The sequence below is a fragment of the Rutidosis leptorrhynchoides genome, chromosome 1 (genome assembly GCF_046630445.1).
Source record: "Rutidosis leptorrhynchoides isolate AG116_Rl617_1_P2 chromosome 1, CSIRO_AGI_Rlap_v1, whole genome shotgun sequence".
NCBI classification, from domain to species: Eukaryota; Viridiplantae; Streptophyta; class Magnoliopsida; order Asterales; family Asteraceae; genus Rutidosis; species Rutidosis leptorrhynchoides.
In genome coordinates, this window is record NC_092333.1 from 30,105,106 (window position 1) to 30,177,194 (window position 72,089).

General features: G+C 31.7%; 2 protein-coding genes and 3 long non-coding RNA genes across 8 annotated transcripts; 3 read left to right on the forward strand and 2 right to left on the reverse strand.

The window, feature by feature from the left end:
* The first annotated feature begins 2,751 nt into the window (after window positions 1–2,751).
* Window positions 2,752–3,816, forward strand: LOC139858275 (uncharacterized). The gene is made up of 3 exons (XR_011762874.1): window positions 2,752–3,029; window positions 3,243–3,398; window positions 3,662–3,816. It is a non-coding gene; the product is annotated as an uncharacterized lncRNA (long non-coding RNA).
* Window positions 3,817–11,131: 7,315 nt separating this feature from the next.
* LOC139854259 (protein ALP1-like) lies at window positions 11,132–12,499 on the reverse strand. The gene has a single exon (XM_071843593.1). It carries the CDS (start codon window positions 12,497–12,499, stop codon window positions 11,132–11,134), a length of 1,368 nt encoding a protein of 455 aa, XP_071699694.1.
* Window positions 12,500–27,954: 15,455 nt separating this feature from the next.
* On the reverse strand, window positions 27,955–28,926 carry LOC139858282 (uncharacterized). Its single transcript, XR_011762882.1, has 2 exons — window positions 28,728–28,926; window positions 27,955–28,344 (listed from the first exon to the last, which is right to left on the reverse strand). It is a non-coding gene; the product is annotated as an uncharacterized lncRNA (long non-coding RNA).
* Window positions 28,927–30,720: 1,794 nt separating this feature from the next.
* On the forward strand, window positions 30,721–36,038 carry LOC139854324 (uncharacterized). Its single transcript, XM_071843655.1, has 6 exons — window positions 30,721–32,407; window positions 32,514–34,162; window positions 34,347–34,560; window positions 34,634–34,749; window positions 34,924–34,989; window positions 35,067–36,038. The coding sequence occupies exons 1-6, from the start codon at window positions 30,721–30,723 to the stop codon at window positions 36,036–36,038; spliced, it is 4,704 nt and encodes a 1,567-aa protein (XP_071699756.1).
* Window positions 36,039–37,628: 1,590 nt separating this feature from the next.
* On the forward strand, window positions 37,629–41,276 carry LOC139858289 (uncharacterized). 4 transcript variants are annotated; one of them, XR_011762890.1, is made up of 7 exons: window positions 37,629–38,086; window positions 38,664–39,017; window positions 39,093–39,416; window positions 39,507–40,194; window positions 40,296–40,354; window positions 40,693–40,780; window positions 40,941–41,276. It is a non-coding gene; the product is annotated as an uncharacterized lncRNA (long non-coding RNA). The 4 variants fall into 4 exon arrangements; XR_011762889.1 differs by having other exon boundaries at window positions 39,096–39,416; XR_011762888.1 differs by having other exon boundaries at window positions 38,664–38,723; window positions 38,809–39,416.
* Window positions 41,277–72,089: the final 30,813 nt, after the last annotated feature.

The following is a 72,089-nucleotide window of genomic DNA, read 5'->3' on the forward strand; positions in this document are numbered from 1 at the left end:
ACTCATGGCACCTTTCCCACATTGTGTTGGGGGGGGGGGGGGGTAAAGGGGAGGGGGGTTTTACTTGACCGTACCCTTGGATCGGTTCAAGGTTTCCTCCCGGGCAGCGATAGGGGGCGGGTTAATATCACTGCATCGGCATAGTCGAAACGGAAGATGATCGCAACGGGTGGTTAAGTCCCCTCGGGTGATCCCAAATTTGCTATTCTAAAAATAAAAATAAAAAAGTTACAAGACAAACTCTCCACCCTCTAATTTTATGTCAAATGTAAATTAATAATAAAATTGTCTTCTTTAACACACAATTATAATTTATATAATGATGATGATAATGATGATAATGAATTTATATAAAAGAAAGTGAACATTCTGCCAAAATATCTCTTCATCACATAAAGCGTGATGTACACTTCCAATGTGTCAGATGCTCAGAAACACCCCTATCTAACTTACAAGTGTCACACCTCTATTCAATAACACGTGTCCACCAAAACACAATGGTTCAAAACCACATACAAACTTATTTCCTTCCACTCTCTCTCTCTCACATCTTAACTCTCCTCTCATCTCTTCTCTCATCTCTGATTGAAAAAAATACGAACCCAACCTGACCTAATATACAGCCATTTCACTTCTCCGACGACGTCAATCTGTAACAGAAAACGTGTAGTATTAATCCATACATTTTTTCAATCATAACGATACCGATTATGCGTAATACTACCATTGTTCAATGAATCGAATCGGTCCGATGAACGAAAGGTCGCCGGAATAATTGAGCCCGACAAAGTTCAGTCTATTAATACTACACCGGTCACCATCCACAATTCATCTTATTCCGGTAATTTTCGATTTTGTGAATTTCGACGATTCATATTATATTGATCTGTTGTATGAAACTCTAATTATTCGTACGACTATATTATTGTTAAATTCGTAATTTCGCTATTAACCATTGTTCCAGTAACCATCCAACATTCATCGTATTCATATCTTAGTTCAAGTATTAACACCCATTCTTTGATTTATATTTTTTTATGCCTAAATTGGTTCTATAATCCCTAACCATACGCAGAAATTCATAAATGTGTTTTGTCAAATCGTTCAGATTATTTTCTAATTAACCATACCCAGAAATTCATATAATTTATCTTTTTTTTACACTAATTTGTCAGTTTACATCTAAAATTCGTTTACAAGTGTCCATATTATACTGATTAGTGAAATAAATTAGGCTTAAACCCTAATCTAAAATTTGTTAATAACTTCATTCTTATTTACATTAGGGTTTTTTTTTTTTTTTTTTCTGATTTGTGGTGTGGTTTTAATACATGTATAATCCTCTTCTTTCCTTTTCTGTTTACGTTTTTAACAAGATACATTGTCAACATAGGTATTCTTTGATGCACACTACGTGTTTGATGAAATGTTTAAGACAAATTTGGTTATAGACATGTGTACGCTTTTGTGAAGTTACCACCCATTTGATTTTATTTACTTTGTATATACCTAAATTTTCATGTTATTGATGTATACTTGCTTCAGTTTAATAAAGAAACCATACTATACTACTACATATGATAACATGGATTTATGTTAATTCTTTGACTTGATTCAAAATTCAGGCAATATTTACTCAATTATATGTCATTTAATGTGGCACTTTGCAACTTTCAGTGTTTATGCCATGAAATAGTCGTTACATATTTTCCAATTTCCACATCGGTGTGAGTAGGGTTCATGGCTACATCACATTACATATAGTGTTATAATTAGCGTGTACATGTTTTTGCCTCAGAAGCATATATTATAGGATGAATATAGTTTAATAGACCGTGTATTCAAATTGTTAGATGTTAACTGAGTTTCCAGTCATTGTTTTTATTATTTTAAAGGCTGGATAGTTAAAAGAGTAATATAGTTGTAGTTTAATATGTGTTGTATTTAAATTGTTGGATGTTACTGAGTGTCCAATATTTGTTTCTATCATTATGGATGTCAAATAGTTACAAGAGTAATATTACATCAAGATGTCAATGGACTGCGATTCAACGAGTATTTTGATCAACTGAAAATGGTATACAAAGAATAATTGCATTGATTAATTTTAGAAGTTCGATACTTTTTAGTTTAGGTAGTTTTGATAATTTACTGAATACACATTGAAACTCTAATAGCCATGAGTATGTATTGCCCCTAAAAATTGATTACGTAATATTATTACGCAATGGTTCAATATTTGGTTTCATCGTCTAATTATTATTATTATTATTATTCAAAAAGCATGCCTAACCCTCTGTAATTTCCTGAAGTAAATGCTTTACATGAGTAATATGCATAGATCCTTATTGTGTGTATACTTATGTTGTGGAAGGTCACTGTGTTAATGTGTCAAAATTTATGCATTCTAACAAGACTAAGCATAGAAGTTGTATGTTACTTAGAGAAAATGTTTTAAGTTTATGCATCTAATGTCTAAAATATCCAATATGGGGCTTCTGTTATCTTCAGTTTTAATCACCTATTTTAGATGTTTTTGCTTTATTCATGTATAATGATTAGCTCTTCCCAATTCTCACTTACAAGGGCCAGTGGCAAGACGCAGATATCATAAAAGGTATTACTTCTACCATTTTGTTCCTTATAAAAATGATCAACCTTTACTACTTGTGTTATATAAGTATGCTTATGCTTATATGCTTTTGTACTGTGTTTGACAAGCGAGCGGGCTTTTAAGTTGTTGATATCATTATTTAGCGACATTAATGAGGATAAATATCATGATCATAGGATAACACAAGTAGTAAAGGTTGATCATTTTTAGATAAGTTTTTTAATACAGTGATTGCTCTTTCTAGCATTTTTATGCTTGAACAACGTTTTATGGCTATCTTTTACAGTTTATTTTGTACAGTAATCTCTCATAGCAAATAGCAATGTGGCTGCTTCAGATAATTGCAACAGTGTTACAAACTGATATGGGTGCACTCAATAGCAATTGGAATATCAAATTACTTTTGAGATGGGAGGTACATTATTTCTTACTTAAACTTCATGTTATCATATTAATCTATTTAACGATCTGTTAATTATAAGATTGATTCATTGTCGATATGAACACATTATTGGATTCTATTAATGTTTCGACTTCTACACAATTTTGATTCATTGTCACAATGTTTTGGTGTTGAATGTTTCAGTCAACTATATGATTTTGCCTACTGTTCTTGATATGGGTACAGGAAAGCTGGCTTCAAGCACTTAAATTTCGGGCATTGAAGGTGAAAAATGCAACATGCTTTCAAGCTGTATGTATTAGTCGCACACAACTGTTGAAAGACTTTTTCTTGGTTTAGTAAAATTAACGAGTACCTTACTTCTCATCCCGAATACATTAGGTAATATATGGGTCATGGAGAAGGATAAGGATATGGATTATTTCGGCTTGGATCAGAGTGTTAAAGGCTACAATTTTCGAATTTGGTTTCATCATTATTCTTTTGCAAAGTCTGCTCTCTATGGTCAATTTTTGATTGAAAATTGATGGGTTGACTTGTGCTGACATTTTAACTTTTAAAAGTCAAAACGGCCAATTTTTTGGGGAGTTCTTATTCTGTTTTTCTTTTGGTAATGTGGGTAATGGACTTGGTTGATGTTACAGGATGTGCAAGTATTAAAGATTTTGATGGTGGTACAAGACATATAATTGTAAAAGATGCTACTTTTTGGTTGATCTACCATCCATATGCAAAGTTTTAAGTTTATGGGTTTTTGTATAACTTATTTGGCATCTGTATTAATTTTGAAAAGTGTAATTGGGATGTACATTAATAATCCGTCCTAGGTTGTTTTTGGTCATTTTGTAGTTGTCATGTAATCGTCATTTTGTACTCTCTTTATCATACCGTTAATTGATATAACATATACGTTTCCAGTTTGTTTGATTAAGAGTTTCCGTGCAACGCACGGGCTCTTAAAGGCTAGTTAACCATCTATTTATATAACCGCGACACTTAAATGTTATGTACATAATCAATTATTTTATTGAATATGAATACCCATTATTTTTAAGGAATTGATAACATCAACCAACTATATTACTATATTAACTATTAGACAAAATTCATGAATATTACTTAGGGCATTTCCGTCTTTTCATTTTTTTTTCCCTTTTCAAAAGATAAAATTGTACAAATGGTCCATTATGTTTGTATCAAATAGTATGATTGACCTTTATCTAATATTTTTAGCGCCGTTGACCCTCATTTATCGAAATTTGGCACCGATGACCCCATGCATAAACTCTGTTAGTTTTGAGGAGTTAAGTTTCCTCATGTGCTAGGCACGTGAGGGCAATTTAGTCCAACTACATTTTGATGTGCATTTACAAGTTACTCCCTGTTTCCAAAATCCTATTGATGTATTCCCCTCTTTTCAATACTCGTTCCCAATTCATCTGGTTTACAAACCTTAACTTGACAACCGTCAACAAATCGAATCTCTCTTTTTTGCGTTTTTGTTAAATATTACCTTTATTAATTAATTTAATTGTAGGCGTTATTTGCTGTTTGTTGGAATTATCCACCCATTTGTGATGGTTCGAAAATGATTATACCTGAGCTACTAAACACAAAATATAGGAGTGATGCTAAAGCCAAGAATGCAGAAACTCAAGCTTTCGTGTTTAAGATTATGTTTTTTTTTTTTTTTTGTACTTGGCTAGGGATGTTTTTCTATGTTTTCATGTTGTAAGTAGATTAGGTTTTTAATTCTGTAATTCCAGCCTAGTATTGGTGTACTTTGTTTTACTTATGAATGAATGAATTTCAATAAAATTCCAATCTTCGTTATTTACATGGCTAATTGCAAGTACTGTATTGTATTCTGCTAGTTTGCAAGTGATACAGAGCACAGATAAGAAATATATGTTTTAGGGCTGATGGAATTTGAATCTTCACATGCTTTTCCACAGACGCATTCTCTTTCTGACACAAAGAAGCATCAATTAACATAAGTATGGTCTTTTAATAAAGTGTCAAAAATTGGTATTCTTTTTTTCTTTTCTTTGTAACTGATATATTTTTTCTTATCAAAACTGATAAATAATGATTAATGTTGTTAACTATATTTATGTTCCTTTTCCATTCTACAAATATGCAGATCAAGCAAGTATTGCTTAGGTCACAAAAGTTCAAAACAGGTATATGGTCATGACTTTTGTTCATTGGGTCAAAATTGTGCAATATGGTGATCATTGGGTAAAAAAAATCAGTTACTAGTTTGGGTCAAAATTGTGCAATATGGTGATCATTGGGTTACTTTGGGTCTAAACGGTAGTAAATTGGGTCAAAATAGTCAACATTATTCACTTTTGGTCAAAACAGTCACATGAGGTCACTTTGGGTCCAAAATGTGTTCATTTGCAAATTTGGGTCAAAACAGTCACCATTAGGTCACGTTAGGTCTAAACAGTCAACATTAGTCACCTTTGGTCAAACATTCACCATTAGGTCACTTTAGTTCTAAATAGTCAATCACTTTTTTTCATACAATTAGTTAGGTTTTAATATGACGTCAAAATGTTTCACACTTTCATTGTACAATTTACACCTAATTATTGACTAAAGTTGATTGTTGTTGACTATTGTTTAGTAAACTGATATGTTCTAAAACTGCACTATAAATGTACAAACTTTTGGTCATGTCTTTGTTCCAACTGTTTTGACCTAAACGGATGAAGCAACAAACTTTTGGTCATGACTTTACATGTCAATAAACTAATGACATTTGCAAACTACTTATGGTCATGACTTTACAAGTCAATAATAGGTCATTAACTGATAACTGGTTACATAAACAAAAAAAAGGTCAAACAAGTCATGACTTTGTTTCAACTTTCATTACTTTAACTTCATTCAAATTCATATTTGCAAAGACTGATAACTGGTTACATAAACAAAAGAATCACACAGTCTATGGATTTGTTCCAACTGTCATTACTTTAATATCATTCAAATCCACATTTGCAAAGTACATCATACATTGATAACTCATTACCTGATTACATAAACTATTTCAATCAAACATTGATAGATGATGACATAAACTACTACTTCATTCATAATCATTTATAGCTGAAAAACCAAAGTACATGATACTGTTACATTAAAAAGAAAAACTTACTTAGCTAGTCAAAACAAGTAAACATACATAACAAACAGTGGCGAATCCAGGATTAAAACGCAATGGGGTCCTAAATTTTTTTTCCAGCTAAATATAATTGAAATGTACTTTAGCGGTACTACAAATCCTAAAATTATATGGGGTCCTGTAGTAAAATTTAGTGGTGTCCTGTATAATCTGAAGAGTACTTTGTTAAAAAAAATTTCAGACTAGCGGGGTCACGGGACCCCACTGCTTATAGTGTGGAGTCGCCGCTGATAACAAACCCTAACCAACTAAAAAACAACATGATCTTGAACATTGAAGCTTGATTTTGTGCAGCTTTGGCTATTGCATCACTCTTATCATTATAATTTGTATAGTGCGACTATCCAATTGCCCATCTTCCTCGGACATCTCATTTTCTGGCTAAATTTTGTATCTCATGTGGTCAATAACAAACAAATAGTAGTTGCTCAAGTAAGCCACAATGTAAACTAATTGGACAATTCCCCACATCACCAGTTGACCTCTGCTCCTTTCTCTGCAAGGAATCTAATTATGTATCTCCTAATTATACATAATTAGGCATATTTAAATAGTTAATATTTAACCTGAGGCTTGTGAAATATATAGAATTAGGCTTGTGAAATATGAATTTAAATACGTGTATGGGAAATATACATAATTCAGCTTGTGAACTGTAAATTTAAAAAGTTAATATTCTACCTGAGGGAACTGAAGTTACAAAAAGGCATGCCTGGAGAATTAAACCACTTCAATCAGTTATTTTACTTTTCATGTTGTTTGTGATCCTTGTTGTGAATCTGTATGTAAGGAAGCACAAAGAGATGTCATCAAGAAAACCTCTGAAATAATTGTATTATCGCCAACTCCACAAACCACGGAGGAACTACAGAGACCACATAAAACACTAGCAACCGAATCAATATCACCCGTTGAGTTGCGATGCATAATCATTTACTCAAGCTCTATGCGTCAAGCTTCAATATGCAGCAATTAAAATTTAACTCCTGTATAGAAAAATGACAATTAATTCACACATTTTTAATTCTAGCTTGAGATATATGCTTACAATCTGGATTAGAATCTGTCCATGATGTCCTAATCAAAGCCCTACGACCACACCAACAATTAACCATTCTGGAGTTCATGTTCACCTTAAGGGGTTCGTTTGAAAAAAGGGTTTTGCAATTAGAAATAAACGAGCGATTTCAAATATGAATGTTGGAGACTTGAAGGGTTGCGTATAAAAATAAAGGTAAATGGGTTGGACGATTTTGCCCTCACGTGGCACACATCTGACTTAACTTAACGGACTCTAAACTAACCGAAGTTGGTACGGGGTCATCGGTGCTAAAAAACAATAAATGAGGGTCAACGATGCCAAAAAAAATAGATAAAGGTTATTGATGCTATTTGGTACAAACATCACGGACCAACAGCGCAATTTTTTCTTTCCAAAAAGCCTCCCACACTTTGTTCGAAATTTAAAATCGACCCCCAATACAGGGGGTAAAATTTCAAATCAATATTTTCATAAAAAATCTTAAATAAACTCCACCCAAATATTCAACGAGTCATATCTTCTCGCCCGCAACGAGTTAAATTTTTCCGACACCATCGTTAAGTTCGAAATAATTTTACGGACACAATGTCCCTAACTATACGCAAAACGGACGCTTTTTAAAAAACGCTATATATTTTAGTTCACCTTTCACACACGTTGATATTTTTCTCATGGGCTCCATACCTATTTTCATCTATTAACAACATATAAAATATGGGTTTTATTCTTTTTTAAAAAAATTATTTAGTAATTTTTTTTTATATTACTCAGTAAATATTCTATTCTTAAATCATACGGAGTGTTAATATAAGCTAACGAGTTAATTGCGTTAAATTTTTAAAAGGTCAGCAACTCCATAGCGAAACGCAAAAATACACATATATTGTTAATTTAAGATAACATCTAAACCTTTGACGGGTTATACCTTTTCGTTCGACTCGAGTTGCGCTTCAACGACATCATCGTTAGCCACGAAATAATTTTACATAATAAAATACATTGAAAACCGAACCCCGGTGCGAAGCGAGGGTTGAAAAACTAGTTATAACCATATTTGAATATGTCTTTTTAAGTTTCACGAATTCGCGAATATTAAACTAGTTAGAACAGCCTATACATCAAATTATTATGGATATAAGTTGACGTTTTAAAGTAGCTTTATATTATACTACGTATATTTAAATTTAATCTCTCTCTCTCTCTCTCTCTCTATATATATATATATATATATATATATATATATATATATATATATATATATATATTGAAAGAAATCAGAGAGAACTAATGGTGTGAGAGAACTCATAGATTGAGCTCAATCTGCACATATATTGAGCTCAATCTGCACACATATTTGCTCAACACACACACACACACACACACATATATATACACATACGTAAAATTATGATGCATAGAATTTGAGTATATTTTAATAGCTTTATACATTTACTAGACTAGATTTTAAATACATGTTTTACACGGATATTCAAAAACTTATGAGTTTTATTTTATAACTAGGTTTGAGCCCTGCGTTGCACGGCTACTTAAAAACCGTTTTATAATAGGTTTTACTTTGTACTAAGTAATTACACCAGTCTATATATTAATCTTATAGTTTAAAACTTGAGACTACAGTGAGTAAAACCAAATAAAAAAATATATTATGAGTATCTCATACATTTTTGTATCATATAATTTAAATGCGTAAGAAACATCCAAATGTTTCAATTAATAAGTATATGTACTTTAAGAGAAAGTTTGCATTTTGTTATGTGAATACTCGAAGTATTAGAAATAGTTTAAAATTGTATTTTATTTTATTTTTAAATTAACCATATATTTTATTTTGTTTATTAAATTATTAATAATTAATGGAATTATTCAAACTATAAATATTGTGGATGAGACATGTGGGTTTTTCACTTAGAACAGTTTTCTATAATTAAGGTGCTAATGATATGTCCTTATTTTTAAACTCTCTCTTATATAAAGATATAGATAGATTATAAAAATAATGTATATGATAAAATTTAACGTTTTATCTGAGATAAAAGTTAAGTCGTTATGTTAAAAAGTTAAAACATTTAGATATGTATGTATGCATTTTGTAAAAGGATGTAAACGATTGGGATTAAAAGGACTATACATACAAAAAAAAAATTTTTTTTTGAAAGGCAAACTCACATATCCAATTAATACTAACACAAATATATACACCACGAAATGTCCTAAGCAGGACTTGAACCCTCAACCTCAAAATTGTAAGGGTGACCTCAATACTGTCAAGCCATTGACTCTTTAGTCACACCAAAAAATGTTATATCACTACATATATTATATATATTTTTTTAATATCATAATAATCATAGGTTATGATATTGTAATTTCTATTCCTATTGATGATAGTTTTAAGCTTTAAAATCTCTTTCAAAATTTCAACACTTCTAAAACACCATTTCGTTTGAAAACTTTTGATTTTAGATAGAACATAAAGCTTAACTTCACTTTATATTTATATATACGTGTTCATAAGTTATTATATTAGTTATTTGCTTTAATTATTAATTTATATCAACTAATTATTCTATTTATGATATCTGATTTTATTTTTTCTGAAAAGCAAATGATTTTTATTATATGAATAACAACAAATGATATATACATTTATACATATTCCATGAGGAACAGCAAACGACCCAAGAGCCCAACTAAAAACTAAGCTATATACACTTCCAGAATTCATCTATAACTATGTTTATACATGCTTTCCACCTTAACACTGTGCAGAAATAACGACTCAAAAGAAGGTAAACCGTAGCTTGTTACATGTCTAAATAAATCAAAGATTCACAAGTCATTGATTCCAATCTAATTCCTTCTTGTGCGAACGATTGCGAATCCATTCAAAACTTTTGACCTGAAAAAGTGACCGGACAGCACCACCACTTGTTTCTAAATGTCTTTTGATTTTGGTTTATCCAAATAAAATACCTGCAAACTCATTCAATAGCTTGCCACAATTTGACCCCCACTTTATTTTAACCTTCGGATTTTTCCCCTCAAATAAGTCATGGATACTAAGATTGCTCAAGACATCAAGGTTCCACCATTTATGGCCTTTATACCAAATTTCGTATACGTGTTTGCAAAGGATGAGTGAGTATCCTAACGATTCAATACCATCATCACAAGTCGGGCATCTTATCGAACCGATGTCGATACCCCTTTCGTCAAGCTCGGTGAGTACCGGGAGTCTATTTGACTTTGCCCTCCAAACAAATACCCCAAGTTTTAACGAAACGAGGTTGTTACGCATAGTTTCTGTATCCGGAACAGCCCATGATAGCGTGACAGATAATTATTTATTTATTACCCTCATAATTATTAGTGGAAAGTCTAAAATGAGAAAAAAAACTCATATTTAACTGTAGCATTATGGTATTTCATGTAATTTTTGAAAATTTTGACGGGCATTTGTGTCATTTTATTTTTTCATTTATGTTAAAGAAATCACGGATCGGGCTTGATTGTGAGTTTAGCTATGGAAGTGGTCCCCGTCCAACCTAGTTTGATACTATTATTGTTAGGCCACATACAATCATTCTATTCTTTCACTGAATTTCTCTCCTCCACATCAGCGACACATCAGCACAAACCCTTTAACATTCTTTTCACATTCCTTTCACTAAACACTCACAATCATACACTCCATTTCCAACTTTAATCAATTTTAAATTATTACTTAACTACAATAAATAAATACAAATAACATTTTATTAAATAAAATTAAAACATTATATTATTAAAATTTTAAAACATTACATAATTAAATAAATAAAAGACAATACATAAATAAAAAAAATACAATAAATAACGCTAATTGTTTCGAACAATATAATCATCTGAGAGTGTCCAAATGTGTTCGATCAAATTGTTGCGAAGGATATGATGCGCTCTTCGATCTCGCATCGCTCGATCCACCCGATCTTGGATCTCAACTCTTTTCTGCCAAGTACGTCGCAGCATGTTTTCTCGATTTCGGAGATAATCCTCTTCGAGGCCACATATGTTGCGCTCGTTGTCTTCGGTGATCATGTTGTGAAGTATAACACAAGTGTACATGATTCGACGTATTTTATTGATACTATAAGGTCTTGCTGGGTGTTTTAGTATTGCCCAACGACCTTGAAGAACACCGAAATCTCGTTCCACGTCTTTTCTCGCGGCTTCTTGAAAACGTTTAAACTTTATATTTTTTGGCTCAAGTGGACATTTAAACGACTTGACAAGTGTTGCCCATTCTGGGTATATGCCATCTACCAAGTAATACCCTTTTGTAAATTCGTGCCCGTTGATAGTGTAACGAACCTCCGGAGCTCGACCATCCAATAAATCTTCGAACAACTCCGATTCATTAAGAACATTAATATCATTGTTCGAACCCTTTGGACCAAAGAAAGCGTGCCAAATCCACATATCGTAGGACGCAACCGCCTCGAGCATTATTGTTGGTCCTTCATGATCACCCCTGTGGTATCGCCTTTGCCACACAACTGGAAAATTTTCCCAAGCCGAGTGCATGCAATCAAGACTACCTAACATCCCCGGAAAACCGTGCATCTCCAAATGATTGGCATGCAATCGACGAACATCTTCTTCAGTTGGTTTCCTTAAATATTCTCGCGCAAACATATGAGTAATACATTTACAATAATTGTTTAAACAGTCACGAGACGTAGATGCGCCCATGCGTAAATATTCATCGAATGCATCAGGCGCAATGCCATACACCAATTGACGTATCGCCGATGTACGCTTTTGAAAAATATTGAGACCGAGTTGACCGGTTGCATCAAAACGTTGATCAAAATATTGAAAATAATCGGGTTTCGGTTGAGATTCGTATGATAGAATAGCATGACCAATACGATTAAACAATGACTTACTCATTCGGTATCGATTTCGAAAATAATCACCCGGAAATGTTGGATTATCCGAGAAATAGTCGTTGTACAAATAATTACCGGTATCAATCCGATCTCTTTGTAACCGACGTCTTCTAAAAATTGTACGAGAATTTCGAGCTTCATCTTCTTGGCCCATTGCATCAAGCGAATCGAGATAGTTAAGCGTGTTGTAACCGTCTTGAATTAAATCTTCATCGGAATCGGACTCTGCGCTATCATTATTCGCCACGCTCTCCTCGCTTTCACTCTGAGAATTTAATAAATCTTCCACTTCCATTTGAATTTTTTTTTTTTTTTTTTGTGTTTGTGAAATATGAATTGATAGTAATGTTGGGTAAATAAAGGAATGAGAGTATATGTATATATAGAGAAAATGTATTGTATTATTGGTTTAAAAGAAAAAAAATAAAAAAATTAAAGAAAGAGCCGTTGGAGGAGAAAAAGAAAAAAAGAAAAAAAATTATGGTGAGCCCCACAAATTCACCCGTTAGAAAGGTGAGGGGGTGGCTGGCGGTACTGGTGGCGGATCGGTGGTGGTGGGGGTGAAATGGGTGGCGGTGGGTGTGACGACCCGGAAAATTTCGACTAATTTTAAATCAAACTCTCGATACGATTTAATATTTTTGACACGATATGCAAAGTCTATTATCCTGGTTCTCAAAATTTTTGAACTGTTTCATATATTCATTTACCCTTCGACTATTCTCAACGATTCACGAATAATTACTTGTAAATAAATATGTGTATATTTTTAAATATATATAAATAATAAATTGAAAAATAATTTAAATTAATATACGATTAAATTGTCATCACTAATTATGTAAAAAGTAATGAAATTTATATATATATATATATATATATATATATATTACTTGTAAGTATATAATATTATATTTATTTGCTTAAAAAGATATAATTAATATATTTATTTACTTAATAAAACATGTTAATTAAAATTGTATATGTAACGACCCGACTTTTTCGACTTGCTTTTGTGCCTTGTGTTTTAGCGAAACTGCGTATTTGTGCATACTGTGCTATTTTATACTCTGGAATCTTACTACACGTGGATTACTTTCACTTATATGTTAAAACGTGCCTTTAAGTACGTAGGATACTTAACTTGATCACCGAAAACCTTTATGACCGTTAGTGTCACTTGACGTTTCGAATAAACCGTGAACTGCGCATACGTTTAACTTTTGTCGTAATCGGAATATTATGACTATGAAACCTTAATTATTATTTTATAATAATAATTACTTGGGTTTATGGATGCTTAATTACGCGTAGTAATTTACTTATGCTTACTAGTTAGTCTTGTTGGACTTTCTACCTTGTTGGACTTAAGCCCACCCTGCTCTAGCTAGTAGCCCATTTATTTAGCCCACTTATTAATTACTAGTGACCCAATAATAAGTAAGACAAATGCCTTTTATTAGAGGGAACATGCTAGCATTTATGTCAAGTATTATCCTTAATGTTGCATGAGATCCTAACATAAGCACCAACTTTAGACAACCATTAACCAAAAAGCAAACTTTTGTCTCCCTTGTCCCCCTCCATTTCCAACGGCCCAAAACACCCCTCCCTCACCTCATTCACCTATAAATACAAGCCTTATTCCATCTATTTTACACTTGCTTTCATTTGTAATTCACACACACTCACTCTCTAATTCTCTCTCTAGTCTTTCTCTCTCTAAAAGTGTAAGTATTTTGAATTTCTCTTCTTCTTCTCCTTCTAATCATCACGAATTCATCATCATCATCATCATGGGTCTAGCTTTTTAGCTTTTGATCTTGATTACATCTTGTAGATTCAAACATGAATTTGAATCCTTCAAGAACATGGAAGATTCAAGCTTTGTAATTAGCCACGTACAACGTATGAACATTAAAAGGATGTTCAGTTTCCGCAAGATGACCCGTATCCCGTATGCTTTCATGACCGTCACTTATCTCCTTCATTCTACACCACTACTCGACGATCCAACGACACTTCTGGACTTAGGTCCCTAACACTCTTAGGCATTGGAGAAGTCGGGAGGACATCTCCTTTCACAAGGTGATAGTGTTTTCTACTGATGCTCATCCGTACCCAAAGACTTGGAGGTCACCTCAAGACATATCGTATTACTACTTGCTACACGTACAACTCGACACGTAACCCAGATTGAATTTCTAGAAAGGAACCTAATGACGTTACCTGAACTCGAACATTTTGAAGAAACTTCGGGACATTTAGGCATTGGTGCATGACCTACGGAACCTACGCACCCACACCGAGAAACTGTGAGATTAATTATGTAGATTTTGTTTTGAGATAGCATAAATAAAGCACCGTTAGATGAAATTGAGTAGAACTAGAAGTGATCACGTTACATTGACCATATGAAATGATATTGGAATGAATGTACGATTTAGTACAATATAATAACGCCAGGCTAGTGTGATTATATTGAAGTAAATCATGCAGAAGTTCCAATGTTACTACATGAGGGACATGAGGTGATTCAGGGAAAACTTTGGTAGGAACCACTTGAGTATACGCATTATGGTCTGTTAAAAGTAGGGAAAGATAACCACTTAGCCCAGATAATGTACAATAAGGGCCTTGATTGCAGAATTGATAAGCCGAAAATTTGTTATAGATATAGACACCCTGGACACTTAAGAAAAAAGTTCTTAAATAGGAAAAACTTTGGACTTACTTGCGGTAGAGTAATCGTTATCTCAGCTATGGAGACTCGCATGGATCCTGATTTTAGTTAGGGTACGTTTCGTCACAACGTTTTATTATCTCGAAGTTGTTTAATACTAGAGCGATAGAAACCTTATATCTAAGAACCTTAGTGTGATGACTAATAAGCCATTAACAACCATGAGAGTTACGTATTCTATAGGATAAGCTAATGGTAAGCTGGCAGAGATAGAGGAATAATTTAAGGTAGTACCTTAAAATTAACAGGTGGGTCATTAGAGATGACCTCATGCCAACAAAACTTGGAAGTTTTGAAGTAGTAGTTGGAAAGGATTAGTTACCTATGCACAAGCAGATGTTATCTGAGAAGATTGATAGAATTTTTCACGGTAATATAATAAGATTTGGTTGGAATGAACCTTAAGATTAACCTAATAATCATCAAGTTAGGAAGCTTGATGTAAAGGTTGGAATGAACTTTAGGGTTAACCTAATACTCATTGAGTTAGGAAGCTTTGATGAGATAGTTGGAATGGACTGGCTTTCAAGGATGAAAGCGAAAGTTATTTATAGTAAGAAGATTATTCGTATACCTCGCGAAGATGGTGAGCCAAAAGCCATCTGGGTTACTTCAACAACCCGAGATCCCACAATGGAAATGGGAAGGGATGACGATGGATTTCATCCCGAAGCTACCGAAAACAATAGACAGTTATGACACTATCTGGATCATCGTTGACCGCCTCACAAAATCTGCTCACTTTCTAACCATGAAAGAAACCGATACAATGGACAACGATACATAAAGGAAATTGTATCCCGTCACTTCAGCAATTCAAATTCTATACTACCCAAGAATCTTATTTGATGCTCATTCTTACGCAACTCTGAATCCTAACTTATTCCGAGAGAATTCGTAATCGATGATAATCACACCATCACCCTTCTTACGTCAATATTAGTCATACCAGTTCGAAATTTCTAAAATCAATGGGTAGTTAATTCCCATCCTCATACTCTCCCATTCGTATCTCACTTATAAGCAACAACTTTACACTTAAGCATTTTTGGTCAAAGGACTTATGCCCTACTAATAACCATCAACCACATTTAAATCCAATAGTTTTCGTTACCTCAAATATCACTCGAAATTTTCAAAAATCTTTTACTCAATCCTCATCAATCTTTTTCCAACTTGTAACCTTCGAAATATGAAAATTTTGTCTGCCAAAATTTTTTCACATACTATGTCATTGTACAAATTTTATTGCCAAAATTTTGTCTGTCAAAGTTTTATAAAAATGAATTTATTGCCATCCGTACAAATTTAAGAAATCGTATATGATAAAGTAAACAATTACTATTTTTGACTAGTACATGTGAAATTTTACTTTCACCTTTAAAAATCAATTCTTTTAATCAAAAGATATTTTACTTAGAGTAAGTCTATAATTACTAAGAACTTCGTTTCTTTTCTTACATTGTCACCCTAACGATTTCTATATAATTTTCATTGCTTATTATATAAAATTATTCGTTGCTTATTCGTATCAAAGTCATCATGAAGACTCTGCAACCGTCAAAATTGAGAGATTCATGTGTGTGTATGTGATGAAGGCACTTACTACCACGTCATTCAGAGCTTTCGGCCACACCTGTTGGAGCGATGCTCTTTCTTACATAACTCTAAGTCCTGACTTATTCCAAGGGATTCTCATTTAGTGATGTTAACACCATCAGTATTCCGACTTTAATATTAGTCATAACCTGTTTGGCATGTTGCAAAGTCAAGAAGCGATTAACTTCTCATCCTCATGCTCTATCCTTCATACCTCACTTTTTAGCAACGGCTTCGCACGTGAACATTTTTGGGCCAAAGACTTAAGTCCCTGATAATCATTAAAACTACATTTAATTCATTAGTTTTCATTACCTAGTAACATGTCAACCGATGATTCAAAGATTTTTCACTCGACCTTTTTCAACTCGTAACCTCTGAAATACGAAAAACTATGTTTATCAATTTTTTTTACACGTTGATTTTACACGTTGCTTATTTGTGCGGTCCTCACGAGATTTATGGACAAATGAAAGTACTAAAAACTTTTCTATCACTTACGCGATTTATAAAATCATATATGTATAAATTTACCCTTACTTATTTTGGGTTAGTACATACTAAGTTATACCTTCAAGATAATTAAAAATCGCTCCTTTATTGAGTTGTTTTAAGTCAAATAATTTTGTGCAAAATGGTACTCGTTATACATACTTCTAAATTTACCAAGAACTTTGTTCCATTTATGTTGTCGCATCAAACATTTAAAGGTTTTTTAAAACTTCCTCGGTTGATTTTATTAAAGGTTTTCGTATTAGACTACACCATGTAGGGATCACACTTCTTCTCTCCCTCCGTTAGGGATGAAGCTTACTATTAAAATCTTTGTTAAAAACGCTTGAGCCACTTTGGGTGGCAGATTTATAAAAATTTGTTAGGAAGTCTTTGTACTCGAAAAATGTTCCTTTTAAGGTTAGACATGGCAAAATTGCGGGCCGATAAATCAGTTTTCTGAGGTACACTCAGTGGTCACCCCATTGTAGGAAGAGCAATAGGTGGGTTTCTATTCTCAATGTTTCACGGCTTAATCGCAACACCCTCGTAAACGTCATCTCTATGAATCAGTAGGTTAAGGTAGAAGTAATCGTTTTTGAGATTCTTTTCACTTAGAGTAAACCGTTCTTTATGACCAAGGGTTCACATATCTTCTCATCCGCGCATTCCCTTATGTATAAGGATAAATTCAGAACAAACCGCTCGAAGAGTTCACCCTGGTTCAAAGATCACACCTTTCGTGCGAATTTCTTTCGGAAATGAAATGTGGAATACTTTAGGAATCTAGGAATCTTGTTATCCTCTTGGAAAAGGACTGCTTAAAACATCTACGACACTGATATGGTTACTCTACGTATTCTTCCTTCATTGGTTGCAGCTATATGTTGTTCTAGTTGATGTTAACCATAACTTTAACATGTAACTGAAAGGATAAAGTTACATTATGGAACTGTGCTTTCATTCCATCCAAGGATAAGTTCACACGCAGTATGTTGTTGACGAATCAACTTTCCAGTATGTTGTGATCACCATGTTTCTCATTCTATCAGTCAGCTTTGTATAGCGACATAAGCGTTCAATGTTTTAGATGAGTTTGTTAACATTCATGATGCATTTTACGCATCCAGCTTACTGAAGATGCCTGTAAGGCTAAAAACATTATATTTCCTTTTGTGGGTATATATTCGGATGACATATTCATGATAGCAAGATCCGAAATCAATTTTTTGATCTCTTAGGACAAGAGACTTAATTAACAGCATATACCTATTCTTACTTTTATACGCTCGAGTACCTTTCAAGGTAAATAGCTCACTTTTGAGCCCACAAATCTTTCGGAACTTTGATACGCTACTTCTTATTTAAATACAGTACCATTTTTAGTCACTCCTCAAATTTCGAGACGAAATTTCCATTAACAGGTGGGTAATGTAACGACCCGACTTTTTCGACTTGCTTTTGTGCCTTGTGTTTTAGCGAAACTGCGCATTTGTGCGTACTGTGCTATTTTATACTCTAGAATCTTACTAAATGTGGATTACTTTCATTTATATGTTAAAACGTGCCTTTAAGTACGTAGGATACTTAACTTGATCACCGGAAACCTTTATGACCGTTAGTGTCACTTGACGTTTCGAATAAACCACGAACTGCGCACACGTTTAACTTTTGTCGTAATCGGAATATTATGACTACGAAACCTTAATTATTATTTTATAATAATAATTACTTGGGTTTATGGATGCCTAATTACGCGTAGTAATTTACTTATGCTTACTAGTTAGTCTTGTTGGACTTTCTACCTTGTTGGACTTTAAGCCCACCTTACTCTAGCTAGTAGCCCATTTATTTAGCCCACTTATTAATTACTAGTGACCCAATAATAAGTAAGACAAATTGTCATAACCCAACCTTAACCATAAGGACGAATACAATAACATATGATTTCATCGCGAGGTATTGACCTCTATATGCGACATTTTTCAAAAACTGCATTCGTTTTTACAATACAAACCATAGCTTTTATTACAAATACCAGGTTTAAACAACTTAATAATGATTATCATTTAGCGATAATCTTAGACTTACAAACTTTACATGTGATAATAACAATACGACTTCCAACATATTTTACATTACAAATCCTCCGATATGCAGTTTTATTTTTGACACAAATATGCATACTCAAGATCTTGCTTAAATTCAACATGTTGCAGCGGAAGCTTTTAGTTATCACCTGAGAATATAAACATGCTTAAAATGTCAACATAAAGTTGGTGAGATATAGGTTTAATGCCGGCAGCGTTATAAATATAGACCACAAAATTTCATATATAAATGTTTTAATAAAAATATTCTAAGTTGTTGAGCACTTGATAACCATACTTAACATTTAATCAACGTCGCATATTCCCTTTATTATGAAAGCTTACTACACCGTACCAAGTGTAGTCACCAAAACGAAGTACTGTGCAACCGTTGAATATTGGTCGTCCAGTCTGGTTGGGGTTGTCAGGCCCGATAGATCTATCAACCGGATTCGCACACACTTGCTTTCATTTGTAATTCACACACACTCACTCTCTAATTCTCTCTCTAGTCTTTCTCTCTCTAAAAGTGTAAGTATTTTTAATTTCTCTTCTTCTTCTCCTTCTAATCATCACGAATTCATCATCATCATCATCATGGGTCTAGCTTTTTAGCTTTTTAGCTTGATTACATCTTGTAGATTCAAACATGAATTTGAATCCTTCAAGAACACGGAAGATTCAAGCTTTCTAGCTTTGAATCTTCACCCACTTTGTAGATCTATATCTTTTAACTTTAAACTTGTTATTTTGTTATAAAGATTCAAATTTGTGTTTGTAATCTTCATATAACTTAAAGATCCAAGCTTTATGCTTCAAGATCTTCAAGAACAATCATGATGCAAGCTTTCTAGCTTGAATCTTCATATCTTTTGTTGGATCTAAGTTTTCTAACTTATGATCTCATTATTTTGTTATAAAGATCAAAACTTGTGTTTATAGTCTTCATGTAACTTAAAGATCCAAGCTTTATGCTTCAAGATCTTCAAGAACACCAAAGGTTCAAGCTTTCTAGCTTTGTGACCTTATAACTTGTGTGAAAGAGATCCAAGCTCTCTAGCTTAGGGTTACATCACTTCATTTGACTTATATTATGTTCATACTTGTTTGATTAAAGTAAAGTTTGTAGCCTTAGTTGTAAATGTAACTTGTAATTGTGTTAAGACTAAGGATATGATGTAACCTTGGTTCATCATCCATCTAAGACTCTTAAATGAGTTGTGTTCTTACTTGGTCTTAACATATTGTGTGTTGATGGTAGAATCTTAGTCAAGGTGATACCAACCCATCAACGAGTTGTACACTTGAAGCTACAAGCATCAAGGATGAGAACCGTGATGAGCATCAAGCACTAAGAACCCCCACCGGAGCACCTTGCTTACTATTTTCGGGATCTGATCAGACCACCTGGGCTACTGGAAAGTTGATTTTCAGTTAGTTCGGTTCTATTAGATGATTTTCCGTTTAGGCCTCGTCTTAATCCGAGTTACGGTTTAGGATTTACGGCCCTCCGAAAGTCACTACGCCGTTGTAACGTTGTGCTGAAATTTCTGACCTACTCGCACTTAAACTTTCGCCACAGTCAAACGAAGATGAGTTAGGTTCTGAAAATTGGTCAGCGGTTAGGGGACTCATATACGGAGCCATAGCCAGTGACTATGCATCTTTTCGATGTACGTAGAGGTCGTAGCAGCTGACCGAAGTCAGCCTATTGTTTCGATCTCTATTCTTGTCAAACTTACTTAGCTTTTATGATGATGAACGATGATGATGGTGACACTTAAACTTATTTTATGCACTAATAGAACTTATAAAGACAACCTACTGACATAGTAACCTTTGATTTAGGTTGACGACCTTTCGGACCGACTTACTACTTGCACACTTTCGTACCAACTTGTATTGCTTATTCACTGTGAGTTATAGCATCCCTTTTTACTACTTTTTACTATTTTTGGGACTGAGATTACATGCGCCTTTTTATGTTTTACTTATTTGACACGAGTACTTAAACTTTACATATGTGTGGGTTATATAACGGCATAAACTTTCCCCTTAGCACGGTGACGTTTAACTATTGATTTTTGAACCGGTAGACGCGAATCTTAGATATGGATCCATAGGGTTTGACATCCCCACTCGGGCTAGTCGCGCTAGCATTTAACGGGTGTTTAATACTTCGAGGACATACACACTCGCCATGTGTACTTTTGGGGGGGTGATATTTATATTTACGTTAAGTTTAGTTACCATGTGCCCACGGTTATACATATACTTTTCATACTGTTTTGAAACATTGAAACCTCGTGGTCAATCTTATATTACTGTTACAATTTAAGCTATAGCACACCAACATTATTGTTGACGTTTTAAGCATGTTTTCTCAGGTGCTTAGAGGTATCTTGCTTCCGCTGTTAGACTTGCTGTCATGCTGTTTAGACTTGCTGTTAAGGACCTGCTGTGTTAGATATCCGCTGCATAACTTAGAGATGTCTCAATTATGGAACTTTTCTTTTGCATTCTTAATTTATGTTATTTTCAAACAATGGCTTTGTAACGACCTTAGGGTCAAATAGTTATGTTTATGCTTCTATTCATAGGAAGCATATTATCTTTTGCAAAACGTTATCTTTTCATGAATGCAAATTGGTTTTCAAACAGCATATAGTGTTTGACCATGTAATGATCCTGTTGTTGATGATCCGTACACGATGGTTTTGTACGGGGCGTCACAGTATATATATAGAAAGAGTATATTGAAAATAAATGATTTCGAGTAGATTTAGTCAACGGTTGTAATACTCGGTTGTCATTTCGTTAGTGTTCATATAGATTTAATACGAGTTTATGAAGATTTAAAATGAAAGTTGGATCGTAAATAGATTACGAAGATTGTAGGTTTGACAGAAATATTTTTACCTTTTTAATTTAAATTTTAGTACTCCGTACATATTAATTGGAACAGAAATCAAATAATTAACGAACCTTTTTTATCAGGTTTCAAACAGTTAATGATTGAAATAATTAAATATATTAAAGCTAAAAATTTGAGATTTTTAGGAACACTTTTATACGTTAATTGTTTAGCAATGGACACGATATAGCCATCCGTGATAAACTGTCAGTATGAGATGTTAAAACTGCGGCTACTATCCTATTTAGACAACTGTGCTTAATTGATTATTACTGTGCATGAATCATTTGATTGCTTGCTATATGATTATTAAATTAGATTGATTGTTATGCGATTAATAAAAGGTTATATATATATATATATATATATATATATATATATATATATATATATATATATATATATATATATATATATATATATATATATATACAATAAGCTCGATCAACCATAATCCTATCTTCACCCCACCCATATCACCTTCACCACTCGCCACTATGGTTTGCAGCTGCTACGCTGTGTGTTGTCTGAGAAACAAACCGGTGACTACTACCTCTTCTACTATTCTTCTTCTATTCGGGTTTCTTCTTCTTGAACCTACAAACTCACGACAATCACCACTGCAACACCACTTCGCCACCCTTACAACCACAATTAATTCATCATCATTATCTATCTTTACCTATCTAATTATATATGTATACATATACACTTACATGAGTTATATGAAACCTCATCACCATCAACATAAACCGTCACCTTCACCACCAAGAACCACTCTAACCATCACCAAATAACCACCAACAAGTTATGGTGTTACTTCTTGTTCGATCACCACTCAATAGCAAATCACTTGTTACTACACCATGAAACCCATTTAACCATCCCTGATCACCATGCTACTACTATTTTCTTTCTAATCAAAAACCATCACGAACAACTGCTGCAATTTTTATGTTCCTGTTTTCGAACGAGATCATCACAACCCATCACTATTGCTGGCTTGCTGCAATTACGTAAGTTTCTGTTTCTCTTGGTACTGTTCGATCACCTCAAAACCACCATGAACCCACTTGATTATCACCCCAAAAACTCACCCATTTATTGATAATACCACTGTTGACAACCTGTTATTGTTTCGTGATGATAAAATCATATCAACCATTATCATCGAATAATATTACCTTTCACCTTGATTGTTTCCTTGTACGATTAACAACCCAAAACCATTGCCATTGCCAGTGCACCTATCAAACCTAACAACCCAAAACCATTGCCACTGCACCTATCAAACAGCCTATCTAATTTGTTTCGTTTTCAACTAACCACCCTCACAAACACCACCCCAACCATCGACCCATCTGTGAACAGCTACTAAGTTTATATAAACATTACATGGTTTCATATTTTAAAGAAAGGATATAGAAGGAAGCATACCTCGTTTGTTTCAGAAGCATATACATTCAAATTATATTCAATTTTAAATATGTAGAGCTAGTGAGCTGTTAATCCCTTTTTGTTTGAGGCCGACACCCAAAAGCAAATAAAGCAAGTGGAATGATTGAATAGAACATACACTACCACAATCCTAATAATTAACTAGTTAATTAGGCGTAATTATGGGAAACCAAACCTTCCACTTACAACACCTTTACTACAATTATATGCTTGATTACGTCCAAACAGCATCACCTTGGAGTTTCATCTGCTATTCGATCACGTTTCACTGCTACCATTCTGTTTGATACTATTTCCTTCGGTTTTCATTGTTACTGTTCGAAAACCAACACCAACGTCAAACCACCTGCAACTGATTTCATTACTGTTTCTGTTATTGTCTTCTGATACAAATTGTACTCACGATGATTTGCTACTGCCGTACGTTTTTGTTAAAAATAATTATGATGAACGTAAACAAAAGTCGATATGATGATAGAATTATGATAATGGTGATGTATGATGAAAACGTGATTTAATTATGATGATGATACGGATGACGATATAGTTGATGATACTGTAGGAAATATACATACGAAACTGAAAATTTACTAATAAAACATGAATATTCATATGCAATATACAAGGATAAACATAAAAGTAAAACGATCAAACCGAATTGAAGGGTTGAACCGGGCTTGTGTTTGACACAATTCCCTTAAACAGATTCGGCGTCTGTTCCCAGGGTACACCGGTTCGAAGCAGCGTACTGCCAGACGAGAGCACTTGCCTGAAAAAGACACCGAAAGCGGGGTGACCGAAGTTGTCGAAGAAGAAGCTGGAAAACTAGTGTAAGAGGGTTATGAATTTTGTTTGTGTTAGTTGATGCTTATTTTCTCAATACCAATTTTTGGTATTTATAGTGCAAACAAGATCTCAAAAGGTAAGAAAAGATTTACGAGATCACACAAAATATATTTACAAAATCTTTAATTGATAAATCAAATCTTTTAGGATTTGAAAAGGATTTATAAAATCACATAAAAAATATTTACAAAATCCTTGATTGATAAATCAAATATTTTAGGATTTGAAAAAGATTTACAAAATCACATAAAAATATTTACAAATCCTTGGTTGATAAATCTTTTAATTTCTTACTTTGCGCTTAAACTAACAACTTTGAGACGCGATATCTCATTCACCATTAACCCGTTTTAGTTCGTTTTAAAGCTCTCATTAGTGGTTACAAAAACCCACTAAATAGTCGTTAATATATATCACTTTATTATATATTAATTTGTGTCCAAAAAATTGGTGGAACACACTTTCCAACCAAATTTTCCAACAGATACAATGATCATGATGATGATTATCATTGTAAGATGACGACGATGATTGTTATAGATGAAAGTGAATTATGCTAAAGATGTTGATAACGGCGTATTATATCTGTTTATACTTCTACGGCCGTTCCAATATTACTGTTACCTAAACCTTAACTCTTTTAACGAAAACGCATCTGGATTAACCAATTGTTTTTGGATCGGGCCTGTTATTGGGTCATTTACGTTTTAAATGATTTTTCAATATGAACTAAACGATATTGGGCCCTATGTTCAGTTTTCTATTTGAGCCGAAACCCATAATTTAATCAGATAAAACGGATAGATGATGGTGAACGTTTGATTTTAAATGTGAGGATGAATGATTATGATTAAGATGAAACATATGGTTAAATTAAATAAGAATGGGTTTAATTCGAAGCAATTGAACGGTTAAGTGGTCTAAGATGTGTTTGTATTAAACGAGAGATCGCGGGTTCGAGCCCAGGCAATGGCAGTTTTATTTTTGGGAAGCTTGTTAATTCTTCTAAGGTATTATTATTATTATTATTATTATTATTATTATTATTATTATTATTATTATTATTATTATTATTATTATTATTATTATTATTATTATTATTATTATTATGATTTTAAAATTATTATTATTAACATTAGTATTAGTATTATCATTAAGAATATTATTAGTAGTATCATTATTATTAAAGTTAGTATTATTATTAAAATTATCATTATTGTTAGTATCATCATTATTATTATTATAAGTATCATTATTTTTATTATCATTATTTTTAATATATTATTATTATCATTATTATTATTACTACAAATAAAATAACTAATGTTATTATCAAAATTATTATTATCAATATCATTATTAAATCTAATTATTAGTATTATTATCATTACTTTAGTATTATCATATTTATTATTTTAACAAATAAAAGATATTTATATAAAAATATAATTATTACATATATCATAAGTATATCTAATTTACTATTTTAATATAAAAATAACATATATAGATATATATAACATTCGAAATAATAAATACATAATAATTAAAATAAGTAATATATTATATAATTAATATATATAAACTGGGTTGAATACCATTATATGTTCATTATATGTTTTAATATATATAAAACTGATATAGGTTCGTGAATCCGAGACCAACCCTGCATTGTTCAGTTCTGTCGTATACATATTTTTACTACAAAATATCGTATCGTGAGTTTCATTTGCTCCATTTTTAAATGTTTTTGCAATATATATTTTTGGGACTGAGAATAAATGCGCTGCTTTTATAAATGTTTGACGAAATAGACACAAGTACTTAAAATTACATTATACGATTGGATTATTATACCAGATATCGCCCTTTTAGCTTGGTAGCATAAGAATTAGTGTTTATTATAATTGCCACTAATTGACGCGAATCCTAAAGATAGATCTATTGGGCCCAACAAGCCCCATCCGGGTTACGGATGTTTTAGTACTTCGATTTATCATATCAGATGAGAGTCCTGGAATGATGGGGATATTCTAGATGCATTTTGTTAATGTCGGTTACCAGGTGTTCAATTCGTATGAATGGATTTTCAGCAGTGAGCAGACCTGCACCTTATTTATGAATTTGAAATCTTGTGGTGTATTAAAATATTGAAATGATTGTTATGATAAACCTATGAATTCACCAACCTTTTGATTGACACTTTTAAGCATGTTTATTCTCAGGTATGAAAGAAATCTTCCGCTGTGCATTTGCTCATTTTAAAGATATTACTTGGAGTCATTCATGGCATATTTCAAAAGACGTTTCATTCAAGTCGTCGAGTTCAAAAAGATTGTTATTAAGTAAATGGTAGATTAGTGATTCATATTATTGGAAAACATATACCAATTGGTATTTTGAAATGAGTTGTCCTTTAAAAGAATGCAATGTTTGTAAAACGTATCATATAGAGGTCAGTACCTCGCAATGAGACCAGATGTTGAAGACTTCGTCCAGGTGGATTAGGACGGGTCTCTACAGTGGGTGGCGGCTCCTTTCACGAGCCCCTACATGTGGCCTTAGCATCAATATTACAAACTTTAATATTCGTATTATCATTCATGATTTATAAAAATGTGGAAGAAATTCGCAAACAAACTATAATGTGAAAAAAAATAATTTCAAATTTGAAGACCCATGTATAAATACGGATTTGAAAGCTGTTGAAAATATATGAAAGAAAGTGAACACCCTGCCAAAATAGTAACCATCTTATTGTATCCTTAACAACCACATGTATGATCAGTATGATCAAATTAAATGAAAGTAGAATTGAAGCTAATGTAATTTTCACTGTGTATACTTTCTTAGTTAATGTAGTTTTTTGGCAAAGTATAGATCGGCAAGAACACCTAAATTTCAGATTTTCTTTGAAAGCCCATGAAACTCAACTGTAAAATATCTCCACTTTATCAAATCCATACCCATTATGGTATGGTGAACCTCAAATTCTAACACAACGGGTACTACAAAGCTATTAGCTTGTTAGTCAGTTATTGTCCTTTTTATTTTCACCAAACAGGTGCTAAAACAATCATAAAAGTCATTATCAACACAAAAGATAAATTAGGCTTCAAGGTCAAACACAAAAGTATTGCAAACGGAAACAATGTGCAAAAAGGTACAACACAAACTATTAGATACAACATTCTATTCGTAAAGGATGTTTTTTTTTTTTTGAAAGGCAAAATGAATACATCAGACCATGAATTATAGCCAGCAACACCTACAACAATAGCATTTACAGCAATAGTTACTGTTCAACTATATAAAATTTACAGATTTTAAAGAACTCGAGAAACTCAGCGTTATGGACATAATTAGCCATTGGTGCCAAACGAGTGATTTTCTCAAACCGTTTCGAAATTTGTTAAAAACTTTTAGGTTAGATATCATTGAGATTTCGGAGGGGTTCCAGTTATTCTATTTGTATAGAATGATAAATACCCATTCATTTTCACAAGAGAATTATACACTATATATATACTGTTTGTTTGTGGGTATTAACAAAAAATAACTACTAAAGCAATTATAGTTCTTGCGTTTAAGATAATCTCGACTAGATATGCTCCAAAAATGCAAAATTTGAATTGAAAATATAACATCGAGAGGATTCATATTGAACAACTTAATGCCTTACTGCCTTTATTATTGCTACATATAACCTACTTTATAGTCCATAGTGTGGGAATAAAGTTAACGCGAATAATTTTAAACAATTCAATCCCTACTTCAATATATTCAAGTTACTAAGAAAGAACTACTCGCTTGAAAGCATTTTATCTTCAAAGAACCATATGTGGATGCATTCCAAGAGAATCGAATCAATATGACTAACACCGACACTTCCAGAATCAAATCAATATGATTAACTCCAGCAGTTCATCGCGAAAGAAAATATTCACTAAGCCGGCAAGTTCCCGAAATGATATATCTTAGTTGAATCATTTCCAAGTCTGATTCAAGAAATATTATTGTACATAAAACAATAAGTTTATGTTTGTTTTACCAATCCCACCTATTACAGAAGCTGTATAATATGTTTCGAAATCATACATTCAGAATCATATCATATAACTCTTTTGGGCTTCAATAAACAAATATAAAACTCAAATTTCCGAGACCACCAATTCCAACTACATCAACAACATAACTTCCCCAAACGATCATCATAGTAACATCACGTTCCTCTGCTTTTCTACCACAAGAAGCTTTGCATAAACTTAACAAACTTTCCATTTCCATGACACAAATTAGTGTTTTGATTGAGTTTACTAATACAGATCTAAATATTCAAAACACAACTACACATAACACCTTAAATAAAGAAAATTGTTACCTGTAATTGTACCGATCGATGAAGTGGCGTAGATGCAACTTCTTTTACATCGGAAAACTTTAAATTAATTTCGTTCGAGATTTAGGAAGAGAAAAGAGGGTTTTAAGATGGATCGAATAGATGCGTGAAGTGACGGCTGATTGATTTAGGGCACAGAAGAGATGCTGTTAGCCTTTTTATATTATAGAGTTGGCCCGTATCCATGTGTGAAAGGCCCAAGTGACCTAATTCCATAAATGGCAAGTATTTTATCCTCAGATTTTTGTTATATGTAATGATACCTCCACTCCAATTTTTGATAGATCCGGTCAATTTTTTTTTTTTTTTTTTTTGCCGAAAATATTAATATATATATAAAGATCGTAAAGATCTGGTGTTACAAACAAGCGACAATGATTGAAATTGTAAGGGCTCGCTCTGATCATCCTACAAATTGGACGAAAACAATGATTGAAAGAGAGCGAGCACATTGAAAATGAAATGATACAACAAACAAATAACCACCAAACCTAAATCTAAACTACATAAAACCGGGAACGTATCTAACGCCACAATCTCCACCACTTAGAAGCCGCACACTAAAATGAACGTCGGGCACTCCAGCAGCACCTAACCCGAGGCCTGCACCTCAAAGTAACCTCTCGTACTCGAAGAACCCATAACACTCCTAACCAGAGAACCACATGCTCGTCAAGTAAGATCAAAACCCCGTTCGAGCGGAAAAAAGGACCCCGAGAGAACTACTTCAAAATACATTAATTTACCATGGTCAACAAAGTCGACACACGCCGGCAACGACATCGAGTCCACCCGAATAGACTCAACTACGGGAAAGGCATGGACATTACAGCGGAACGGCAACCGAATAGTACAAATTACAACACCAAATAGTCAAATGTCCTAATCTACTCTTAAATGCTTTCTACTTAGATTTGACGTTTTAAAATTTGTTTTTTGTTTTTTTAATTTTTTTTGGCGAAAAAAATTGATTATAATGAAAGAAACCTTCATTAAAACAATTTGTTACTCAGTAGTTTTTTAACTTTTAATAAAGTGAGGTGACACACTACTTTTTAATTAATGTATATTTTTATCTCATAAACTTACAGTTATGTCCCTAAATTAATTTAGGGAGTTAAGCTTAAATTTACATATTATCTAAAAGACAAAATTTGTATTTTCTTTCATGAATAGTACTATTTGTGCTACAGTATTATTTTTTTGGTCTCAGCGATAAATGAAGTAACTTTCGTAAAGGAACCAACCCTTCAATGTTACCAAAAGATGTCGAATTTTTTTTTTACAAAAAAATCAACTAATTTTTTTTTCTTCCTTAACGATAAAAGAAACAACTTTTATAAAAGGAACAACCCTTCAATGCTACCAAAAGATGTCGAAAAACATTCTTTTTAATAAAATAGATCAACTAACTTTAAAAAAAAAAAAAAAAAAACCGAACGCTAAAAAAGAAACTTTCACAGAAGGAACAACTCTTCAATGTTAAATGTCGGAAAAAAAAAAATTTACAAAATAAATCAAGACTTTTTTTTTAACTCGCATTCAAAACGAAACCCCCGACGCGAGGCTCCACAACGAGTCTTTTCTAAAAGGAAAGAAAGAGATGCCACGTGCCCCACGTGACGGTTTGAACACAAAATTAAATTTCATCACCAATATACATCACAAACTTACATGTGAAAGCGTAGTAATAAATAAAATCACAAGATGGATCAACCGTGGATTCCTAATTTATTGCATCACAGAGACGAACCCACTCAACGCAACAAATAAAAAATTTAATAATAATAGTCAAAATTATACGATTAATAAATAAATATAAATATAAATAAATAAACATATAAATAAAGATAAAACCCCCAAATTAAAAGCTCAGGCGATTTCTGGCGATCCATTGCCAATTATCATTCTGTTCAAACTGATCGTATTTTTCTAATCTGCTGCACTTCGATTCCCATCGATCCCTCTTTGGATCATGGGAAAAAATTCTGGGGGAAAGAAGAAAAAAGGGGCTGCTACTGCGACTAGGGTTTTGCGAAGTCGAACAATCGGTGGAGAAGAGGAATTGCACGATAGCGATGATTCAATCAAGTCTGTTAATAAGGATGATGAAGCCAATCACACGGTGATGTTTCAAACAGTGGATCCATTGACAGGTTTACCTATTAATTTACATGTTTATAAATCTAATGATGATGAGTCTGTTAGTGTCCATTCGGCCGACTTAAATGAAGTTATCCCAAAGCATGCGAATAAGGTTTTGGATGATTATGAGTTTCCAGAGCTGATCGGTAACAATAACAATTTTCGTAGTTCCTCCTCTTCAAGTGCTAAAGTGATTTCTCCGAATGGTAAAACCAACCCGTTGGCCAACCAATCGGGGGAAGTGCCGAAAGATAAGATTGTTAATGAGGAAGATATCAATGTGAATTCTACTCATGCCTCTCCACATGATTCACCTTATGCAGGTGTGCAAGGGAGTATGATAGGGTCATTTGCTGAGGCTTTAAATGGGAACAGTCAAAAGTCAAACAAAAAAGTGAACTTCCGTTTTATTGAGCCATTATCTAATAAAGAGGAAGATATAGATGTTGAATTACCAATTTCATCAGTATTGGAAGTAAATGAACGCTACAGTAATACTCTTTATGGTTACTTCTTGGGCAAAAGAATAGCATATCCGGTAGTGAAAAATTATGTTACAAATGTTTGGAAGAAATTTGGTCTTGAGAAAATCATGATGAATGCACGGGGTTTCTTCTTTTTTAAGTTCACTTCCGAGTCTGGTTTGAAAGGTGTATTAGAATCCGGTCCCTGGATTATTCGATCAAGTCCTATTATTCTTAATGCTTGGACACCCGATGTTCCTTTAACTAAGGAGGATCTAACTCGTGTACCGGTATGGGTGAAAATTCATGACATCCCTATTGTTGGGTTTACAGAGACGGGGTTGAGTATGATAGCGTCAAATATTGGTATCCCGATGACTTTAGATTCTTACACAAGCACTATGTGCTTAGAATCATGGGGTAGGCCAAATTTTGCAAGAGCATTGGTTGAAATTTCATCTGAAAAGGAAATGCAGGAAACTATTCGGATGGCTATACCAAACATTAATGGCACAAGCAAAACTGTTTGTTCGCTAAGAGTGGAGTTCGAATGGAAACCTCCTCGTTGTTCGTGTTGTGTTACTTTTGGGCACAAAGACTCACATTGTCCTAAATCTGTGATTACAATTGATAATCAGCAAGTTAAGCAAGCCAAGGATAAGGATGGTTTTGAAACTGTTGGAAGTAAAAAATCTATTAAAGTGCCGAGTAAAAAACAAGTTGGGGCTTCTGGTTTTGCAGTACAAAATAAAAAACAAACGCTTGTTTATCGCCCGGTGAAGAAGACTAACGAGGATGTAAATAGGCGTGCATCTACTAGTACTCCTAAAACCAGTACTCATGAATTGCCTACTGATGGTGTTGCCATTAAGAACCCTTATGAGATTCTGAATGATTTAAATGATGATGATGCTAGAGATGGTGAGCGTGTAGGATCGCCGAACGTGTTGGAAGATGAGTTAAGTGACTTAGAAGCAAATGTTGATGAAACCTCTATTTTTATGGAACAAAAGACTGGCGGGGCAAGCACTCCGGGAAAGAAGGTTTCCGATGGTTAGTTTCGGGTCCTGGAATATAAGGGGTCTGAATCTTCACCCCAAACAAAAGGAGATTCAAGAGAGTGTTATTAAAAATAATCTATGTTTATGTGCGGTTCTAGAAACTCATGTTGATATCTCAAAACTAACGGATATTTGCTCGAAAGTCTTTCCAGTATGGAGTTGGGTTTCGAACATGTCTGTTTGTAGTGGTGGAACTCGTATAATTCTTGGTTGGAATCCAAATGTAGTGAATGTTATGGTGCTTAATATGACCCATCAAGTTATTCATTGTTTGGTCAAGACCCTAAGTGGAGGTATCCAGTTATTCGTTTCCATTATTTATGCTGATAACTATTATATTACTCGTCGTCAGTTATGGCAGGATCTTTGTATGCACAAGGGTTTTGTGGGAAATCATCCTTGGGTCTTAATGGGAGATTTTAATGTCTCTTTAGATTCGGATGATTCGAATGCCGGTAGTTCTCGAATTACTATTGCTATGAGGGAGTTTCGGGAATGTGTGGAATACCTTCGAATGAGTGATGTAAATCATGTTGGTCTACACTTTACCTGGAACCAAAGTCCTTTTTCGTTGAATGGAAAGCTTAAAAAGATTGACCGTATTATGGCCAATGATAAATTTATTGAGGATTATGGTAATGCTTTTGCTATATTTCAACCTTATGGAATATCGGACCACTGTCCTGCCATTTTGAAATTTCCCACTACTAATCGAGCTCGTCATAAACCTTTCAAGTTTGGTAATTTTATCGTTTATAAAGAAGGGTTTGATGATATTGTTATAAAGGGTTGGCGTAGAGTTGTGGTTGGTCATAAAATGTTTCAAGTAGTGAAAAAACTTAGATGGTTGAAGAAACCCCTCCGAAACTTAATGTGGAAGAAAGGTAACCTTCACATACGGGTGACCAAGCTTAAAACAGAGCTAGACGAAGCTCAAACGGCGTTAGACATATGCCCTTTTTCGATGGAGCTAAGAGAAGATGCAAGTTGTTTGTTGCGTGCATACAATGAAGCAGTCTTAGAAGAAGAAAGGTTCCTAAAGCAAAAATCGAAAATTGAGTGGTTAAGAGTTGGAGATAACAATAGTAGCTATTTTCATAAAATTGTGAAGGGCAAAATTCATAGAGGTCGAATCACTGCTATCGAAAATGCGCAAGGAACTCTGGTGGAAGATGTTGCAATTCTGAATTTGTTTGTTGAACATTTTACTCACTTTCTTGGTACTACTACTGTAAACGCGGGCAACTATATCCCTGACTCGCTTTTTATTAAAAAATTAACATCTAATCAGGCGTGCAGGATGATAAGGCCAGTTGTTCCTAGTGAAGTAAAATCTGTAATTTTTGATATGGGTAATAATAAATCCCCGGGACCAGATGGCTACACAGCGGAGTTCTTTAAGTCTTCTTGGGATATTATTGGCGATGAGATTGTTGATGCTGTTCAAGATTTTTTCCGTAATGGACAGTTGCTTTCGGAGTTGAATCATACTGTTATTGTTTTGTTACCTAAGGTTCAATCCCCTAGCAAGGTTAATGATTATCGTCCTATAGCGCTTTGCAATACTTTATATAAATGTATCAGTAAGATTATCGCTAATCGAATTAAAGACAGCTTGGATGATATCATTAGTGAAAACCAGTCTGCATTTGTTCCGGGTCGGCGTATATCTGATAATATTTTATTGACTCAAGAATTAATGCGGAACTATCATTTGTTAGCGGGTTCCCCTAGATGTGCGTTCAAGGTGGATATTCAAAAGGCTTATGATACCGTGGACTGGTCGTTTTTGAAGACTATTCTAGCTCGATTTGGGTTTCATACAAAAATGATCCGATGGATTATGAATTGCGTGTCATCAGTTTCTTTCTCGATAAATATAAATGGTGAGCTTCATGGTTTTTTTTAAAGGAAAGCGTGGTCTTCGACAGGGTGATCCGATGTCTCCATATCTTTTCACTTTGGTTATGGAGGTTCTTACTCTTCTCTTGATTCGCAATGCTAATAATGAGTGCTTTAGGTACCACCCAAAGTGTGATGATCAGAAGATTATCAACCTTTGTTTTGCAGATGATTTATTTGTTTTCTCACATGCTGACATCAATTCAGTTCAAGTCATCAGCTCGGCTTTGGAGGAATTCAAAAGTTGGTCCGGTTTAATGCCAAGTTTGCCGAAAAGCACTGCTTTTTTTTGCAAATGTTACGTCTCACATTAAAGAGCAGATTCTTATTTTGTTGCCTTTTGAGGAAGGATCTCTTCCCATTAAATATTTGGGTGTGCCTTTAATTGCATCAAGACTATTCTATACTGATTGTAAAGTTCTTGTTGATCAGGTAAAGAGTAAAATTAATAGTTGGAAAAACAAGTTTCTTTCTTTTGCAGGCCGGGTGCAATTAATAAGTTCTGTTCTTTCTTCAATGCAAATTTACTGGCATTCTGTGTTCTTGCTTCCTAGTGCTATTATTAAAGAAATTGAATGCTTGATGAGAGGGTTCTTATGGTGCCAGGGCAGCATGAAGAAAGGTAAAGCTAAAGTTAAATGGGATGATGTATGCAAGCCTAAAGAGAAGGAGGTTTGGGCATTCGACGTTTGAAGTATTGGAATATTGCCCTTTTAACGACTCATATTTGGAGTATCCTTTCTCATAAGGAGTCTATTTGGGTGAGGTGGGTTCATTCATATTGGCTTAGAAATAGTAATTTTTGGGATGTCTCGATTCCTACGAATGCGAGTTGGGGTTGTCGTAAACTTTTAAGCATGCGTGATGTCTTACGCGGACGTTTTCTGCATGAGGTTGGAAATGGCGTATGTACATCTGCTTGGTTCGATGAGTGGTCTGATTTGGGACCTCTTATTTATGTTGTTCGTCGTAGAAATATTACTCAAGCTGGCATGCATTTATCTGATTCAGTCGCTGACATTATTAATAATGGAGCGTTTATTTGGCCGGCTGAGTGGGTTGAGAGATTCTCAATTCTAAATAATTTGGCGCCTCCTGTTTTATCGAATAATATTGATATTGTGAAGTGGAGAGATATTTATGATGCAAAATGTGATTATTCCATCCAACAGGTCTGGGAGTACATTCGCCCACGTGCAAATAAAGTCCCATGGTTTTCGGTGGTTTGGTTCTCCCAATGTATTCCTAGGCATGCTTTCATTCTTTGGCTTCTTATGGGAGAAAGGCTAAAGACTCGAGACAAATTGAAGGCCTGGGAAATTAGGCAAGGTGATATTATCATTTGCTCTCTATGTAACTTAATCCCAGATTCTCATGAACACACTTTCTTTTCGTGCCCATTTGCTTCGCAAGTTTGGTCTTTAGTGCTTACTCATATGGACTTTCCTATTAGTAGTCATAACTGGAAGGATTTTATGTTGTTGGTTTGTCCTTTTGCTAAAAGGAATATTGCGCGAATTGTTATTATAAAGCTTCTGTTTGCTGCTACGGTCTATTTTGTTTGGCAAGAGCGGAATAGAAGGGTGTTCAAGAAGGGTAAACAGTCTCCGGTTCAGGTCTTTGAGTCGATATATTCTACCGTCAGACTAAAGTTGATGAGTTTTCGGTGGAGGTCGACTGCTAATTCGCTTAGGCTCAAGTCAGATTGGAAAATTTCTTAATTGTGTTTTTTTTCTTTTTTCGCTTGTAGCTCGTGTTGCTTTAATTTGTTTTTAAAGTTTGGTTGTTTGTGAGGTTGTAGGGCTTGTCCTATAACTCCGTGCTTCAGTTGTATATTGTTTTTTGATATCAATATATTCACCGGGTGAACCCCTTTTACCAAAAAAAAAAATAGTACTGTATTAAATAATAAAATAAATAATAATGCCAAACAACGTTTCCCATTCTTCACTTATTATTATTATTATTATTATTATTATTATTATTATTATTATTATTATTATTATTATTATTATATCCCTATATGCTAAAAAACATGGCCATTATCGTCGTTTCAGTTAAATCCAATTGTCGTTTTGAGTTAGCGTTCATATTATAACCGGTACCTCAACTTCGCCTTACGTTTCAGAAAGACCCCTCGAGTTTACACCTTTTTACTTTTTTAGGGTTGAAAGCGTAATTATATAATTTTATTAAAATAAAAGCAACTAGCTCCACCTCATATTTTAACGGGCCCTATCTTCTCGCTCGGTGCGAGTTAAATTTTTTCGAGACCACCGTTCAACTCGAAAAAATCTGATGAACACAACGCGACTAACTATACGCAAAACGAACATCGTTAAAAAAACACTAAATAACGGGCCCTATATTCTCGCTCGGTGCGAGTTAAATTTTTTCAAGACCACCGTTCAACTCGAAATAATTTTACGAACACAACGAGACTAACTATACGCGAAACGGACATCGTTAAAAACACTAAATATTTCGGGCTGTATTTCATACATATACATACATGTCCAACAAACAACCCAACCTACTAGATATATTAGGTATCAAAAAACGTATATCCAAATTCGACCGCGCGTTGAATACAACCGCAGCAACGCGTGGTCGAATTTTTTTCTAGTTATTATTATTGTAAGTATATTAAGAGTAAAATAGGTAATTATGTGTAGATAGATCAAAAAGTGGTGCGTGGGAGGATCACCTCCTATTAAAGTGGAAGTATTTATATTGTTTAATTATTATATACGAGTATTACAATTTATAGAGTATATATATAAAAACTTTACCTATTTTCTTTTATCTATTTATAATAATATAATAATGAAAATGAATACTATGGGAGTATGGGACATATTTGTAAAATAGGAACGGGTAGAGTAACTTGATATATGTCAAAAAATAAATTAATTGAGCACCTAAACGAAATAAAAACAATGAAAGGAAAAATTAGACACAGAGAACCCAAACAATGAATCCACAAAAATTCCTCTGTTCCCACGAATAAAATTTAACTAACTTACGACTATTATTAGGCTATCACTCCGTATTACTTAATTTGTTTTGAATCAATAGGTGTGCTAGGCTATAGAAGCTTTGATTGAATGTCATTACTTGCCTAAAATCTACGAAGGAATTTGACATACATCTCTATCTCTACATCTTACAAAGCATGTGGGTTACATCTGATGTGTCGATCAACCCTTATTTTCCGCTATTTTATTTCCACGTGTACACCTTCATCGTTCAGTAATAATTAAATTAATCAAGCAATTTAAATTAGGGTTTGGTAACTTCCATCTGTAACCTAAATCCACAAACTCATCTCATCTCAATCACATAACTGCAATCGGTAACTTCCATCTGTAACCCATATCCACAAACTCATCTCATCTCAATCACATAACTGCAATCGGCTAATGAACCATCACATTTACCCATCGGTTATCAAAAACAATCTATCGCAAAATCCTAATAGTGAGCCGCACATAGGGGACGGCGGAATACCATGGTGAATGACGAATTGGTGTTTAAAACACCACGAGGAGGTGGAACAGATCATGTGTTTTGATCAGATGGGAATCAAAGACGAGTTGATTCGTGGAATTCATCAACACGAATTTGAGAAATCATTAGCAATTCAACAAAGAGTTGTTCGTCCGAATATTGAAGTACGTGACATCATCGCCTGGGCTTAATTGGGTACTAAGAAAACGTCAATGTTCCTACTTATAGTGTGCCAAAGTGCCGATTCTTCTTCTACAAAGTATGTACCTTTATATAAATGATTTAATGTTATTTTTTTGTGAAATTGAAGTATAGTTGTGTGCTTTAGGGTTACTATATTTTTTAAGCTATTAGCGTCTTTATTGTCTTGTATGAAAATTTACATTTTAACCTACTGAATGAATTTAAGTTTACTCTTTTGTGTGTTGTGTAAAAAATGAAGAATATTATTTTTGGTTTGATGAAATTAAAAGGACAACCTTAAGACATGAACTGTTAGTATTATTGAAACCTATTGTGATTACTAATATTCATATGTTATGGCGGTAATAATCTGAATAGAGTAAGTTTGCAAATACAAAGGTTGATCGTTAATGAAACTTATAATTCTGATTTGATATGGATACTAATATACTTCACATCCTTTAGCTGTTATATTGGTGTATATCCATGACTGTATGACATCGCTGATATTTGGCAAATACAAAGGTTGATCGTTTAACATCTAATGCTTATTTAATATGGATAATAAAAGATCCATTTGTTCTTAAATATAATAGGTTCTATTTGAGGTTTAAATTAATTGTTGACAATTGAAGGTTTGTATGTTATTGCAGGAAAGATTCCGTTGATGGGAAAAAAGAATGAGTTAAGCAATTTTGGCTACTGTCAAAAAGGTAAAAACTTTAATGTTTGTGAATTAGAAGTACTATAGTATCTATGTTTTGTTTTGACTTAAATGGTACTCTATGGTTTCTCCAGTTATTCGATATTCATGATGCACTTCATTATGAATTCAGAGGCTGAAAATACGGTCAAAGATGTTAGAAAACGAAAAAACGTTGATGAGTTGCAGCATCTTTTGCCCTCGGATATAGATTTTGAGCTAATAAAAATCATTGTTTGTAAATATTAAATTTCAGTGTGTTTTCTTTAGAGCTTCTTTGAGATGAAATGAGAAAGAAGTGTTTGTAAGTTTCAAGATTCAAAATTTACCCTTTTTATGATATTTTTCATTATTCTTGGACTTATTTGGATTAGATTAGCAGATTGATAGTCAAATGGCCAAACCCGAATTGGATATGTTTTGGGCAAGTGGTGTTGAATGTTCATGGTGATTGGGTGGTGAGGGTTGTGATTCATATTCATGATGTGGATCTGTTAAGCACATTTCATATTCGGATCCACCCATCGGGTTGTCATGTTGTGCTGATACATTTACATCTAATCCATCGGATGTAAATTTGTCTACAATGTAAGGCAACACCCCGTGCAGTCATAGAGACGTTAGTGGCTTTTAAATCTCTGAAACAACTTGCAAATAAGATCAAATTGCCATACACGATGCTCATACTATCTGCCTGGAACAAGTATGTTCATCCGTTTTTTAGTCTCCATGCCAAATTATATGTTTATTACCCCTGTTCACTAACATGTTTGGTTTGTGATTCTATTTGCAGATTGATTCAACTTTATTTTAACCAAATACAGAGAATAATATCAATGTCAACCCCACCTAATTGTTAACGTGTATGTCCAATCATCCAAAAGGATCATTAAGGATTTATCAATAAGTATATGCAGCCCAATGCCCAATCATCCAAAAGGATCAATAAGGATTTATCCAAAAGGATCAATGAAGTAGATACATCTGATCACAAAAAGTCGCAACCAACGGCTCCAAATTTACCTAATGACTCAACAACACCTAGATTCTGGGCTTTACTTGACGGATTTAGGCTTATATGGTCATCAAAATTCGGTAATTCATTTCTGGTATTCTTCTTTATATCATATCTTTTACTTTCAAATTTTTATCTCTATGACTGTTGTGGTTGTACAAGTTGTTTGGTTATAATTGTTGCGGTTAATGTTTGATATTATTATGCCACGTTTCGAATTTTTGTTATTGAAACTGGTAAGTTTCTATAATGCCGCCCAAAAGAGGCAAAGAAAGGTTGTTCCGAATTTTTCTTTTTTCTGCTATCTTCGATGTTGAAGAATCGGATGCGTCACTGTTGTCTATGTCTGCATTGTAATTGCCTCGAAGGCGTTCAGTGCAAAACCGTAGTCATCTCTGCCAAGCTAATGAAATTAACATCTTCGATATGTGTTCTTCATCTGATGTTTTTGGTGTAATTGTTGAAGGTATGATGTATTTTAGTTCTTTGTATTAATTTTTTATTTGTTTATAATCCTTTTTGTGGTCATTATTTTGTCAGACTTACTTGGTTTTTTCATCGTTTCAGGTGCTATTGTTGGTTCAAGTTCACATGCATCTCAAACTATCGTACTAGGTTTTTAAAAGGTTGTTTGTGGTACCTCTTTATATATACTGATTTGCTGTGGTGTTTGCAATTTTACCTTCGTATTTTGTTTTTGGTCAATGAAGCTTTTTACCATCTGTATTGTCTGTCATTGCTATGATTAACTGATCTTTTTTTCCTTTAGTATGCCATATTGTTTGTTGAAAAAAGATAAGTGTTAATAACCTCTTATCATTTATATATGTCATAAATACTGGAGTTTCTTGGCCTTTTTAGGGGTTATTTTATATATCGTGAATATTTATCATTTTTTATCGTTTTTTTTTTGTTGATTATATTTTGTTACTGCCTCCTAAATGTTTGCTCTATCATTGTGTAGGTGTATCTGAGGATCTTGGTGATTGTAGTTTCATATGCAGCCATGTTGGAGATCATAACAATCACACGACATTCTGTCCCCCGTAAATGTAAGTATGCAAAAACCCATTAAACCCGGATTACTATACATTAACTATTATTACATTTTTTTACCAAATTTGAGTTTCAATTCTTTATTTGTCTAATTGTATTGTAAAAGATTATTTCACCTACACTGAACTGTTTAACAACCTTTATTCTATTTTCCAGGTCAAGTCTATGGTTGCTACTGCAATACATCTTCAGTTTCATTACAAGGCTTGGATGTAATTCGATAACGGTTCAATAAAGATCTTGAAGGAATAAGTGAAACTGGTTTGCTAATGTTGGTACCGTAACTTAGTAGGCTAAGTTATGGCCTTGGTCAAAATAGGGTAATTTCACTAATGATGTGTTTCGTTAGTGTAAGTGTATAATACAAGAAATTTGTACCAATATTAACACATTCGAATACTATATTTTTGAGCTTATATTTTTGAGCTACCGTGCAACGCACGGGCTCTTAAAGGCTAGTATAATTATATAAAGTGTGACGACCCGGAAATTTCTGACCAAATTTAAACTTTAATCTTTATATTATTTCGACACGATAAACAAAGTTTGTTAAGTTAAATCTCAAGAATTTTAAACTGTGTTCATACATTCATTATAACCTCGACCAAATTCCAACGATTCACGAACCGTTATATATAAATAGATATGTATATGTATATATATATTATAACTTGAGAATATTAATAAAGTATTAAACGTATAATACTTTACACGAACGTATTTGTTTCAATATGATTTTTGACGAAAAAAAATATATTAAATGATTGAATTATCAGAAACATTGAATTATGATTACAAGTCTTTGTTGAGAGGTCCACTATGATTTGAGAAAATCTATTCCTCTTAACGATATTCAGAATAATTTGTAAAGCTATTTATAAATAAAAACAAAAAGTACCATTTACGAAAGTTAGACAAAAGTTAGTTGAGAATTGGTTTCCATAATATTCTATTAATCTATTTTCAAACGTACAAAGACGTTTTCAGTTTAAAAAGAACTTTATTATTAAAACGTATATAACTTTTATAAATATCTAGAATCACTTTTGACAACTCATTACTTAACCAGTATAATAAATATAACGATATTTATATTTTATTTCATTAAATATATATAACGATTTAAATTAATATTATATATATTTATACGCGTATAATACATACATAGTTTTTTTGTACTTTTACTATACTTTAACTTTACCTTTACTTTTACTTTACTTTAACTTTAATAATTCACTTTAATAATTCATACTTTAATAATTCACTTTAATAATTCATACTTTAATAATTCACTTTAATAATTCATACTTTAATAATTCATACTTTAATAATTCACTGTAATAATTCATACTTTAATAATTCACTTTAATAATTCATACTTTAATAATTCACTTTTATAATTCAAAAATCTATTATAAATAGAATTCAATAAGTTTCATTATTTCATAGAAACTTGAAAATATATTTCTCTAAACTCTCTCAATTGATTTATATATACACACACACACACACACACACACACACACACATATATATATATATATATATATATATATATATATATATATATATATATATATATATATATATATATATATATATATATATATATATATATATATACATATATATATTTGCTCTGTATTATTTCAAGATATTATTAGTATACATAAAATATTACGACGGAGTGCTGTCCGAGTGATTTCAAAATAGTTTTTTTGAATGAGTCGAAGCTAAGGAAATTATGGGTTATAGCTATGGAGGTGATGGGTATGGTTCATGGGTATGCTCGTGAGGTCAATCTAGTGTTTATTATCTCCGTTGCGTCTACGTACTTTCCTGCAATATTGAATCTCAATATTGATACGTTCGTGAATCCGAGGCCAACCTTGCACTTATTAAATGACGTTATATGTATTTTTACTACGAAATACAGTATTGTGAGTTTCATTTGCTCCCTTTTTAATTGCTTTTGCAATATATTTTTGGGCTGAGAATACATGCGCTGTTTTATAAATGTTTTATGAAATAGGCACAAGTACTAAAACTAATTCTATGTGGGTTTAAACCAGAAATATACCCTTAGCTTGGTAACATTAAACTACTTGTCTATGTACGGTAGGCGCGAATCCTAAAGATAGATTTATTGGGCCTGACAACCCCATCCTGACTATAGGATGCTTTAGTACTTCGAGGTTATTTTAAACACACCTGATCTGGTGTACTTCAGAGGGTAAAACATGAATGTTAAGGCTTGTTACCGGGTGCCTACAACTTATAGAATACTTTTATACACTTGCGAGTGTACATATATTTATTAACGGAAATCTTGTGGTCTATTAATATATTGAAATGATTGTTATGATAAACCTATGAACTCACCAACCTTTTGGTTGACACTTTAAAGCATGTTTATTCTCAGGTATTAAAGAAATCTTTCGCTGTGCATTAGCTCATTTTAAGGATATTACTTGGAGTCATTCATGACATATTTTGAAAGACGTTGCATTCGAGTCATTAAGTTCATCAAGATTATTATTAAGCCAATTATAGTTGGATGTATTATGAAATGGTGTGCATGCCGTCAACTTTCGTTGTAAAGAAAGTTTATCTTTTAAAAAAGAATGTAATGTTTGTAAAATGTATCATATAAAGGTCAAATACCTCGCGATGTAATCAACTATTGTGAATCGTTTATAATGTATATGAACGGGTCCTTTCAGTTGGTATCAGAGCGGTGGTCTTAGCGAACCAGGTCTGCATTAGTGTGTCTAACTGATAGTCGTTAGGATGCATTAGTGAGTCTGGACTTCGACCGTGTCTGCATTTCAAAAGTTTTGCTCATCATTCTTGTCGGAAATTACCTTCTTATCATTCTTAGTCTAGATACATCTTATTGCATTGATTGCATGAATAGTTTATAAACAAAATTCATATCTTAGCGTATCTGCTAATTCATATCTTAGCGTATCTGTTACTGTAAACTTTGCCTGACATATTCCGTAAATTCCTCCGTAATCTACGAAACCTTTTGCTCTATATAATTAGAATACCACCCGATAGCCGGAAAATCATTTCATATCGAAAAATTCTTTATTCAATCGTACGAAATGGAATTCGTCATTAGTTCAAGTCCCTCGGATTCCGAAATGGAATCCCACTCAAGTTCCGAAAGCAGTGTGACCGGAATGGATCAACCAATTAGTCATCATTTATTCTAGATGAATTGGGGATGGGTTCGTAGCCTCCTTAATCATTGGAGACAAGAAGAAGGTGATCCCTTCCATCCACCACATTGCCCTCTTGGCGAAGAACCTGAAGCACTTACCTGCGAACCTATCCGAAACACCATTTTCTCTCTTATTTCTAGAGTATCTCGTCACGATTACATACTACACCAAATTCTAGATTTTATTTATCCGCTCGTCCGAACCGACAATCACCCCGGTGTAATAGAAGAAGTCAACGAGCTTCGCACTCGGGTAGTGGCTTTGGAGAATATGGTGTAAAGGTTACAAACACCAACAGCAGCAGCAGCATAAACAGTACCACCATCAGCAACACCACCAGTACCATCACCACCACCACCAACAACATCCACATCCCACACCATAACATCACAATATGTATCTCAAACATCAACGTCATACGCCCTGTAAATATCCAGGAATATCAACAACAACAAACGATGAAGTATTAATTCATAAACTTCATTGAATAGATATCTCTGCGGCAGTTATGTAATCTCCAAAATCTTAGAGATTATTTAATTCTGACCGTAAATCGGATGAGTGAACGGAGATGGTAGAGTAGAAACTTTGATCAAAATGGTGTACGATTTACAAGCTAGAATTGTTTTACCAACAGCATCAACAGGACCGTAGCATCATCAACACAGTCAGTGCCGTCAGTATCGTCAGAATCAACAGCACCTGTAACATCACAAACTCTGTCAGTTCAAGAATCATTATGGACATCATTACGAATCAACAACAAATATATTGTATCAGCGAGTTATGAAGTATTAACTCATTTCCAATCGAAAGATTTATATGTATATTTTATATGTATAAATTTTTAAACCATAATAAATCTTCCCGTACTAAGCTATTATGTGTGAATCTTAACTACTCAGTTAATTCATATTACAAATATGCAATGATGTACGTCCTTCGTCCGCAACTTAACTATCGTTAATTACAATCTCTGTCTCAATTCAATAAAAAATCCAATTCATAATAAATCAAGTGTATTATTCGAATATATGTTTGATTTTACACTTTCATCATCGATGTACTCGAAACTTTTCAAATAACATTATTCGTACCTTGCGAAGTTCACAAGAATTTCACGAAAACCAACAAATAACAAAGTAATGATTCATAATTTCAATATTATTGAAGAAATACTTATGCAATTTATAAAGTTTTAGGGATTACTCAATTCTAGTTCCAACCATAAAACAAATGAGTTTAATTTAATATTAACTCATTAAATCTATATTACATCTAAAGAAAATATACACATATATTTTCATAAAGACTGTAATAAACTTCTTTTGTACAAAATACTAATTGTGAAAATTTTTTTAACGGGTAGGTAATACCCGAGAGATATATAAATTCACAATTAATATATTACATTTTTCGAAACTGATTCAGCAATCATCAACTATACTCCCTACTTTCACAACAATATCCATTCTTTCATATAAATCAAAACAATCATACTCATTCAAATTCAATTACATATTCTGATTTTGAAATCGCATAATTCAATTCGAAATATAACCAGTATCATCACTCTTAGATTCCTATATCTTTCAAAGCTATACTTTGACTTCAAAACTGTGTTAGAACATCATATGTATTAACGATTACAATATGTGCTCAAACCCTTCGAAATTCCTGAAGACACTTCAACTAAGGAACAATCGAGATGATGATCCAATCACATGTCACCCACAGTTATACACCCGAAAAACTCTCAAAACCCAAGTCATAGTTCGACACGTATCCGTGTTAGACCCTTTGGCATTTACTAGCTAAAATAACTTTTCAATTCCATTTCAAAATAGACAGTTTTGTCACAGCTCCAGCAAGTCATCTTCGACTTCTCAATTAAAACAGTCTTATTATAACCTCGATAGATATGTTGCCCTTTCGCCAACGTTACCGGGGAATCATTTATATTCACCACATTAGCAATAAACTTACCAACAACTTCATTGATCTTTGACTTTCAAAAAAAAAAATCATTATAATTATCGAAACCCTATCATATACTCATTCGTACCTTATAACAAGAATTGTCATACCAATTATTGAGAATTAGCAATCAGTATTTTGAAACCTCGCAGCATGTCTACATCAACAATTACATATACACACAACGTCTACCTCCAAGACTTACTTTCTTTGAATGAGAAATTTCTGAAAAATACCCTAAACTGCGAACCAGTTCTCGAAATTTTGAAAAATGCTGATGAAGCAGCAAAAACTGTAAACGACCTTAACAGTAAAAAGTTGGATGATAAAGGATAGTATATTGGCAAAGCTCAGAAAAAGAGAAACTTTGGAACTGGAAAACGGATTGAGCAAAGTATGAAGGAGGCTGTGGACAAATCACAAAGGCTGAACCTGCCTTCAAAGAATCCAAATGATTCAGTACTTACTGAAGTCATTAATGAATACCTTGCTCCTAACTCTAAACCCCTGCGGACAATATCCTTCATCATCCTCTGATATTAGACATTCTAAGATATCATCGTATCTTTCATTATAAATATCATCCATACTTCTGAAGATATTTTTATAATTATTCTTATCTGAAATCATTTACCTCTTCGCGCTATCTGTATTATATCATAAAAGAAACTATTTTAGTTTCTAAATTCTGAAACATTCGAGTTTAAAATAGGAATATTCTTGAAGAAGTGTTGGGAGCTGAAGCATGAGTTAGTATAATATAATGACACTTGATCAACGTGATTATATTACAGTAATTCATGCTGAGTTTCTAAATGGAACATGATGATTCACAGATCATAATGTCATCATGTGCTATGTTACACGACTCTTGTATTCTCTTTGATCTCTAAATATCAAGAAAATATTTCTTGATGATTCGTCCTTTTTCGAGGTATTCTGGTAATTTGACAAGTCAAGATCGTGTCATTACAGTTTTCCTTCCTAGAACATTAACAATGTTCATTTCGAAATTTATATCTGCGAATTCTGGACCATTACAAGCGGTGCTTAATCGCAAGAAGAAGAAACGAAAGGACAAAGCTCCGAACTAGAAATGGGAGTATAAATCATAGCAAATAGAAGAGAGCATTAACTGTGGATGACAATGATTATAGAAGAAGCAAGGACTTTGAAATATAAGGGAAGATATAAAACCCAACAACAACCCAGAAATCACAAACCGTATATATCAATGCATATAGCAATATAAAGACACGGGAAAACTAAAAACACTATAAAACCAAGAGTATAGTAGAAGTAAATAGATTCTTCCGGAGGCAGATGAAAAAGAAGAGTGACAGATATGAAAGTGAGGAGTATATCAAGAATCAGCATTGGATGAAGCATATTGACAAATACTTTAAAATATGAGTTGAGAAGGTGTGAGTTGTAAGAAAACAAATGAGGTAGATTTATAGTGAAATATCCGACATTGAAATCAAAATGGATTATCGCATTAATTTGAAGAGGATCATAATTTCCTTAATCGCCGAATAATCAAATCCAATATAGATTACAAAGATTTTCTTTTCGGAGATCAATCATGATGACGTCAAAAGATACGACGAATCACTATTATCTTATTTCATTCATTTACGATAACTTCACTCACACGCTTCGAGTAATCGAATTATTTTATCCATTCTTCTTGAACATGATAAAACTCTATAATCGTTATAATAACATTCTCATTGTTAGTCATGACGACCTCTATCAAATTTCGAGGACGAAATTTCTTTAACGGGTAGGTACTGTGACGACCCAGAAATTTCCGACCAAATTTAAACTTTAATCTTTATATTATTCCTACACGATAAGCAAAGTTTGTTAAGTTAAATCTCAAGAATTTTAAACTGTGTTCATACGTTCATTATAACCTCGACCAAATTCTGACAATTCACGAACCGTTATATATAAATAGATATGTATATGTATATATATATATATATTATAACTTGAGAATATTAATAAAGTATTAAACGTATAATACTTTACACGAACGTATTTGTTTCAATATGATTTTTGACAAAAAAAATATATTAAATGATTGAATTATCAGAAACATTGAATTATGATTACAAGTCTCTGTTGAGAGGTCCACTATGATTTGAGAAAATCTATTCCTCTTAACGATATTCAGAATAATTTGTAAAGCTATTTATAAATAAAAACAAAAAGTGTCATTTACGAAAGTTAGACAAAAGTTAGTGGAGAATTGGTTTTCATAATATTCTATTAATCTATTTTCAAACGTACAAAGACGTTTTCAGTTTAAAAAGAACTTTATTATTAAAACGTATATAACTTTTATAAATATCTAGAATCACTTTTGACAACTCATTACTTAACCAGTATAATAAATATAACGATATTTATATTTTATTTCATTAAATATATATAACGATTTAAATTAATATTATATATATTTATACACGTATTATACATACATAGTTTTTTTTATACTTTTACTATACTTTAACTTTACCTTTACTTTACTTTTACTTTACTTTAACTTTAATAATTCACTTTAATAATTCATACTTTAATAATTCACTTTAATAATTCATACTTTAATAATTCAGTTTAATAATTCATACTTTAATAATTCATACTTTAATAATTCACTTTAATAATCCATACTTTAATAATTCATTTTTATAATTCAAAAATCTATTATAAATAGAATTCAATAGGTTTCATTATTTCATAAAAACATGAAAATATATTTCTCTAAACTCTCTCAATTGATTTATATATATATATATAAATATATATATATATATATATATATATATATATATATATATATATATATATATATATATTTTTTTTTTCTCTGTATTATTTCAAGATATTATTAGTATACATAAAATATTACGACGGAGTGCGGTCCGAGTGATTTCAAAATAGTTTTTTTTGAATGAGTCGAAGCTAAGGAAATTATGGGTTATAGCTATGGAGGTGATGGGTATGGTTCATGGGTATGCTTGTGAGGTCAATCTAGTATTTATCATCTCCGTTGCGCCTACGTACTTTCCTGCAATATTGAATCTCAATATTGATACGTTCGTGAATCTGAGGCCAACCTTGCACTTATTAAATGACGTTATATGTATTTTTACTACGAAATACAGTATTGTGAGTTTCATTTTCTCCCTTTTTAATTGCTTTTGCAATATATTTTTGGGCTGAGAATACATGCGCTGTTTTATAAATGTTTTACGAAATAGGCACAAGTACTAAAACTAATTCTATATGGGTTTAAACCAGAAATATACCCTTAGCTTGGTAACATTAAACTACTTGTCTATGTACGGTAGGCGCGAATCCTAAAGATAGATTTATTGGGCCTGACAACCCCATCCTGACTATGGGATGCTTTAGTACTTCGAGGTTATTTTAAACACACCTGATCTGGTGTACTTCAGAGGGTAAAACATGAACGTTAAGGCTTGTTACCGGGTGCCTACAACTTATAGAATACTTTTATACACTTGCGAGTGTACATATATTTATAAACGGAAATCTTGTGGTCTATTAATATATTGAAATGATTGTTATGATAAACCTATGAACTCACCAACCTTTTGGTTGACACTTTAAAGCATGTTTATTCTCAGGTATTAAAGAAATCTTTCGCTGTGCATTAGCTCATTTTAAGGATATTACTTGGAGTCATTCATGGCATATTTTGAAAGACGTTGCATTCGAGTCATTGAGTTCATCAAGATTATTATTAAGCCAATTATAGTTGGATGTATTATGAAATGGTGTGCATGCCGTCAACTTTCGTTGTAAAGAAAGTTTGTCTTTTAAAAACGAATGCAATGTTTGTAAAATGTATCATATAGAGGTCAAATACGTCGCTATGTAATCAACTATTTTGAATCGTTTATAATGTATATGAACGGGTCCTTTCAGAAAGCATTCGTGTCTGACTCATGTTGGATTCAAAACCTCTTACGCGAAGTCGTGAACTACATTGTCCAAACATGAAGTGTACTCTTGTGCTATATGACAATGTTAGCGCTAATTTTTCCTATAGCAATACATCAAAGTACCAAAAGCATTGAAATGGACATACATTTTTTTTGGAGGAAAGGTTGCTTTAGGTGACTAGTGAAGTACGAGTTCTACAAGTTCCATCTCGTTTTCAGATTGAAGCTGACATTTTACGAAGGGTCTCCCGCGGGTTCAATTTGATGATTTCCGAGAGTCTCGGTGCTCGCCCTCCTCCCCTGAAACTACGGGGTGCATTAGATATATATTACACGTGTACGTCACAATTAGGAAAGGTATTAAATATAGTTTCCATAATGTAAAGATTTGTAATCAGACTAGGATACTTAAACTATTTGATTTTTAGTCAAAATTATGTTTTAGGTTCGATCAATATTTATATATAGGAACGTGTGTATAATGAGGCGATTAAGATAAGACTAGTGAAATTACCCGTGGACTTACGGGTTTGTTTAAACGAAACAATTTAATGATATGTTTTAGGTATTAACTGAATGTAAATGCCAAAGTCATTTATTTTAACAACCCGTTCGACTAAGAAACTTGTCGTTGTTTTTACAAATAAACAGAGACATGTATTTTTGCATACATATGTAACGTAATTAATATCATAAAGAGAGTCCATATTTGAATATTAATAATATAATAATTATAATAAAAATAAATAGCACTCTGTAATAATAAAGTTTGCTCAAAGTTGAGTATTTATATTTTTAATAATAATTATTAGTAATAATAAATGTTTTTTGAATTTTTTTTAGAAAGTTAAAATACAATTATTATATAAAGGTTGTACAATATGCTTTAAAATTTGTAAATTTGTTGGTGTTATGTTAAAGATTAGTATTTTCTTTTATAAAAGATTTCATATTATTTTTTTAATTAAATTTGATATAAATTAATGATATCATCAAAGATGTTTTAAAAATTTTCTTTTTTATTTTGAATTATTTTTATGCTTAAAAAATGTTTATTTATGACATCATCATTTTAGAGATTTAATATTAACTATAGATAGATTCTACATATGTAAAATCCGAGTGTTCGGGATTAAGGTACTCTTGTAATATTGATCTCATTTAAGCATATCCAAACTATTGCATTTCCTTTGAAGGAGTAATTGTGAATGAATCGATGCTTTGCTATTCATTCGTCTTGATTAGTGTTTTTATACAAAATTGATCCTACAGAACACATTTTTAAACACATTACGTTTGCCACATAAATATACTGAATTATGTGGCACATGTGATAAAATAATTTTGGTTGAAGATTCGATCTATTTTCGCATGATGACTAGATAAAGGCACTACGAGCAAGACTTCCTATAGAGTTTCTGCCATTCGAAATAGTCTCAACACCGAAAAAGTCGTTTTGCTATTTTTAAAAGGTGAATTTTGAACTTTCAGATATTACGATAATTATTACCTTTGCATTTGAATTTTTTTTAAATACCATTTGATACTTGTTATTTATGTAACATTGTATTTAGGTACATTTAGAATCGTTTTAAGGTTAATATCACCCCACTAGACACAAATCCTTACACATTTTACGACATCTTGGTTTAATAGTTCAATTATTTAGTGGCACTTTTTGATATCTCTAAATTCATAACTCAATTATTGTTTTTGTTTTAAAATTTCGTATTGAATGCGAATATATTTGAATATAGTTTCGTTTCGATTATAATTCATGACCGCGGAACACATTTTTGAACACATTACGTCTGCCACATAATTATGCTGAATTATGTGACACATGTGATAAAACTATTTCGATTGAAGATTGGATCCATTTTCGCACGATGACTAGAGAAAGGCATACGAGCAAGACTTCCTAAAGAGTTTCTGCCATTCGAAATAGTTTTAACGGCAAAAAAGTCGTTTTGCTATTTTTAAAAAGGTGAATTTTGAACTTTACCTTTGCATTTGAATTATTATGCATATTTAAATACCATTTTGATACTTGTTATTTATGTAACATTGTATTTAGGTACATTGAAAAAACTTTTTGAGGTTAATATCACCCCACTAGCCACAAATCCTTACACGTTTTGCGACATCTTGGTTTAATGGTTTAGTTATTTAGTGGCAGTTTTTTATATCTTTCAATTCATAACTCTATTATTGTTATTGTTTAAAAATTTCGTATTAAATGAGAATATATTTGACTATAGTTTCGTTTCGATAATAATTCATGGCCGCAGAACACATTTTTGAACACATTACGTTTGCCACATAATTATACTGAATTATGTGGCACATGTGATAAAACAATATCGGTTGAAGGTTGAATCTATTTTCCCACGATGACTAGATAAAGGCACTACGAGCAAGACTTCCTGCCATTCAAAATAGTCTCAACGCCGAAAAAGTCGTTTTGCTATTTTTAAAAGGTGATGTTTGAACTTTCAGATTTTATGATAATAATTACCTTTGCATTTGAATTTTTATGTATATTTAAATACCATTTTGATACTTGTTATTTATGTAACATTGTATTAGGTACAATGAGAATTTTTTAGAGGTTAATATCACTCCACTAGCCACAAATCCTTACATATTTTGTGACATCTTGCTTTAATGATTCAATTATTTAGTGACACTTTTTTATATCTCTCAATTCATAACTCTATTATTATTTTTGTTGAAAAATTTCGTATCATTTCAATAATAATTCATGGCCGCAGAACACATTTTTTAACACATTACGTTTGCCACATAATTAAACTGAATTATGTGGCACATGTGATAAAACAATTTCGGTTGAAGATTGGATTTATTTTTGCACGATGACTAGATAAAGGTACTACGAGCAAGATATCCTATAGAGTTCTTGCCATTCGAAATAGTCTTAATGCCGAAAAAATCGTTTTGCTATTTTTAAAATGTGAATTTTGAACTTTCAGATTTTACGATAATTATTACCTTTGCATTTGAATTTTTTAAAATACCATTTTGATACTTGTTATTTATGTAATATTGTATTTAGGTATATTTTGAATCATTTTGAGGTTAATATCACCCCACTAGCCACAAATCCTTACACGTTTTGCGACATCTTAATTTAATGGTTCAGTTATTTAGTGTCACTTTTTGATATCTCTCAATTCATAACTCTATAATTTTTTTTTTTTTTTAAAATTTTTCGTATTGAATGCAAATATATTTGACTATAGTTTCGTTTCGATAATAATTCATGGCCGCAGAATACATATTTAAACACATTACGTCTGCCACATAATTATGATGAATTATGTGGCACATGTGATTAAATAATTTTGGTTGAAGATTAGATCCATTTTCGTACGATGACTAGAGAAAGGCACAACGAGCAAGACTTCTTAAAGATTTTCTGCAATTTGAAATAGTTTTAACGCCGAAAAAGTCGTTTTGCTATTTTTAAAAGGTGAATTTTGAACTTTCAGATTTTACGATAATTATTACCTATGCATTTGAATTTTTATGCATATATAAATACCATTTTGATATTTGTTATTTATGTAACATTGTATTTAGGTACATTGAGAATCTTTTTAAGGTTAATATCACCCCACTAGCCACAAATCCTTACACGTTTGGCGACAATGGTTCAATTATTTAGTGGCACTTTTTGATATCTTTCAATTCATCACTCGATTATTGTTTTTGTTTTAAAATTTCGTATTGAATGCGAATATATTTGACTATAGTTTCGTTTCGATAATAATTGATTGTCGCATAACACATTTTTGAACACATTACATATGCCACATAATTATGCTGAATTATGTGGCACATGTGATAAAACAATTTCGGTTGAAGATTGGATCCATTTTCGCATGATGACTAGAGAAAGGCACTACAAGCAAGATTTCCTAAAAGGGTTCCTGCCATTTGAAATAGTTTTAACGCCGAAAAAATCGTTTTGTTTTTTTTAAAACGTGAATTTTGAACCTTCAGATTTTACGATAATTATTACCTTTGCATTTGAATTTTTATGCATATTTAAATACCATTTTGATACTTGTTATTTATGTAACATTTAATTAGGTACAATGAGAATCTTTTTGAGGTTAATATCACCCACTAGCCTCAAATCCTTACACGTTTTGCGACATCTTAGTTTAATGGTTTAATTATTTAGTGACACTTTTTTATATCTCTCAATTCATAACTATATTATTATTTTTTGCTTTAAAATTTTGTATTGAATGAGAGTATATTTGACTATAGTTTCGTTTCGATAATAATTCATGACAGCAGAACACATTTTTGAACACATTACATTTTCCACATAATTATACTGAATTATGTGGCAAATGTGATAAAACAATTTCGGTTGAAAATTGGATCTATTTTCGCACGATGACTAGATAAAGGCACTATGAGCAAGACTTCCTATAGAGTTCATGCCTTTCGAAATAGTCTCAACGCTAAAAAAGTCATTTTGCTATTTTAAAAGGTGAATTTTGAACTTTCAGATTTTACGATAATTATTACCTTTGCATTCGAATTTTTATGCATATTTAGATACTTTTTTGATACTTGTTATTTATGTAACATTGTATTTAGGTACATTGAGAATCTTTTTGAGGTTAATATCACTACACTATCCACAAATCCTTACACGTTTTGTGACATCTTGGTTTAATGGTTCAATTATTTAGTGGCACTTTTTAATATCTCTCAAATCATAACTCTATTATTGTTTTTATTTTAAAATTTTGTATTGAATGCGAATATATTTGACTATAGTTTCGTATCGATAATATTTCATGGCCACATAACACATTTTTGAACACATTACGTGTGACGGCCCGGAAAATTTCGACTAATTTTAAATCAAAATCTCGATACGATATTGTATTTTTGACACGATAAGAAAAGTCCGTTATGTTGAGTCTCAAATTTTGAACTGTTCAATTGACCATCGACCGTTCCCAACTATTCACGAACAACTATTTGTAAATAGATAAGTATATATTTAAATAAATAAATAAATATATATATATATATATATATATATATATATATATATATATATAATTTGAAATATAATTTATGATGTAATTGTTAGAAATTAATTATGTAAAAATAATAATTATTATTTAAAACATATCTATATACAAATAAAGTATATTAAATATATATTTTGTGATTTCGAATCTATTTAGTAAACGACAGTAACACTCAATTGTCATTCGATCGATAATAAGCAAGTTAAATTCGAACTTAGGTGATTTAAAAATAAACGGTGAGTCGAAAATGAGTTATATAATTTATAGGCTTATTCAATATGTATTTAGAAACTAATTGTTAAGTTTTGAATTTTTTTAGGGATCGGGCATGGACAGTGAGTTAATTTTTGTTTAATAATTTTAAATAGTTAATGATCGAATTTTGTACCATAATGACCAAAATAAATAAATATGGGATTTTTCGGATGACTTTTTATCCGCCCCTGGTTATCAATGGAGTACGAAATTCAGTTCGTGAAAGGAACAGTAGATGATGGCTAACATATCACACGTTTTTAATCTTGAATGATTAATTAATAAGTAAAGTGGAAATTCACTGTATATCCAATTATCATTTGATGTTTGATGCTTTCCACTAACTGCGTAAATTATTTGTATACTGTTTTCATTCTCATTCCTGCAAGCAAGTTGTAGATTTCAATTATTATTATTATTATTATATTATATTATTATTAATATTAATACTATAAATATTATGGTATGTTAATATTTAAATTATTAAATCATCGCTACATTCGTTTTCTGTAATTTAAGGGCTGCCACAGATTCCTATTTCTTTATCATATCTAACTTTTTAATGTCCGTGACTCATTCACAAATTTTGACACTATACATTCATTTAATAAAATTATTATAATCATGAAAATTGTATAAAATGAATGTATATTATTTTTATCTTCTGTTAGAATCTTTCCATTTGATCTATGAATGATTTAAACGTGAGTTAACTGAGTACTTTGTCTACCATCCCACCATCTATATTATGGTTATGCATATATATGCACTACATGCATAAGAGAATAAACCACACTCTTACACTTCCATCTAATATTTCCTGCAACAGAGACCATCATCAAGAACCATCACAATATCACCATTACCAATTAACACTTCAAACCAAACCATCATCCTTAGACTCCTCTCTACTAGTCGATAACAAACCCACAAGATACTATCGATAAAACCTCATCGATCACCAACTTGTCACCATATTTTGTTACTGTTTTCTAATTCTATCCGAACACTAAGAATATCACCTCAAACTCACCTGCAACTTCGGTGTCACGACCCTACTTTTTTCGTTATCTTTTATCGTTAATTATTTAATGACCGTTAACTATTAATTGTGTTACGTCATTTCATGACCTATATTATTATTTTAGTAATAATATATTAATTATTATGTGTTATGTGAATATATGTATTCATATTTTAAATCGTACGTTTATACGAATCGCGGATTTCTATCCGGCGAATCTTTTCGGTTTTTAAACTAACGGACGCGTTTTTGGGATATTTAAATCCTATTTATTTTAAATATGATATTTTAAGGTCATATAATTATATAGCGTATTTATATTTATTTTTCGTCGCGCGTTTGTTATCTTTCCGAATTTTTAATCGCGTAAGTGCGTTTTCGCGTTTCGGGTTTCGTTCGGGCATTCGGGCCACAAGGTTTCTTCCATTTATCAACTTAGCCCACCATGGGGCCCACCTCATCCCAATTTCGGCCGAAACTAAGGGGGGAGGGAGAATACTCCCCATATTTTTTTTTTGGCAATTTATTTTATCACTTCCTCTTTTATCTAAACCTAAATTCTATTTTGCTCTCTTCTCCTCTTCCCTTGTCCCCTAACCATCGCCTACCACCACCATAACATCATGATCTTCAACAATTTTCATAGCTTGGATCAAGGATTGTTATACATCAACGCGTTCCTCGTTCCGTTCTCTACGCGATCATACTCATTGATTATTGATTAGGGTATAAACCCTAACCCTAGAACTTTTAATTTTTCCTTAATTTTATGTATTTTGATGATTTATTAATAGTATGATGAGTATTAGGGTGTGGTAGTGTGTTAGGACTGATGGTGGGGCGAACTTTCATGTTCGGGTCATCTCAATCCGAGCCACGAATCACCCGTTACGTCCAAAACACGTTTTTGATTGAATTAAAGTTGCAAGTAGTGTGTTGGCTGTACATCATGACTTGTGGACTGTTCTTGGGGTGTTCTTTAGTGTACCAAAGTGTCGGGTGATTTGCTTAGGCGGAAATATATGTAAGGCTCGCCGAAAACCGACACCCGGGGCTCAGGATACGACCCGATGAACTTTTGATTTAAAACTTTTGACTAATTATTAAACTTAGGATATAAATAATGGATTTCATTATAATTTAATTACTTATGATAAAAAAAGTAATTATTATTATTTACAACTTATGATATATATATTTATTATATCATTTAATTAATATTTATGATTTAATTAACTTTTTAATTAAACATATGATTAATAATACTTCATTATTAATGGAAAAATACTTATGATAAGTATTAAACTTATATTATGAGATTATTATAATAAGACTTATAATGAGGATTAAATAATTATTTAATTATTATAAGACTTAGTTATTATTTAATTATAATTTAATTATTAAATACTTATGATTTAATAATTATAATTAGAAACTTATGATATGATTAATAATTCATTATTAATTAATAATACTTATGATATGATTTAAAAATTATTATTAATTAATAATACTTATATTATGACTAATATTTAATTAATTAATTAAATACTTATGTTATATTAATTATATCATTTAAACTTATATTAACTTTAATAATTCATTTTAATTTAATTAAACTTATGTTATGACATAATTAGACATATTTAATTTTAATAAACGTTATAACTTATATTATTATTATAACTTACACTTTTTAAAATTAACGTTGACTATGTTTGACCAAGGTTGACTTTTGAGTTGACTTTCGGTTGACTTTGACTTTCAGTTGACTTTTGTTGACTTTCTAATTAAGGAAACTTTCCTAACTTATAAACTTTCCTAATATAGCAACTTTCTAAATTTGGAAACTTTCCAAAAATAGAAACTTTCCAAAAATAGAAACTTTCTAAAAATAGAAAGTGTGTGTCCGTAAGCTGTTCCGATCAAACCGATGCATATTGAGTTTTGTTCTATGATTACTTGCAACATGTACAATAGCTATCAAACTAAGACTTGACCTAAGTTAGTTATTTATATCGACCTGCTTTATTTATAGGTCGGCGTTGTGATCATTCCTGATCACTGTACTACATTTGCTGTTCGCTTAATTGTGTTGGTTACTTCATTACTATTAATGTGAGTTATAGTCCCGTTTTTACATAGTTTTAAAAGTATATTTTTGGGATGTGATTACATGCATTTTATTTCACGTTTAGACACAAGTGACAATTAAATTTAAATTATTCATTGTGAGTTGGACAAAAATATTCCCTAGTCTGGTAACTGTAATCATTGGTTTCTACCGGTGAACGCGAATCCTACGGATAGATCTATCGGGTTTGACAACCCCATTTCAAGCTAGTCGCGCTAGCAATTTATAATCGGAATGTTTAGTACTTCGTATTTTGTTGTAGATACACTGTCCAGTGTATATTTTTATTTTGTTTGGCAAGGGTAAATAAAGGGTTAAGTGGTTACCAGGTGGCTCATTGATAATGGAATAATGTTTAATGTTTTCTAACATTTTTAAATCTTGTGGTCTAAAGTTTATTCAATTATTTAAACCTATAATTCACTCAACCTTTGTGTTGATAGTTTACTCGCATGTTTTCACAGGTACTTGAGTTTATGTGATGCTTCCGCTGTGTTTAGAAGAGTCTGCATGCATTTGGGCAGATTTTTAATGAAACAATTTATGAAACTTTGGCTTGCATTCGATTTTTGAATAATTATTACTTGTGGGTTGTTGACAATGTTTTGTGTCAACTTTGGATTATTAATATGTTGGGTTACTTTTAAACTACATATTTTGGTATGCTTTCCTTTTTGGGAAACTTTTGAAATAAAAGAATGCAATGTCATTTGTTAAATTCATTTAAGTTCGATCAAGCTGTGGGACCAAGTGACGGAGCCGTTAAGTGTTTTGACGGGGCCATCACATTCGGCTAGCCTCTCATGTTTCCTGGCCGAACACAAAACCATACAGACCATCGGATTGTTGTTGCCTTCTTGCAGCGAAAAACCACCACCACTCACCATCTCTCTTATCTCTCATCCCTCTCTCTCTTAATTTCTTTGTGAACTCACGAAAGCCAAACACCCATAAATTCTCTACTATTCGTTATTTCCTATACCGTTTCTGTCAAGGTGAAACAACATCGAACCACCATACTATCTTTCTGTATTATTTCTCTTTGTTGTATTCAAATCACAGCCCCAGGCAACCACCGCCATCGCTGCTATTTTCTGCAGCCTAAACAGCCACCCTCGCCATCATAAATATTACCTTCATTCCATTGTGCAGCTAGTGTTTCGAACCTGTGTGGACAACCATCTCTACTGCTGTTCTCGCCACTCAATACCACTTAAAACCACCCCAAACTCCATTAAGATGCTGCTGCCCTTTCTTTATCTTAGTATCTTTTTCCTGTTTCAATCGAGACCCAAAACCACTTGGATACCATCTCATTTATTATACTGCTTTTGCGTGATATTTTTTTTTGCTTTTCCTCTATGGCCGACAGCCCTTACACAGATAACCCCACTACAATTATCTAAACCTACTTGAAAAAGGAGATGATAAAGTTGCATAGATATTTACGGGTTATGATTGCTGCTACTATTTTTTTTCTGATCAAACCAAAGAATCACACCCACCATGGTTAAACTACTAAATTGCTTTTGTGTTTCTAAACGATTACGCAACATAAACCACTATCTAACCTATCTTGCTGCTACTTGTATTCCTGTTTCGAACCATTTAATCACAGACCACCACATTCAAAGACCACCTGCAGTTATATTTTCTTGTTTTCTTTCACGGTTTCTGTCCAGGAACAACAGACGTTGTTATTATTGTTGCTCGCTATTACTGCTATAGCTGTTATTTTCTGTGAAGCCGTTACCAACCATTCAATCTGCAAACCCTTTTTCTGTTACACACCAAGTTGCTGTTCCTACTAATGTGTTTAATTAGTGTCGGTTCAATAAACCCAACGATGTAATGGTTTAATACATATTGGGCTAAGTGTTGGGCCGAATACTAGTGGTGCTGTTGGGCCATGATCCAATCCTCTTTTGGGCCGAGGAATTGATGATGGTGATAAGAAAACAATGATGGTAAATTCTCGACATAGATGATACGTATTAGATTATGATAATGGTATAGGATTACGTGAATGCATGATGATGATTAACGCATAATTGATGATCATGTTGATTATGCTTATGATCATGATGATTATAATGACGATGATAATGAAAGGATGATTATGTTACACGTTTGATAATGATGATCATGATATGGTGATAATGATGGATGATGACGAACAATTATTATTGACATGATGATATGATAATAAGAATAAAAATGATGATGATGATAATTATGTTAATGAAGAAGATGGTGATTATAATCGTGATTGTTTCTACTATCGAACAATAAACCTGTCCTCATGCATTTTCTTCGATTAGTTCATCCGTAGGTATAACACCGAGCTTGAAACTTTTTGATTCAATTTAAACTTTTAGCGTCATTTTAAATCATATATGTAAAAATGATAATAAATATTTATTAACATAATACAAGAGGATGAAAACGATAAATATAAAAATTAATGTTATAAACTTTAATAATGTTATAATTATGGTTATGAAGTATGACTAAGTTTATGATAAATACATATTATTAAGATTATCATTTATAGTTAAAACTATCGTTATTGTTAAAATTATCATTTTTAGTATTATTATAAGTATCATTATATTTTTTTATTTTTTTATTATCATTATTATTATTTTTATTATTTTTATTATTATTATTATCATTATCATTATTATTATTATTATTATTATTATTATTATTATTATTATTATTATTATTATTATTATTATTATTATTATTATTATTATTATTATTATTATTATCATCATCATCATCATTAATAGAGAATTTATGATTTAGTTATCATTATTATTGTTATTATTATTATTACTAATATTATTATTATTAATATTATTATTGTTATAATTAGTATTATTATTATCATTAACATTATCACCACTACAATTATTATTGAAGTTATTAATCTTAATACTAACATTATTATTTTATGATTAGTATTACTAAAACTAAAATATTTTGTCTAATATATTAACATTGATAAATTATCTTTTTAAATTAATATTAAGTACCTATTTCAATTACTGAAAATAAATATATTTAGGTTATGATGAGTTATTAATCATTATTATTATCATTATATATATTATCATTGATAAAAATGATTAGTATTATCATTATTATTATTATTACAAATCTTCTATAGTTTCTATTAAAATGCTAACATGATGATGTTATAAATAAAGAATTTCCTTTCACATAAAAAAATAAAAAGAAATTAAAAAAATTTAAGAGCATTTAGATGATGTCATTAACATAAAATTTATATAATTAAAATTTTAAATAATAGTTGCTCCGTATAAGATATAGCTTCTTTTCTCTAACGTACCTACTCTCCAATCAAAATAAACCCTATAAAAACCCAAAGAATTCCATCTTCCTCACTTTAACGATTTCTTCTCTACAAATTTATAGATACTAGGGTTTGATTTCTTACTTCGTTTCTTCTTCAACCAATTATACCATATTGCTTCCAGTATTTCTCGAATAATACCAGATCATTCTTACTTTGTTTGCGCATCATGAAATCAAATTGATATAGCTCTCTGCCTCTCTGTTCTTCGTCTCCCATCCAATTTCACAATTTTATTTTTCATCGGCGTATTGATTTTCTCATAGAGGTAAACCACTAATTTTTTTTTTTTTTTTTTTTTTGTGGTTTGATTTTGTTGGTTCTAAGTATATGTTGAGTATTTATCTTCTTACAATCGTTTTCGATCTTCCATCTTCATGGTTCATTGATTTCTAAAAGCAGCATTTAGGGTTCTTTAATACTTATGCACTCATGCTTATTCAAGGTTAGTACATGCTATTCAAGGTTAGTACATTTAGGGTTCTTAGAATCGTTATGCTTGATTCGATGTATAAAATTTTATAATTAATTTTGAAAATATTAATTTTTTTTTATTATTCTTGTGTGAATTATTCAATGCATTATGTTTAATTATCATTTGGTTGTTTTGGTTTATGTGGATGAAGGATAAGAAATCTTAACATTGTATGTGATACAGAATGATACTACTACGTATTGCTTATTGAACACTAAGTGTTCGATGAAATGCCACAAAGAAGTTCAAAATTGACTGTAGTTATTTCACCATGCTCTTTGAGTTTGTGATTTTTGTTTCATAAATTGTTCGTGGAGTATTTTTTTTGAAGCATATACTGTATATGCTAAGATATTGTATTGATTTTAAGAAATTCATTATTAATTTATTAGTTTCTTTACTTTCTTGATGTAACAGATAATGGAAGCAATAGGAGAATTTAAGCCCGACGTGTTATGGTATGTTCGTAGCTTTTAAGGCTTTTTACTTAAACATTGAGTAAATGATCCATTTTCATTATGTTAGGTGTTTGATATGCTCCTATTAGCATATTACTTTCTAATTCTAACTGGAAGTTGTATTTGAACTATAATTGAAATTTAACATGTGTAGTCGTGTGTTGTTGCACAATCAGGTCTGATATATATTGAAAATAAAATGAGGTTGGTGTAACATTTTTTTATATATACAACAATGTTTTGCACATTAACTTTATTAGTCTTCAAATTTAACATGTGCAGATTACATTTTATGTAAATTGGCATCATCATAATAATGTTTTGGAATTCATATCTAATAGTTTTTCTTTTCTATTTTTCTTTTCGTTGATGTGTGGATTTCTTTAAAGAGGAAACTAGGGTTGATTTTGTTAAAGAAAAATATGGCTGGAGGACTCATAACTTGTGGTGTCAATTTGGGCGATAAAAGTGAGGTGAGTGAGAGATATTTATTTATAGTAAGTTATGCTGGGGTATTATTTGCAAATTTTTTGGGGTATTTGTATCTTCTAACGGGGGTTAATTGTATCTTTCTTCATTGAGTAATAGGTGTTTTGATTTTCTTCATCTTCTCAATCTTCTGCATCTTAACATCAAGAATCTTCATCTTCCTTCGTTACAAGTTATTCAGGTAAATCACAGAGTTGTTCTTTTGTACTTTGTAACCAATTATTTTTATATCGTGAGCTTTCTTGAGTGTCTAAGGTAAAGGGTAAATAATGGTGTAATTTAAAGTGAGAAATGATAAATCAATGATTTATAATATGAAAAACAAGAGTAGTTCTAATGGTTTAAATAACTTCATGGCAACTCATGTTATGTTATTAAAACGTCACTAATTTACCACATGTAATGTTAAAAATTTATATGCATCATAGGAGACAAAAAATAAGTCAATTTTTATTTTTATTTTTTTGTGGTTAATAATTTGATTTTGTTAACATGTTTGATACACTAATCCTATGGACTTATTGTATAGATTGGGTCAAATGTGTTATTTACTGAATTCACTTGGTTTCTTTCTACGTTAGTAAGTAGTAACCAACCCCATTGCCCATTTCGCCACCTTTATTTGGTTGGGTCACTTTGAGTTACTATTAAAGCAGCATATGATAAGAATGATAGGCTATGAGTTTTATCATTGGTGGTCTAACGAGTGAACTAAGTTAAAAATGGTCATACAAATGTAATTATTTTTAGTTTTAACCGGTAATTATCTTTTTAGATCTTGAAAGTGTTTCTTTTCTTTCCCCATCAGTGTATATTATTTTTATATCATATCAGGTATTGTTTTCTTTTCAGGCCTTGGAATGAATTTTAGTTTGGTATGATTAATTACTATAAGATTAATGAACCGCTACATGATTCATGCATATTTGACAATCTTGTGTTGGTGTAATATGTTATAATCTTGACTGAAGCTTTTAGCATGGTTTTAGTATGTATGTAAGAAGCATGATTGGTTAAATGTTTATGCAACTCTTTGTTAATTGAACGTAACATGAATGGAAATATACAACGTGAACTGTTGTCATTACCCAAACTATAAGAAGTCTTAAGCAAAATAACTTTAACTTTTCTTTAGTTTTGAAGTTTATATTGTTATTTTGTCTATAAGGAATTAAGTATTGTATTCAAGTATTGTAATGGTTATAATGTACTATAAAGGAAAAGATACAGTGGATGGTTTGGAATGGAATTATGTTGCTGTTTGTGTGTTTATCAGGTGTTTCTAAAGTTATATGTAATGAAGAATGTGGTGTGCTGAAGAGTGGAGACAATGAAGATATGAAGATAAGGATGATGCTTATAATGAAGGCTGTAATAATCTATGAACAATTGAAGACATGATTACTTGATGAGTTGAAGTCTGGATTCCTTGAAGTATTGAAGAACAAAGGTATGTTTTTTGTTCAGGTTGAACTAATGAATGCAGCTGATTTGAACGTCAAGATCATCAGAATGTGCAACACTCGTGTTTATATTATGAATGTTTATGAACTTAATATGTTCGCACTTAAAATATGGTGTCTATGATTAGTTTTATTGGATATCAAATTCAATGCAATTATGTTCTCCGCAATTTTACTTCGCGAATTTGGCTAAACCGTTCCTTATTAATATATACTAGAACAAACCTGTGAATTCACGGGTCTTTTAACTAGTATATTAATATAAAATTTTAATACATAATATGATATTTCTAAACATCAATATAGGATATTTATAATAAATGACATATCATATACTTTAAATCTGATATATGTATATATATATATATATATATATATATATATATACATATATATATATATATATATATATATATATATATATATATATATATATATATATATATATATATATATATATATATATATATATATATAAAAGTTTTAAGTATTTAAAATATATAAATGAACATAGTTAATAAATTATTAAAAAGTATATTAATAATATAAATATGTTATAATTCAGTAGGCTTATAACTACCTTTAATGATTATAAGAACAAAGAGAGAAAAAGAGAGAAGAAATATTGATATTGATATTTCAAGAGAAATGGTGCACCTTAAATGGTTACCATACATGTCTATTTATAGTATAAAATATTACTATGCAAGAAATATAATAATAATAAAATTAACATCCAATCTAGATATTTTATAACATAATCTAGATATTTTATAACACTCCCCCTTGGATGACAATTTTATTAGAGAATAACTATTACTGCCTCGTTAAAAACCTTGCTAAAGAAAACCCATTGGGATAAAACTTTAGCTAAGGGAAAAAGAGTGCAGCATAGAGTTGACTCCCCCTCAAATAGGCAACGCCTGAGTTGTTACATCTTCTGAACATGTCTCATGCCAATATTATGAACGTGTGTTCTGAAAATAGCAGTTGGCAGTGCTTTGGTATAAAGATCAGCAGAGTTGTTGATTGAACGTATCTCATTTTAATCTGGTTGTCTTTTACGAGATCTTGAGTATATGAGAAGAATCTGAGGTTTTCATCTGAAACTGTATCATCTAAATCTTTTATGTACAAGTTTAGCCCTTGTGATTTGTCTACAGTCTCCTTCATGGTTTGCTCAAACCCTTGTTTCAATTCCTATTCCTTTGTAGTCTTTTCTGAGCCTTACCAACATACCATTCTTTTCCATCAAACTTATGACCGTTAAGACCGTCTATGGCTTTGGCGCCTCGTCAGTATTTATATTTTGTTCAGTCACTTTTGATACTCTTCTTTCATTTGTATTATGCAAGCTGCATTATCTTCATATATAGTTGTTGGTGAAGATAGTTGTTAGTCTTTTATAGCGTTCTAGTCCACAAGAATCAATAATGATTTGTGTCATTGATCTCAACCAAACACATTTTCGAGTAGTTTCATATAATGCAATCACTTCGTCATGATTTGATGATGATGTTGCAACAAGTGTTTGTTTTAAGAACGCCATGATTTTGTGGTATCTCCATTTAGGAATACATATCGAGTTTGAGATTTATCTTTATGAGGATTTGATGAATGACCTGCATATATATAATCAACCAAATCTTGTTTTGAAACGTTATAATAAAATAATTTTAAATCAGCAGTTTCTCAAGGGTATCAAAATATGTGTTTGATCCCGCTCCATTGTCATTTGAGCTGAATCTTGCCAACAAATTAACTGCAAGAGAAATGTCAGGTCTTGTACAATCTATAAGATACATAAGAACCTCAATTGCACTAAAATATGGAACTTCCGATCTGTTAAGATTTTCATGATCTTTCATTTCAAAATAATTCTTTAGAAGTTGAATGATTTCATAGATCTCTTTATTCGTTCATATGATGTTAAGAACATTGACATAAACAACTACGATCACATATCCGAACATTGTTTTTATAAAACATACGTGCAAAATAAGTTTATATGTATACCCCTTTTTTTTCAAGTAGTCATTTAATCGGTTATACTATTGTATCAATCCATATAAAAATCTTTGTGATTTAATGGAATATATTCCCTTGGGTTTTACATTAGATGCTTATGATACCTTAACCCTTTAGGTATATTCATATATATCACTATTAAGTGATCCATACAGATAAGTAGTAACAACATTCATGAGATGCATTTAAATAACTACCAGGTTGATTAAGTATCTAATAAGTAATTGTATCCATTACAGGAGGATAATTTTTCCTCCTAATTCATTTCTGGTCTTTGTGGGAAATATTGAGTTACAAGTCTAGTTTTGCCTTGTAACTTCATTTGCACATTTCTTTTCGGATAAAAATTCATTTGTATCTCATACGTTTCACATCTTTAAAAGTGATAACGATTGATCCAAAAACTTTTCTTTTATCGAGCGATTCTAATTCAGCTCTTATTTCTCCTTTCCATTGAGCTCAATCATGTCCATTTTGTATATTCAATGACAGATTTTAGTTTCAGATCATCATCTTTATTCATGATGTCATTGTAACATTATATGAAAATATCTCATAGAGATTTTAATTTCATTTTGGTTCCATAATATTGCATAATTTTATCGCAATTTTAGTATTTACATTTATCAATATCCTCTGCAGAAGGAATATTGATTTGTGGTTCTTCTTGAACACTTTCTTTTACCTCATTATCAGCTGATTTTCTTTTTCGAGGATTTTTATCTTCGGAACCAATTGATCTTCCACGTTTGATGCGTGGCAAAGACTCAACAGTGACATTATTGCCAGCTTTTGGAATTTCAGTTCGAGCTGGAGCATTTATAGCTGGTATATATGATTTGGTCACTTTTTTTTATTTGTAAATGCATAAAGTAATTAATTTGTAAGTTCTTGCATATGCATTATTTTTGAACTTTCGTTTCACATTCTTTTGTGCGAGTTCAATATACCTTAATTGATGTTCACATCATGAAGCATCATTTTATTTTTTATTTTTATTTCTCCCCCTAATCTAGGGAACAATGTTTTATTAAAATGACAATCAGCAAAACGTGCTGTAAAAACATCACCCATCATGGGTTCAATATATCTTATGATTGAAGATGTTTTATATCCAAAATATATTACCATCTTTCTTTGAAGAACCATTTTATTGTTTTGTGGTGATACAATTGGAACATACACTGCACAACCAATGTTCTAAGGTGGAAAATATTTGGCTCTTGGCCAAAATCAAGTATTAGGTGAAAATATTTATGACTTCCACATGGTATAATGCGAATTAATGTCGCAGCATGTAAATTTACATGTCCACATATGAATATTGAGAGATTTGTACTCATTATCAATTGTCTAGTTATTAGCTGCAAGCGTTTATCTATTGATTCAGCTAAACCAATTTTGTGTATGCACATGAGCAACTGGATGTTCAACAACAATCCCTGTAGATATATAATGATCATTAAATGCTTGAGATGTTAACTCACCAGCATTATCAAGTCTCATCCTTTTAATGGTGTAATCAGAATAATGTGTTCTCAATTTAATAATTTGTGCAAGAAACTTTGCAAATGCCATATTACGGCTTCATAACATACAAATATGAGACCATCCGCTAGATGCGTCTATTAGAACCATGAAATATCAAAATGGTTCACATGATGGATGAATTGGTTCATATATCTTACCTTGAATTCTTTCAAGAAACATTTGTGATTCTTTTTCACAATATACTTTTCATTAATCACCATATGTGCCTTTTTTTATCATATATCCTTTTCACCATATACGCTTTTAATCATATGCGCTGTGTTTTTTCACCATATGCGCTTTTAATCATATGCGATTTTCATCATATGCGTTGTGCTTTTCATCATATTCGCTTTTTATCATATGCGCTTATCATATGCGATGCGCTTTTTATCATATGCGCTTTTTTATGTGAATAGTAAATTAATTAATTTCGTTTTACTATTCATATGAATTAATTTAGATTTACTATTTTGTTAATTGAGTAATATATATATACATCATATACTTGTGACTCCGAAGGCTCAAATGAATTTGACCATATAGTTATACGTTGTACCTTGCACATTAATTTTCAGTAGAAGCTTTAGATGCATATTATTTTCAGTAGAAGCTCTAGATGCACTTTTTTTTTTTTTAATCACCAAATACCACAAACACTTTGTTTGCGTTTGTTCATAGTCATCAATGAAAACCATTTTCTTTAATTTTATTTTATACAATAAAATTAACGCATCATTATTCTTTTCAAAAACAATAATCTATTGTTATTGTTCACTTGTGCCATGTTTAACAACAAAAGTCAACAACCTCTGTCTTGTTTGTTGTGGCAACCAAAAACAACCTTTGCTTTTGTTACCGAGAATCCAAGACCAAAAAACAATTAATTTTTTAATTAATCTTTTATCAAAACTATAAATGATTTTATTGATCTACGTTGATATGGCCATAAAGAATTGACGGCTGACCTACTTTTGTAAGTGTATTTCGGCTATCATCCCGAAAACGCACAACGACCTTTTTTTTTTTTTTTATGAACTATTTGTTTCATATCTAGCTTAGGCAATTATTGTGAACATTTGGTCCCTATAAGAGCATTTATTTTTTAGACTTTTAGTTGATTTGTACTTGTCACAATTAGGGATAGCACCCGCGGGTCGTGGATGCGGATCCATTGGATCCATCACCCGTACCCGAGGATTTTTTTAAGAGACATCCAATTGAACCCTTGTTCGTTGAAACAATTTGACTATATTTTTACTCCCCATTATTAAACGGGCCATTTTGATGCACACTCTTAAAAAATAATTTATTTTTTAAGTTTTATTATTCAACCTCCTTTTTTCAACGGTCACGTTTTTAACAAAACATTTGACAAGTTTGGAAAAAAGTTTTTTATTGATTATCATCAAAAGTTTTCTATTGTCACTCTACTGGATGGAATTATGACATACAACCAAAATTGCAACCCAACACTACATAAGAACAAAAAGGTTGTTTTTAATTAACATATGTATATGTGTTAAACTCGGAATAATAATAACTTATTTTAGAAAATTAACATAAGACATGTTGAAACATTTTTGTCACATTTAGCTCATCAAGTCTAATATTTATCATTGATAGATTTTATCACGTCTAGGAGTTGTTTACTTTTTTCTTGTATTAAGTCCTACTTTCATTTACCTTTGTTTGGAAAAAAGTTTTTTTTTTACTTTGCTTTCCCCCTTTCTGTAAAACTCATTTAAACACTTTCTTTATTTTTTTTTATAAAAAAAAAACTTCCTTTTTTTTACGTTACCCGTAAATTATAAATATATAAAAAAAACTTTTTGTTTAAAATTTTTTTCTAGTTTTTAAAAGGCCACTTGACCAATTTTTTAATTCTTTCACAACACCTGATATCGTGATCGTGACCTTTCACCAAAGCAAGAGATATTCTTGATAAACTAAACACGCACTCGTGTTTGAAATTGTCGGCCACAAAAAAATTCATTTGATAAAAGTATATATTTTTTTTAGTTATAGAAGGAGACCACTTCATTTTCAATACTTCATTTTTGACAAAAAACTATTCCATTTTACCATCCCCTTTTTTTTTCTTACTTTAACTTTTAAGATATACTTTTAATAAAAATACAAACTACTTTTTCTTATTTTAACTTTTAAGATTTACTTTTAATAAAAATACAAACTACTTTTTGTATTTTAACTTTTAAGATTTACTTTTAATAAAAGTACAAACTACTTTTTCTTATTTTAACTTTTAAGATTTACTTTTAATAAAAATACAAACTATTTTTTTTATTTTAACTTTTAAAATTATAAATTTAAGAATAAACATTAGTATGCATGAAATAAATAATGATTAATTGCATAAGTAATCATAAATGTTAGATAACATATAAAGACCCCGTCGTATTCGTATTGATCGGAATTAATCTCGACCCATGGTACTGTGTTGTCAAATGACGTGTTGCGTACATAAAGTACCGTGTTGTCAAATGACGTGTTGCGTACAATCATGAGGTCTTATTAACATAAATATAAATGTTAGTGAAGTTAATAAGAGTTAGATTACAGAAAATATAATTCAGGCGGTATAACCGACCATATATAACTTAAATAACATAAATATAAATGTTAGTGAAGTTAATAGGAGTTAGATTACAGAAAATATAATTCAGGCGGTATAACCGACCATATATAACTTAAATAACATAAATATAAATGTTAGTGAAGTTAATAAAAGTTAGTAAACATAAATGATAGTTAGGCGACAGTGTCGACCATATATAATTTAGGTGGCAGAGCCAACCATATAATAAGAACAATACAAAAGAACTAAGAACTTAATAAAAATTAGTAGTTCAAAATGTTAGTAGTCCAAAATTTGATATGTTCGAGTCTGAAAATTATTAATAATTTCATACCTTGATTAGTGACTCGTGATCGTTTGAGATATCCTTTGATTACACTAAGCTCTTCGTGCTGATAACGTGTTATAATTCAGTAGGCTTATAACTACCTTTAATGGTTATAAGAACAAAGAGAGAAAAAGAGAGAAGAAGGAGAGAAGAAATATTGATATTGATATTTCAAGAGAAATGGTGCACCTTAAATGGTTACCATACATGTCTATTTATAGTATAAAATATTACTATGCAAGAAATATAATAATAATAAAATTAACATCCAATCTAGATATTTTATAACATAATCTAGATATTTTATAACAAAATATAAAAACTGGTTAATTGTCATCATGTGTTTTAATATATATATATATATATATATATATATATATATATATATATATATATATATATAAATGATATAGGTTCGTGAATCCGAGGCCAACCCTGCATTGTTCAGTTCCGTCGTATGCATATTTTTACTACAAAATATCGTATCGTGAGTTTCATTTGCTCCCTTTTTAAATGCTTTTGCAATATATATTTTTGGGACTGAGAATACATGCGCTGCTTTTATAACTGTTTTACGAAATAGGCACAAGTACTTAAAACTACATTCTATGGCTGAATCATTATACCGGATATCACCCTTTTAGCTTGGTAGCCTAAGAATTAGGGAACAGACCCCCTAATTGACGCGAATCCTAAAGATAGATCTATTGGGCCTAACAAACCCCATCCAGGTTATGGATGCTTTATTACTTCGATTTTATATACAGATGAGTGTACCTGTATATTTGGAGATATTCTAGATGCATTTGTTAATGTCGGTTACCAGGTGTTCACCATATGAATGAATTTTAATTCGCAGGTTATGC

Coding starts and splice junctions, on each gene's coding strand:
- LOC139854324 (XM_071843655.1), top strand. CDS start 30,721: ATGGGAAAAAATTCTGGGGGAAAGAAGAAAAAAGGGGCTGCTACTGCG. Junction 32,408..32,513: donor GGGAAAGAAGGTTTCCGATG/GTTAGTTTCGGG, acceptor GTGCGGTTCTAG/AAACTCATGTTGATATCTCA. Junction 34,750..34,923: donor GTAAAGTTCTTGTTGATCAG/GTAAAGAGTAAA, acceptor TTATGGTGCCAG/GGCAGCATGAAGAAAGGTAA.
- LOC139854259 (XM_071843593.1), bottom strand. CDS start 12,499: ATGGAAGTGGAAGATTTATTAAATTCTCAGAGTGAAAGCGAGGAGAGC.